The sequence below is a fragment of the Pan paniscus genome, chromosome 16 (assembly GCF_029289425.2).
Source record: "Pan paniscus chromosome 16, NHGRI_mPanPan1-v2.0_pri, whole genome shotgun sequence".
Lineage (NCBI taxonomy): Eukaryota > Metazoa > Chordata > Mammalia > Primates > Hominidae > Pan > Pan paniscus.
The window spans coordinates 4,334,715-4,406,803 of NC_073265.2; positions in this window are offsets into that span (position 1 = coordinate 4,334,715).

Genomic DNA, 72,089 nt, shown 5'->3' on the forward strand with positions numbered 1-72,089 from the left:
GTGAGCTCCCACAGCTGTGCATTTTCAGATGACTCAGCAGATTAGCGTGGAGTCTCTTAGCCTCTGCTTGGTCTGTTCCTTTCAGTGATCTCTCACATGGCCCAGTCCATTCGGTTTGAAAATCCTCATGAAATGAGCAGATTATGATCTGGCTTCAGTAGAGAGCCATGGGGTGGGCATGGAGGGGAGAGGGTTTGCTCTTAACACAGCCTGAGCCTCAGAAAGATTTCAGATGGAAAAGCATGGCACTGACTCAGCTCATGCTTAACAGGAAATAATGCACAGACCACACCAAAAAAGCACTTTATGTTGAGTGAAAGTCTATGCCGGAGCAGCTGCTGCCACCTCATGTGCTGTGATAGAGTGTGCATGTGTGTGTTTGTGTGTGCCTGTGTGTGAGTATGCACACAAATGTGTGCTGGGAGGGGGAGGAGATCACACCTTCCACAGTCGCCACCTCAGCCTTAGCTAGCAGCGTGGAGAATTGCCAAAAGTCAACAGGAAGCAGCACCAAAGCAACTGTGATCACCACATCAGCAGGCGCTTTCTGGTTAGTAAAGCTACTGGGACTGAAAAACACACACGATCTCGTCCTTCTTTTATTTTAATCAGAGCAAACTATTTTTATAATAATTGTGTTATATGAATAAATAATTCATAATGCTGTAACCCATTATCACATTCAATCCTCCCAACAACCCTAGAAGATATGTAGACAAGTATTATTACTTTCCCTATTTTTATAAATGAGGAAATAAACCCCAGGAGGCTAGGCAACTTCCCCACGGTCATAGAAGTTGCAAACAGTAGTATCATGATTCAAATCCAAAGCTTCTCCTTTTGTCTTTATCATTTTAATTTTGAAGGTAATGCATATGCATGTATGATCTTTTAAATCCAGAGATGTATATGGAATAGATAGGAAAAGGGACTCTCCTTCCCCATTATACACCCCCTCCACCCAAGCTATATACACTGTTGACTAGAGTATGTCCTTTCAATCCTATTTTCTATGCCTACATTATACACAGAAAAGCAGGATTACGTTACACACAATATTCCAGTCATTGCTGTTTTTCACCAACAAGCTATCATTCACATCTTTTTCATACTACATATAAATTTATATCCTTTATTTTAGTGGTGTATATTGTGCAGTTGTGTCATAAATTATGTACCCGTTCTCTGTTGAACATATAGATTTTTTCTGAGTTTTTCCTTAGCAAAATGCTGCAGTGAGTACCCTTGTACACAGATGTTTGTACATTTGTTCTAGAAAAATCTACAGTAAAGATTCTTAGATTAAGAGATTCCCAGGTTATTAGAAAACTACTCTATTAATTTAGATATATACTTCCAAATTGCCTGACCAAAAAGTTATGTCAATTTAACTTCTATGAACAGTATACAAACATGACAATTTTCCATCACCTACACCAACTCTGGGTAATTTCATCTTTTTTACAAGTTGATGGATTGTTTTAATTTATATTTCTCTGGTTATTAATAAGGTTGGCCACCTGTTCATGTGTTATTATTGATGATATTTGTATTGAAATGTTTGAATTTTCTTGATTTCAAAAAACGGTTTACATGTCATAGATATTAAATATTTGTTGTAAAACTCTCCTTCCAGTATTGTGTATGTGTTTGGTCAAGTAGAAAAAACTCTCGTCCTCTGATTTCAGATTCCTTTCTCTTTCCATTAGAAATCCCTAAATGTAAAACTACATATTGATAGCTAAAAACCAGGATGTTTACTAGAGAAAAAGAATACAAAGGCAATAATTAAATATTATATTTATACAAAATACCTACTAGTACAAACTTAAAAAGAGAAAGTAAAAGTCAAATGCTTCTACGACTTCAGACTAAGAAAAAGAACTTTTGAGGTTGAATGTTCCTGAAATTTTTCTTTTCATACAACTACGGACATGACTTCAAAAGTTGATGTGACTAAAAATGTAAGATATGAAAGACATTTGAAGACTCAGAGAAGGTGGATTTTCATTTTAACAAGTCACATATATATTCTAGATATCCTCTTATTCGTAACTAAGAGAGTCAAATCAGATGAAAGACTCTAAAAATTTCCCTTTGACTGTGTTAAGTAGAAGTAGTAGAGGCATATTGGCCAAATCTTGAGTGTTTGCAAATTGACTCTTAAGGCTATGGGCTGGCACAGGTCATTGAAGCCCTAGCTTTTTATCTTTAATTTTAAAATCCCCAAACAATCTATACTAATTTTTCTTGTCCATTATTTCCAAATAATCTTGTTTAAAGGTTATTACAGTGCTTGCTCATGTTACTGTTGTCTAACAGAAGGGTATCCGGGGCCTTAAAACTGAGAGGGTTAGGATTAATGATTCCAATACCTATGCTTGGACATCTCCAAAAGTGGGTTCCAACTTCTTGTCCTCAAGTCTGTATAGAAACTAGCAAACTTCCAGAGTTCACAAAAGGCTCAAAGAGAACAGATGTTTTATAGAAAATTCTTAGAGCAAGTTTCACACATAATGTTGCTGATGCGTGTCTGCCTTTTCAATAAACATCACTATGCTTTATCACAAGATTTAATAAATCAGCTTAGTTAAAAATGCCATCTGGGTCTCTGGACACATTAAACAAAGCTTAAAATAACCACCCCAGCAACTGGGAGGACCCAGCTGTTCTCATAACCTGTCCCACTCCTTTTACTTCCCCATAAAAAGAGTGAATGAAGAACACAGACTAAAAGCATCCAGAAGGAACTGACACAAACAGGGAGATAGATGGAGCCAAGGGCTCCTGTAAGTTTGCTATTGCTCACATAATAGATTTGCTAATTCCACAACCTGCGGATGGTGATTAAGAATGGGAAGCAGAAAGAGGGAAGAGAGAATCATAGAAGGGCTCATTCAAGTTTTCTAATGTATCACAAACCTGTCCTCCCTAATGTCTGGATCATAGCAGCCCATTCCATTCACCTATTCTGTAGTGGACTCCAATAGAAAATACAAAGCCATCACCACCCAGTTCTTTCTCCCTTCTAGAGATGAGCTATTAGCCACCCAATCCCAGATTCTCAGATCCATTCCAGGAAAGAAGCCCTAGGTATTGAAGCACAGCTTTCCCTCCCTCCCTTCTTTCTTCCACGCCAAGATTTTTTCCCCAGATAGTTCTAGTAAATGCAAAACCAAGTATATTCTCATTCTTTAGAGCAACCAGCTTTTCATGGCCAACTGGAATCAAATACAACCTGCACAAACATCTATCTGGAGGACACTCCCAAGGCTCCTACTGAGCCAGCCTTCTGCATACCACTGCATTTCAGCTTCCTAGTTCACAAGACACTGAGACATTCTTGAATTCTGCAAGGTGCACTGTGTGTTAATATCTTTGCTGCTCATCATGTGGCCAATAAAGGGCATGACTAGTCAACAAATAAATTTTCTCTTGGCTAAAACTTGCAACAAAACTGTAAGCTGTTAACCAAGGGGCCCACTACAGGTTATATTCAATATATACAGTCAAATCATAACTATCTGAGATATGTTCAGTTGACCATACACCTTTATATTTCAGTAAAAGGTCTTTACATTTCCCAGTGCTATCGATGTTACAAAGTGCTTCCATATGCAGTGCTTCATGTGATTTCCAGGATAATTAAATGATCCTGTCATACCTGATTTTTAGATGAGGAAACAAGTGGTTTCTGGGTATTTCAAGAGGCTAACGCATCTGCCCTCCAACTTGTATGTGAAAACCAAAAACAAAATTCCAAGACCCCTCAACCATCTGAATGGACTTTGACTCTTTTGGTCTATATATGGCAGAGCTAGGAAAAGAAGGTGAGTCTTCCAGCTGCTGATACAGGGTTTTTTCTGCCATACTCCATTACCTCCAAGGCTAAAGTCAAAAGAGGGTGTGGTTATCACATGAAAAAATCTGGTTTGGATTTCCCAAATGTGTATGTAGTATTTGGTGATTTACCTTAATTTAACCTACAGTTCTTTTGGGTTGTAACAGTCTGACTCCATTTTTGAAAACAAAACAAAATCGATTTTAAATGCTGAATTATAGATCTTTGCTGTCCAGTATGGTAGCTACTAACCACTTATGGTTATTTGCATTTCTATTTTAATTAATTAAAATTCAGTAAAATGCAAAATTCAGTTCTTCAGTTGCTCTAGCCACATTTCAAGTGTTACAGTAGTCACATATGGCTAGTGGCTGGGACAATGCAGATTATAGAACAGTTCCATCATCAAAGAAACTTCTATTGAACAGTGCTATTATATAATGTCATCTCCAGAGAAAGAAGACTTTAGAAAAAGTCAGAAACGGCCGGGCGCAGTGGCTCACACGTGTAATCCCAGCACTTTGGGAGGCCAAGGCAGGCAGATCCCTTGAGGTCAGGAGTTCAAGACCAGCCTGGCCGACATGGTGAAACCCCGTCTCTAGTAAAAATACAAAAAATTAGCTAGGCGTTGTGGTGCATGCCTGTAACCCCAGCTACTCAGGAGGCTGAGTTGGGAGAATCACTGGAACCCAGGAGGAAGAAGTTGTAGTGAGCCAAGATTGTGCCACTGCACTCTAGCCTGGGTGACAGAGCAAGACTCCATCTCAAAAAAAAAAAAAAGAAAAAGAAAAAGAGAAAGTCAGAAACATCTTGAGGTAGGCATAGTGCTGTCATCTGTCCAATATTGAAGATGATTTAAGAATAAGAAAGAAGAAGAGAACAAAGAAGAGAAAAAGAAGTTGCCTTAGGTGTACCTGCCCAGAAAAGTACAAAGGCATTCTTGTAGTCATTGTGTTGTATTTTAGCTCTTAAACTTTTTAAGAGATTAGAATAATTTGACACATAGAAGATCTAAACCACTGAAGAGGCTCTGAAGCAGATAAAAGTAGAAAGAAAATAAAAAACTAATGAGTTACAAACTAAGCTTAACCACTACTCGTTTAAACGATACTATTTACTCTTCACATGATTGGTTTTTCTTTTGCTTTATAGTATGACATAGTTTATATCTTTAAAGGGGAATTAAAATATTTCTGGGAATTTTTAAAAGTAAGTTCACACAGCCACATAAAAACTACAGAAACAGATAAAACCTATCTTCTCATTTATTCCCTAATCCATTCAAATTAAATATAAAAATCCAAGCAGCCACAGTGATATTCAAAAAAGCAAAAGTGAGACAAAACAAAATTCATTTGTCACCTGTGGAGGTAGTTAGCTCACATAATCTTCACTCCAAACACCAGTAATTTTTAAAAGACAGAAATAAACATATGTTCTGCCTTCCCAGAAGGAACTATGTTTCAGGGTAGCCAAATAACCCAGTTGTGAAGAAAATGGTCTGCTTATAGAAAAATGCCAGCTAAAACATGTAGATAGAATTAGAGAATTAGAAATTCACCATTTTGAAACCCCTAATGAAATAATCAACTCAAGCAAGGATCATTAATAAATGCTAAAACAATCAAGTAACTATTGATACAGAATATAACTGAATATACACATGGTACAAAGTTCACGTCACAGACTACTGGCTTGACCCAAGGGGGGATATAGCAGAGGAGATAGGCAGTGATCACCCTAATCTTGCGATCATCTCACCATCACTAATGATGGGATGTGAATACACATTATTGCCTATGAAATAGTCTTTAAAAAAAGAAGTTGAACCTGAATCTAACTAAAACTTGCAATGAGCTGAAAGTGTATGTCTTCCCAAAATTAATATGTTGACATCCTAACCCCAAAGGTGCTGGTATTAAAAGGTGGGGCCTTTAGGGCGTCATTAGATCATAAGGACAGAGGCTTCATGATTGGAATTAGTGCCCTTATAAAAGAGGCCCCAGAGAGCTAGCTAGTCTCTCCCACTAAGTGAGGGCCCAGCAAGAAGGCCAATCTATGAACCAGAAAGTTGGTCCTAACAAGATATCAAAACCACATGCTCCTTGATTTTAAACTTGCTAGCCTCTAGGACTGTGAGAAATAAATTTCTGTTCTTTATAAGTCATCCAGTTTTTGGTATTTTGTTATAGCAGGCCTAAAAGAAAATTGCTTTGTAAAATTAACTTTTTCAATCAAAACCAAGATTTTTCAGATATAGAGAATGCAGCCCACTGGTCAGATTTGTCAGTTCAAAGAGAATAAATTCTAGTTTCCTATTTTTCTAGCCTGCTTAGGATTATCCAATAGGATATCAAAAAAGACCAAAGCCTTTGGGATCCATGTTCAGTATTCCTGAGTCTAACTCAGGATGCCAAATCAGGAGACAAGCACATTCTCATCAATTTTCAATCATTCGAGACCAATTTTGCTTATAATTATCCAGTTCTTTTAGACCACCTTTCTCCTGAAGCCAGCCTTATGGCTATTCACTTCACTTTAGCATAAGCCCCCAAGAAGGTGAACAAAATGAGGAAACGATTGGTTAAAGTTGGCATTTGAAATTCTGAAACATGTCCACCATTCCCTTCACCCATGCCCGCCCCTCTTAGAAGTAGTACTTTCAGATTATTTAAGAGTCAATGCTTCTATGTGGATTTTGTCATCTGTCCTTTATAACAGCTAGTAGGTTTAATTTGACTCTATTTTCAGCATATATTGACCTATGCTAATTATCTGTTAAAATAAATTCCACTCTTAGAGTTAATAAAGTGTGTGTGTCATGGAAGACCCATTGAAGTAAGAAGCTGAGGAGCCCTTATGGTAAAGTGGGACAAGAAATAATCAGACATAATAATTTCCCCATGCAAATCAACAACCGTAGCTTCAAAAATATCCTGACCCACAACAAGTATTGGACAGGTCATGTTTCTCTCACTCCCTAAAAAATTGGCTCGGGAAGGAGTGTGAGAGCTCCCATAGCTCTCCCAAGGCTCATTATTCTCCATCACTCCACAGGAACAGCCTGTCAGAGAAGAGTGAAAGACCATTTGTCAACCTCTCTTCAACTCCCTGATTCTAGCCAAACTTCATCAATCTCAAGTGAGGAGCCAGAGAGAAATCAAACCCCATATATCCAGCATCATTGTCTACGGGAGTCAAAAATCACAATTCCACTACCCACCCCAACACCACTGGCCCTGTTTCTCCCAATTGCTTTTTATTGTGTTTTTTTAAAAAATCCTCTTTCCCCATCCCTGCAACACCGAGAAGGAGGAATTATAGTAGATAAATATGAAGCATGGAGATCCTTTAAAAATGTTTTTAATAATAAATGAGAAAATGAAAAGGAGAGGGTTGGGAAGGAAGGAGGGAATTCAAATGCCAGGGAATTGTTCAGTTTCGCCTTTAAAGATGTTAACACTCATTTATACATCTGCAAGACACTCCTCTTAAAGAAAAGTTCTATGAGTGTGGGTCTGGTTGCATGAATAAGGATAAAATTACCTTTTTAGACGATGTTTCCCGCATATCATTCAGATACCCCTGAAGTTAGGTATCCCTCTTGTAGATGTCCTTGAGATGCTGCTGGACCTGGGAAAGAGGAAACTGGGATACGGGTCTATGCCAAAAGGTGCTTTTAGTTATAGGACAGAGAGGAAAGGGGCAGAGGGAGAAAAACCCGAAGTCTGAGAATCTGGATTGCAGAAGACTACCGAGGTCATGGGAGAAGGGAGAGAAAACAAGGATGAAAAGCGAAAGGGGAAGAGGCATGAAATGTTGTCAAATGTCAAAAGGCATTTGGAGAGAAGTTGGGAATTGCATTAAGAAAACCACTGCAAACCTCGTTTCAGACCATTTAGAGATATGCCCCCTGGGAACTGCGAGCTCAGGCTGTTTAGCATCAAACAAATGGATCCACTCCATCCCTACCCTAATTAAATAAATCATTCAGTAATTCCACTGGGTTAAAGAACCAAAATATTAAAAACCTTCAGGGCCTACTCTTGCCAAATATGTCAGGGATCGTGTGTGTGTGTGTGTGTGTGTGTGTGTGTGTGTGTGTGTGTGTTCTGAGACACCACTACTGTTAAATAGGCAGAGCTAAGACTTAGGGGACTGGCAGATTATTGCAAAAAGGGCACAGGGCAGAGGGACTATGTTGTGAGCCTGGGAAAGAAGTTTGTGTGGGGACTGTGGGCAGTGAACGCGTTGGGAACAATATGGAAAACTGGGAGCTGTCTTGGAATCTACAGGGCCGGGTAAGAGAATGTCCGAAAGAAAAATGAGCAGGTGCGGGATGTGTGCAGAGTCGGAGAAGAGTCCAGGGCGCCCGGAGTGGCTCCAGGAACGACGGACACCCTCAAGACTTTTGGGGGTGGTGGGTACTAATAGAACCCAGTGTCCGGGGTGCGCCGGGGAGGCTGCGAGCACGGCGGGAGTGGGGCGCTGGAGGGTGAGGACGCGGGAGTGAGGAAGCAAAGCTGGGGCAGGGGCCTCCCAGCTGGGCCCGGAGGCAGCATGGGGACAAGGGCTAGGAGAGGGCATGGCGGTGGCATGGTGGGAAGCGAGGGGCATCCGGACACTCACCCCATTGGCCGCGGCCATCTGCACCACGATCCCGATGGCCGTCCTGCTAAAGTACCTGCCGTCACTGCCCATCACCGTGGTGCAGCACCGACGGTCGCGCAGGTCGATGGACGACAGCACGCTCTGGATGAAGTTGGGCAGGTAGTTGCGCTGGCCCTCGAAGAAGCCGGTAGGTCGCCACAGACCCCCGCCGCTGGCTGGCCGCCAGTCCTCGTAGGGCGCGGTGGGCACTGTCAGCACCGGGATGGGGCCCCCCTCCGAGGCGCCTCCTGGCCGGTCCTGCTGTGGCTCCCGGGGCCGGAGGGAATCTGCAGGCTGCCAGGGGCCTCCGCCAGCCTGGCCGCACGCCAGGACTCCGCCTCACGCCCGGGCCCCCTCTCCGGCAGGTCGCCGCCCTGCGCCCGCCCGCCTGGGGACCGCCCGCCCCTCCTCTCCGTGCGGCCGCTCGCTGACTCCCTCGGCGGAGATTGCTTCTGCCTTCCTGTAAAGTTTTCTCCCTCCCACCTTCTCTGCTGCCAGACCGCCCGAGGTGCCCTCAGTTTCTCCCCAAGTTGGACTCACTTTCGGGGTGTCCCAAAAGCCTGATTCCAGGGCCTGCTAGCCCGACCCCGGTGACGCCTGCACCCGCGCCTGGCCCCAGCCTTCACGCGCGATCGCCGCCCTCCGGGGCACACCCTCCGCCAGAAAACAGCCGGCGGGTGGCGAGACTTTGGGCAGAGTCCGGGTTCCTCTCCAGCGCCAGGCCCGTCTCCCTGTCTCCCTAGGAGTGTGCTGCCTACTCGCACCAGTTTCTCTTTAGAACAAGCACGGGGAGGGATTTGGGAGGGGGCTGAAACCTTTTGCCATCAGCGAACAGCCTCAGCCAAAAATAACCCTGGAAAGGCGAGCTAAGAATGGTTATCTCCTGCCAGCGCTGAAATCGGAGGCTGGGCGCTGCTTGTGGGGTGTGTGTGTGTGTGTGTGTGTGTGTGTGTACCCTCCCACCCCGACCATTTGTTGAAGGGAATCACCACTGTCAGACTTCAATCCAACAGGACCCACTCGAGCCATCCACACTTTCCCCAGCCTCCTCCAAAACAGCACACTTTCCGGTATGGACAATTCTTTTTTTTTTTTTTTTCACTTGTTTGTTTGTTGTGGTGGTTGCAACAGCAGCAACACAGACGACACATATTTCCCTATTCTTCTCACCGTTCTCACCCTCCCTACCCAGCTCCTGCCTTAGAAACAGGCTTGGCCTACACTTTATCTGTCCACACTGCCTGAACTCTTCCCTGAATTAATCGTTTTCAATAGGAGGGGGCTAAATCCCTTATTAATGCCCTACCAGGAGTGAATGAATAAAGCCAAGTTAAAGGGGAACTGGGTACCACATATTGTGCTAGGTTCCTTTGCATGTATCCTTTCATTCAGCTGGAGCTAAAGATGTTCTCCCTCCTCTCTATAAAACACACCCAAACTCCAAAACCAGGAAATTCTCCATAGAAAATAGGAGTGAAGAGAGAAAAGACTAACAGGATAAACCCCAAAGCAGGAAGAAAGTTTTGTCTCCCATTTCGCTCAAGGAATTTTTGGACCCACCAAGGCTACTGTCCTGAAAGATCCTGCTGCTTCTCCTTCCCCAAATATTGTCCACTTCCTGAGAGTAAGGCTGACTTGCCACAGGCTTATAAAGTGTTTGGTCACAGTAAGACAACTGTGAGTAATAACACACATTGTATACTGTTTTGCAATTGATAAAAGGCTTTGCATCTGTTTTTTCTTTGGAGGCTGAAGAAAAGAAGAATGGTATTCATGCAGTTCCCATTTTACAGATGAAAACAAGAGGACTTTTTCTGTGAAGTCAGGAAAGTGGTTACAATGGTACTTTCCGCCTGTCCGAATTATGTATTGCCCCTCTCCTTTCTATTAATAACATTGAAGTGTGATGGGACAACCACTGAAGCCGTCAGTTGAAACCTGCTGGGACTTTTTAGCCATTCTCTTCAACATAAAGAATGGGTGTTTTGGAGGGGGTGAGAGGAATGGGGAAATGTTGTCAAAGAGTACAATGTTTTAGTTGAGACAGGAAGAATACATTTTGTTGAGATCTACAGCACAGCATGGTGACTGTAGTTAACAATGAAGTATTGTGTATTTCAAAATTGCTAAGACAATAAATTTCAAATGTTCTCACCACAAAAAAGATATGTTTTGAGGTGATGAATCTATTAATTCTCTGGATTTAATTATTCCACAATGTATACATATATCATAACATCACATTATACCTCCGTAAATACATACAATTTTAATTTGTCAATTAACATTTTTTTAAAAGAATAGTGTGGCCAGTTGTGGAGGTAGTTTTTTCTTTTTTCCTCTAGTCTCTACTCAGTCTCCAAGATCCCATTCCCCATAAAGTTCCTGTCACCCAGGTGGAGTGCAGTGGCACAATCATGGCTCACTGCACCCTCTCCCTCTTGGGCTCAAGCGATCCTCCCGCCTACAGGTACATGCCACCACGCCCAGCTAATTTTTGTAGTTTTTGTAGACATGGGGTTTCACCATGTTGCCTAGGCTGGTCTCGAACTCCTCAGCTCAATCAATCTGCCCACTTTAGCCTCCCACAGTGCTGGGATTACAGGTGGGAGCCACCAAGCCCAACCCATAAAGTTCCTAACTTTTTATCTCCCTGGGAGTGCACAGCCTACACACACCAGTTTCTCTTTAGAACATACTTAAGAGTCTTGGCTTAGCATCCAACACACAGAACATTAACACTTCTACGGATCTGTGCACCTGTCTATGGTGTGGGGTTTTTAAGATCTCTTTCTAATGACACTTTATTTTGCAAAGCAGGACAGTTTCATTCCCAGAAGAGCAGGTATGGTAAATCCTTTGTTCCAGTAATGAAGACAATGATCTAAACCCAAAGCCTCAGAGAAGCCCAGAAACCCTCCAGGCCTCCATCTCTCTGCTCCTAGCACCTGCCTCTCTCTTGACATCAACATCATTCTCCCCTCTCACAGCCCAGCTCCTTCCACAGACCCAGGGATTAGGCACCAGCACCTCAGACTAGATTTTAGAGAATTACCATTCAAGAGGCAATCCTCTTCCCTTGGTTCCAATTTCAAGGTTCTCAAAGACTGGAACAGGGCTAGTTTGAGGCAATGTGCCCCATCGCATAGCCAGAAAGAACCTTACAGTGAAAAGGAGAACAATTCTTCCAAAGTAAGGGGGTGCTGATCCCCAGAGGGAGGACAGATGGGCAACCAAACAGTAACCGGGCCACCACATGCTTCACACTCACTGATCAAGGATTTCTAAAACCACTTTTCTTTTCTCTGAATTTATATAGGACTTTGTATCACTCATAAAGGAATGTCTTATAGGCTGATAACACCTTTCTATTCATGCTTATACTTAACATTTAGGCTAGGATAATTTCCTAACCTCAGTGTCCTCACTATAAAATGGGAATTATTATAATCCCTACCTCATAAATTGTTGGGAGGATTAAAATACTTAGTAAAGTGCCTGACTAATAGAAAGGCATTCAATAAATGTTAGCTATTCATGGTGTCATCATCATTATATTTACCATTATTACTAATCTCCTGTATTGCAAGAATTACAGTTTATATTTTTGTAGACCATCACTGTAGCTAAAGGGTCTTTGGGCCATAGGTGATATTCCATAAAGGTTGGTTAAATTGATCTGTGGTTTTTGACTCTGGAAACTCAGAACTCCCTCAAAATGTACAAAACAGATTTACCTGCTAAATAAATCTCTTCAAAGCTGACCCCAGGTTTAATTGAATTAATTCCAATGAATTTGTCACAATGATGGAGAAAGGAAACTTAGAGGGCCCCACAGTGGTTTGCTGGTAAAATGAGAAGTTTGGATTAGATCAATGTTTCCCAAAATATTTTCCTCAGAATGTTAGTGCCCCTCGAATCCTGCACAAAGCAAGAGTTTCATGACCAAGTAGCTTTTAAAACTCCTGTACGCTCTATTCCCATTCTTCACAATGCACACTTTTATATTAAAAGTTCTGAGAGGTCCTCAACAGAAGACATCACTTAACTTTTTTTTTTTTTTTTAAGACAGATTCTCACTCTGTCACCCAGGCTGGAGTACAGTGGCCACCACTCCTGGCCTAAAATTTTTTTAACCTGGTGCTTCCCAATCTAAACTCACAGGGACCAGTTTTCTTAATGAAAGAGAATCAGACTAGCTTGTAACCATAGCTGGTGACACTCTCCTGCCCCATTCCTTGTATGTCCTCAGTGGACTAGGTCAGGAATAAATAAATTTTCCTGATTCTCAAGGGCTGGTCACTCCTTTGCACTGAGCTCAAAGCTTCTCTGTAGCATGGGTCACAATGAATGGTAGCCCTGATAGCCTAGAGTAGCCTTTCAGCCTTCTCTGAGCCTCTAAAGACTGAGGATCCTTGGCATGAAATGGAGCAACTGATATACCCTTGTTTCCCCTGGGGACTCTCTTGCTCTCAAAAAGGCATCAGCCATCATCTCCATCTAGAGAATATACTAGCTGACTCAGCTTGACCAGCCTGTCCCAAAATGAGAATCTGGGTAAAATAAGCATTGAAACACTTCATTCCTTGTAGATTCACAAAACATAGTAGCATATTACAGACTATGAAGTTCTTCAGGAAAAAAGAAACCTATTTAACTTTAATCCAACATTGCCAAGTTTTATTTGACCATGGAAGATTTTTCCAAAACACTTACAAACAGATCAAGTACATTAATCTTTCATGAAATACTAGATCCCCAGGGTCCTCTCCAGCTACATCATTCTGTGATTTTCTTTTTTATTTATGATGCATTAAAAGATTAATCTCTATCAGACTTCCATTTAGAAATTCACCAGAATGTGCAAAGGCAGCAGGTAAAATTGCTGAAGGGTATTATAAAAATACCCTCCAGTGATTTTTGAAACTTAAACTGAAATATTTATATAACTATATATTTCAGTTTGTATATTATATATATATGTATATACACACATATATATGTGTGTATATATATTGGTGTATGTATATCTATATCTATGTATATATGGCATTATATCCATTTTACAGATGCAGAAACTGAGCTTTAGAGGGGGTGAGCAATTGGTCCAAAGCCACACAGCACACAGGTAGTCATTGATAAAGGTAAAAACAAGAGTTGAAGCCTGAGGTGTAAGGACACAGAGACAAGTACACAAATGTTTACAAGTTACACATATGACACGTGCCTTTAACATGAATTTCTTGAACATTCATTTAGAGGCCTTACAATGAAGACATCAGAGTGGCAGCAAGTTCTGTTGGAATCAGGGTAGCGTGTTCTTCTATAATCCCCTGGCTAACAGGAAAGCACACTGATTTGGCCCATGGTAGTTATACACTCCCATTGAGTCAGGGGCCACTTCTATGCACACAGGAGGTGCTAAAAATATGCTGTTGACTCATTGCCTCTAAGAGCAGAAGAAATGCCAAAAGTATAGGACAAGAGGCAGAAAAGCACACGGAAAAATGTCGTAGGGCAGTCCTCTAAGGAAGTGTTAGATCCCTTTGAAATCTGTCCAAACACTTTCTTGTGCTGGGGAAAGTCAATTACATATTTCAAGCAACCCCACATGTCATACGAGTATCTTGTACGTGTTTGTGTACTCGTGTCTGTGAACTTACATCTCAGACTTCAACTTCTCGCTCCCCACCCTTATAAGTGACTGCCTGCATGGCCTTGGGCAAGTTGCTTTCCCTCTTCAAAGCTCAGTTTCTGCATCTATAAAATGGACATAATGCTACCTACCTCATGGGGTTAGTGATCACATTTAAGGAGCTAATATGTGGAAATTGCTTACACAGTATCTATCACATAATAAGGGTTTAATAAGTGTTTGAAGTAATTGTTTTGATTATTACTACTATTACTAAAATAATAATTACTACAATAATAATGATTCTTATTCTCTATATTAGTATTATCTTTGAAAATGGGCATGGATTACGTCTATGTAACACTTTTGGTACAATATCTAGCATTATATCACACACAAATTAGACAATTCATATTATTAAGGATGAAAAAATATTTTTACTGACCCTTAAATTCTTCGTAAGTAACTGCAAAAGAAGCCATTATCCCAACACATGAAATAATAAAGAAAATTCAGTTCCTCTGGAGTTTGTTTTTGGAGGTAGCCACAGGATACCTAAATTTTTTTTTTCTTTTCAGAGAGACTGAGGGGCTCACTAGGTTGACCAGGCTGGTCTTGAACTCCTGGTTTCAAGCCATCCTCCCACCTCAGCCTCCCAAAGTGCTGGGATTACATGCATGAGCCACCACATCCAGCCTACCTAAAATACTGGATGCTGTTAATAAATCTCCTGAGGCCAGCATAAGAAGGTGGTGGGCAAAACTAATGCAGGTATGTTTTTCGGGCTTTTTCATGTATTGGGCCAAACTTTGAAAAGCACTTACTATTAATGGCTAACTTGCAAAATTTGTGATTTATTAAAAGCAGATTTTAATTGTTTTACCTAAAAATAATAGGCCTCTGATCTGCCAAAGATGAAGATTTAATTTCTAGGTGTTCCTCACAATACCTAGAAACATCAGTGTAATCGATTATTAAACACTTTAGAACTATTCTCTTCAAAGTTCTTTAATATATAATACAGCAAAAGAAAAGTTTCTTTTCTAAAGGCTTCTCTATACCATTTTTAATAGTTGAATTTCATTTCTGAAGGCTCCTAAAAAGAATAGAATTTAGATCTTTATTAAAGAGGAAATATATTTTCCATGTTTAATTTAAATTACATTCCATCAGTCATTTGCAATCTTAGCCTACACGGAATTTTTTTTTTGGTAGTTTTTATGTTTGGGCTTTAGGAGGGGATTCCCAATAACCTCTATATAAATATTTCTAATCTCTATAGAAATATTTTAACATTTCAATGTAAATTAGTTTTTTAAAGCTATTTTAATCTTAAAAATAATGAATTTGCATGGCTGAGGGTGAAATAATGTGTTACCAGGACCCCTCAGTTTTGGGGGTTGTGAGTAGATCCCATCTTCATGTTCCTCCAGCCCAGTCCAAGCCTGGCTCAGGTCCTCCTCCCCCATTTGTCAGGAACCACCATCCCCAGGGATTCTATGTGCCCTGCCTGACCAGTGTTCTCCATCAGAGTTTACCAATCTTTTGTTCATTCCCTCAGAGCACAGCTAAGCAAGAGTACACTAATTTGAAAATTAACTCAAGCAAATAGAGGAACAATATCCCCAACACATTGCATTTTAACATAGGGTTTCCTGGACACACTGTTTCAACCCAAGAGTTGGGCTAATAGTAGGAGTTCCATCTGCTAAAATACAGCTGTCAGCTTCAGAGGGAAATTCATGAACGTCTTCATAGTTTGTTTTTACTTTTCACTTGGCACTGTTTCTAAAATTTCCTCTGAAGCCAAAAAATAAGTTATTTCCCAGCACAATGGGCACTTTTCATTTATCATTGGATTGATTTTTGTAACTTGCAGTAGGAGCTGAAATCGACCAGGGGGTTCTTATCCAACAGACAGCAGCAAAACTCTTTGTGTATCTGCGTTCCTTTCAACAAGCGTGACTTCCTCAATGGCATCATTCATGAGCGTAACACAGAGCTCAGCAATAACGTTTCTTCACTAACCCTACCAGGTATCCAACATAGGATGTTACTTCCTTTCACTGGTTTCCGACTCCTGGCAGATATTAATCATTGGGATTTGGGAACAAGGAAATAGAATTTCTGAGAATGCTTGGGAATTCCCAAATTCATATGATTTTCATAACACTTCACTTACAAGTTTTTGAAAAATAATAAGTGACTATAATAACAAGCAAATAGTCGTTTTTTTCTGTAACAGGATTATATGAAAAGTTTTAGTAGTCTTCTGTCTCAAAAAGATATGATAACAAATGATGATTTCTTATTATTAGGAGCCAACATATTGTAACAAGATTATAAAATCCAATAGCATTAATAGAGAAAACACTAAAAAGAAATGAATACTATCACAAAATAAATGCTAAAGAAAAGTCCTTTGAAGATTGAAAGGTAACACCACAAATACTTAATGCTTTAATCGTTGTTTACATGACATTGTTAAACAAGGCATCAATCATCCCCTCCAATACCATTTAAATAACATAACATTCTGATCTCCTGGCAAGATGAATAGCACTAGAAAGAAGCAACTGTCAAAATGGCCGATTTAAGGGCATATTTTGTTTCTAAAACTTGGCATTGCTTAGAAAACCTCTCATAGGATTTGTAAAACATATACTATGCCTATGAACACATTAATATTTATTTGCAGAAATGGTTCACTGTTAGCAGTGGACAAGGCCATGAACACACACTTGTAACACAGCAACAGATACAAGAAAGTCTGACTGAGGCTCCTTTACTGCTCCTGTCCTGTTCACCTTAACTTTCATCTCCACATGTCAGTGCTTCCTCATCTTGCTTGACTTGAAGTCAGTGCATTTCTTCAAGCCAGTAAGTTCTCTATACTGACTATTAAGCTGTAATTTTCACAGGAAAATTAGAATGTTCCTTCCCATTTTCCTAATTTCTCAACTGATTTTTCTCAGAATTCAGAATCCATAAATATTGAAATGCCAGGAGAGAATTTCCAAATGGAAATGCTGTTCCCTTCGTCCATTTTCAGAAGAAACCGTAGGATAGTGTTATCCTTCTCTTCTCCGTTTTTTTTTCCTGCAAACTTATGGTTATCACCTCTTTAAGTGAGTAGCTCACAATTTTGCCTCCCCTGCAAATGGTCCCAAAACGGTGAAGTGGGTCCTCTTTAGCTGTGTCTTTAGTACATAATCCTGCATTTCTGACCATATGCAGGGAGTGTGACCCAGGGAAGGATCCCTGACTCAATGGGATTTCTCTTGCTGTCTCTAGAATTTGAACACCGGAACCCAGACGTACAGAGGCTGGGAGCCATCGTGGTGTGCTATATTGATGACGGCAGCAGTGGGTGGTGTGGGGGCAGTTAATTGACAGCTACCTGTTGCTGACATCCCAGGAACTGCCTGAACCTCCTCTTTCCCAGTCATAAGATATCTAAGATTGTGCAGTATTCTTCATTAAATCCTAGCATGGTTTAAGCTAGCCAGAATTAGGTTCTGTTGCTTTCAATCAACAGAACCTTAGCTAATACGTTGTTATTTCCTGGTCTTTGTTCCTTTAATTTTCCAGGAAAAGAAGGGAAAATGGCTTACTGGTTTTAAAAAGAGACAAGGGACAACATACCATTTATGCAAAATTTAGAAGCACTCAAAGGAAACTCTGGAAAGTTCCTGAGACATACCTAGGTAGGATCAGCATAAAACTTGAACAGTGTATCTAGATCATGGATGCCATGGTTGCCTTGACACAATGAACATCTGTATCAAGATCATATTTTCTTGGTGGGACAGAGAGAAGCACAAGGCGGGACTCACATTTACAGTAATCCTTGTTTTCCAGGGACCATACAACCCAGTTTGTCCAGAGCTGTTCATCTTAAGTTTGTTATCCCACCATAATTATAAATAGAACCTCCTTTTTCTCTCAAGAATATCCCACTTTGGATGATAATTTCTGTGACTACCCATTAACAATATTTAATAACTATAGAAAACTGCTTATCTATATTTTTTGTATGTTTGAAACATTTTATAACAGAAATATCTTTAAAGTTATCACCTACACAGAATATAGCTGCCAAATGCTCCTACTCTGCTATTCTAACCATGAATCCCTCTGGGGCCCCTTCCTCCTACGGCGCTTGTGAGGATGAAATGAAATAAGCTCTATGAAGTGCCCAACAGTGACCAACACTGAATAAAATACAGCCACCATAGGTGGCCTTCCCTTATGTTCACCAAACTCCTGATAAGTTATTCAGTGATATTTTAATCTTAATATTTTATGTAGATTATACATTCATCTGATTCAAAATGCAAAAGGTACAAAAGCGTATACAGTTAAAAGTTTCCCAACCCACTACCATTTATCTCCCTGGAGGCAACTGTTTCCAGATTTTTGAATATCCTTAAAGAATATCATATGTATGGAAAAGAAAGATTATATATTTATATGCATCTGTGTATGCATTTTCCTATGAGAGGCTCACAAAGTCTCCTTGAAGAGATATCATTATTACAAATACCCCTCAATTTACAATGGGGTTATATTCCAATAAACTTATGAAAATATTGTAAGCTGAAAATGCATTTAATACACTTAACCTACTAAACATCATAGCTTAGCTCGGCCTACCTTAAACACTCACATTAACCTACAGTTAGGCAAAATCATCTAACAGAAAGCCCATTTTATAATAAAGTGGGCTTTGAATATCTCATGTAATATAATGAATACTGTACTGAAAGTGGAAAACAGAATGGTTGTATGAGTACTCAAAGTACAGCTTCTGCTGAATGTGTATTGCTTTCAAACTATCTTAAAGTTGAAAAATCGTAAGTCAAAATATTCTAAGTCAGGGATTGTTTGTACTTCTACTTTACATGATGAAATTGAGCCTTGAAAAGATTAAGTGACTCGCCCAAAGTCACACTGGCAGTTAAATAGTGAAACTTGGATCCAAATTGTTCAGTCACTACATGTATTGTCTTGAAATTTGAAAAAGAGGAAGAGGAATTAAACTACTAAATTGAAGGACTATTTTAGGCATAGAAGAAGCAGATGCCTTCATGTCCAAGTGATTGTGAAAAGCCCACTTGCCCCAAAATATGTCTCCTGGTCATATGAAATTCCACCATTTCAGATTTTTACCTGGGGATTTAGAGTAATCTGCTGTTTTCCTAGAGCTCCCCTAAAATAGAAATAGAAAATTTTGGAAGGCTAAATATATGCTAACATTGGAAAACCCATTTTCTCCCCTTCATAAGGCAAGGTACTGAAGGAGGGGGCCCTACGGGCTGTGCAGGGACATCCTGGAGGCATGGGGAGAAGAAACTGAAAGGCAAGTTTGTATGGAACAAAGAATACCGATCTCAGGTTTCTCCCTTGAACCTGCCCTAACTTTGTTCAAATAGACTTAGCCACTGACCTGCTGTCAAAAGACCACAGCCAATCTGACTTGTTTTCAATATAATGATGAATATTGATTTGGTCCCTTCATCCAACATTCTCAGCTGGATCTTTTTTGACCAAGGATATACATTACTAGGTGAGTACAGGCAGTTAATTCTTCCACACGGGACTTCGGAGTTTCTGAGTTAACCAGAATCACCCACCTTAACATCTGCCAGTTTATACCCCAAGTCCTGACCAGTGCCCCCTACCTGCTATGCCTCATGTTTTCAATAGAGCATAAAATCAGAAATGAAAGATGAAACATCATAGCCAATATCACAGAAATACAAAGGATCCTAAGAAACTGCTAGGTATAATTACACACTAACTAATTGGATCATCTAGAAGAAATGGATAAATTCCCAGACACATAAAACCTACCAAGATTGACTCATGAAGAAATTTAAAAATCTGAACAGACTAATAGCAAGCAAGGAGGTTGAATCCGTAAGAAAATGTCTCCTATCAATGAAAAACCCAAAACCAGATGGCTTCCCAGATTAATTCTACCAAATATTTTAAGAAGAACGAATACCAGTCCTTCTCAAACTCTTCCAAAAAGCTGAAGTGGAGGGAATACTTCCAAACTCATCTTACAGGGCCAGCATTACCCTGATTCCAAAGCCAGACAAGAACACTACAAGAAAGGAAAATGACAGGCCAATATCCTTGATCTACATAGATGCAAAAATCCTCAACAAAATCCTAGCAAACCAAATTCAATAGCACATTGAAAGAATCATTCACCATGATCATGTCATGGTTCAACATAAGCAAATCAATACATATAATATACCATATTAGAAAAATAAAGGATAGAAACTATATGGCCATCACAATAGATATAGAAAAAGCTTTTGACAAAATTCGAAACCCTTTCATGCTGAAAAAAAAAAAAACACCCAACAGATCACGTATTGAGGGACTGTATCCCAACAAAATAAAGGCCATATATGACAAACCCATAGCTAACACCATAATCAATGGTGAAAAGTTGAAACTTTTCCTCTACCATCAGGAACAAGACAAGGATGCCCACAGACACCACTTCTCAGGGTAATTAGGCAAAAGAAAGAAATAAAAGGCATCCTAATAGGAAAGGAAGAAGTGAAACTGTCTCTACTGACGGCATGATCTTGTTATATATAGAAAACCCTACAAACTTCACTAAAAAAAGGTTAGAACTCCACACAAAGAAGGGAACAATAGACACTGGGGGACTCCAAAGGTGGGAGGGAAGGATGGTGGGAGCAAGGGTTGAAAAACTACCTATCGATTACTATGCTCACTGCTTGGGTGGTGGGATCATTAGAAGCCCAAACCTCAGCACCATGCAATATACCTGTTTAAGAAACCTGTACATCTACCCTCCTGACTCTAAAATGAAACATACAATATTTAAAAACCAAAAACAAATAAATAAAATTTGAAAACTGTTAGAACTGAACTGATAGGTGAAATCAGTAAAGTTGTAGGATACAAAATCAACATATAGAGCCTTGAACACAGCAACATCCAGCTGTCTGACACGAAAGTCTCAGGGGCAAGAAAACCTCTATATGAACTCAGAAACAATGAGCTAAGTTGTGTTTATGTCTGAAAGGATGTTAAGAACTTCATTCATGTTACATCAGAGCCAACAGAAAGAACCAACAGGAAACCTGTACCCAACAAACAGAAATGACAAGATGAAGGGAAAGCAGAGGTAAGGGCTTACCTTAGAAAGGGCAAGTGATTAGCTCAATATACAATACAATGTTTGCTCCTGAGCCAAAAATTTGTACAATAATTTGGATATTACTTGCACAACCAGAAAAATCAGCCACTCATTAGGAAAATGTGTTTCTGTATAAGTCTTAGGACTCAGCTATCTATAATAACATGAAAAGACAATATTTTCATCCAAAATGAGTATTTTTGTTTGTCTTGGCTTGTTATTCTAACGTCAACAGCCTCTAAATAAACTGTTGAAGTACATGATATAACCACCTCTTTCTCCATCTTTCCCATTGCTCCCATAAGGTTTCAGTTGTGCAATTTCACCATTAGCAAAGCTTTTTGCTGAAATCTGGCTTTTCAAAGGGAGAGTATCCAGAAACAGAAGATGCTGATCTGGGAGGCTCTTCCTAATAGAACTGCTGCTTCAGTTTAACTTGAAAAAGCCCACACCCAGTTCCTAATGACAAACATCTGAACACCGGGTCTTCCCCTGAGCAAGACCATGCTATGCCTCCTGCTCGCTCTGTTCTATAAGCAACCCACAGATTGCTCCCTGTGAAGAGGAGCCTGCAAGGGGAGCAGCATTCCACCAGACCCTGATTTAGCAAGATATTTCCGTATCATTCCCCCAACCAGCTGGAAGTCCTCCACTGCTCTTGTGTAAAAATCTAACTCATCTTGCTGAATTTCCTGATTTAAAGGTCTAATTCATTTCACCAAAAGTGTGACAGAAGGAAACCAAGTACACCATCTCTCTCTTACCAAACCAAAGCTATTGCATGTGCATTCTGGGGGAAAAACATGGTCCAAATATGTTATGGAGGGGGTGCCAGCCCAGTGTCATCCTCTTACTATTGCCATAGGATCTTGGCTGATGGCATCAGAGGAAAAACAAGTTTATCGATTACTTTCAACCATTAAGCTCACTCCTCCATGAAAAATAAGTCACAAGTCCAATGTCTCTTATTAAAATAAGCACTGCAAAATATAAAGGAGTCACAGTTTTAAAATGGGACACACGTTCTCTAAGCAGGGAACCATGTTAGAGGTGCACTGTTTACATTGTATAAAGTCCCCTGGAGCCAGGGTTAGGAAGCGCATCTGTTCTTTGGTGTTCTGGGATGAAGGAGAAAGGAAAATGTGCTGCCAGAAGTGAGTGGGAAGGAGCCCATGAGATAAAGGAAGTAAATCCATTTGCTGATTGCAATAATAATGGTAATACACGAAGCTATACATACATACATACATACATACATACATACATACATACATGCAAATTTTCAAATTTTTTTAAAAACAGAACTTAAGGCTTCCACTCATGTAATCAGCCCTTATGAACTCTCCTGATTAGCTGCAAGGAAAATCTTCGTTTCTCCTCTTTCTTGCACCATCCTGGTCTCCCTTTTGACTTTTTTTTTTTAACTTATAAACGATCAGCTCATATTCTGAAGTTTGTAGTCCCCTCCCGCCCCCTCTCTCTCTATACGGCTCATTTACATTGGCAGCTGTCGTGCTGCTGGGCATCCTCAAACCCACAAGTTTCCCTTTAATGTTTGAGCAGACAAACATGATCATGCACTAGGCATCACTGTGCCACTCAAAATGCTTTTTTGTTTTTTTTATTGCATCTGAGAGAAATCTCAAGGTTGCAAACCTGGAGTCAGAATTGTCTCCATGTGTCTCAGTGGGAAGAGTATCGTGTGAAGAAAGAAGTTGATTCTACTAATCAAAAAGAATTTTTTTTTTATATCAGGTCATCCTCCGAATGAATTTATATTACCGAGTGGAGGGTCACATGAAGAAATTGGTCAAACAGCACCACCTAGAGCAAGAGCTGAGAAGTGCAGTGGAGCCGGGCTGTTTCAGGGAATAAAAGCAAGCTGGGGCCTGGCTCAGCGCTCTCCCATCTGCTCCTGTCTGCACGGAAAGATTAGGATGACAGTGGCAGGAAGCCTGTGCACCTAGTATGCATCACTTGAAGGGAACACACAGATTCCAGTAAACAGTTGGAAGGAAATGTTAATACCAGGCTCTGCTAAACAATATGAAATGACTCCTAGATGAGACAAGCGACTTTCATCAAAGTTTCCTGATACCTGAAAAGACAGCCCAGGGGATCCTGCACTACATGTGGTGTATGTAAATTAAGCGGGTTTTTTTCCCCTTTGTAATCAAGGCTCATACACAAACAAAATCACACTTTAGAAACGGCCTATTTCAACTTGTAACTAGCTTGCTTTCAGGGGCTCCAGGTCAAAAAGAAATAGAGCACAAAGACGCTTTCTCCTTAGGGATCATACACAAATTCACTCTGTCCGTTTCTTTCCCACATGGAGCAACAAAGCCGTCAGACCTCTCCATCCACCCATCGGGTCCTTCCTGATTAAAGTAAGATAAATCACAGCCCTCTCTCTCCAGATGGCAGGCGACAAGAGGGGGATGCTTGCCTCAAGAAGTCCTCCCCATCCCTCTGCATTCATGCAAGCCCGAGCGGAGAGATGCAAGAAATTACGGATGCATTTTAATTCCCCAGACCCTGCAATTAAAAATGGAAATTTTTTGGCCACGCGTGTTGGCTCACGCCTGTAATCCCAGCACTTTCATAGGCCGAGGTCGGCGGATCACCTGGGGTCAGGAGTTCGAGACCAGCCTGGCCAACATGGTGAAACCCTGTCTCTACTAAAAATACAAAAATTAGCTAGGAATGGTGGTGGGCGCCTGTAGTCCCAGCTACTCGGGAGGATGAGGCAGGAGAATCACTTGAACTCGGGAGGAAAAGTTGCAGTGAGCCAAGATCGCACCACTGCACTCCACTCTGGGTGACAAAGGAAGACTTCATCTCAAAAAATGTTTTTAAAAAATGGAAGTGTTGTTCTTTCATTTGTAAATGTGTTTTGGTAAAAGAGGGGCAGTTTAAGCAACCCTTTCTATTGTCTACATTGTTAAAATTCATCCGACATGGACTCTTGACTCCGTTTTGCCTGGGCAGACCCAATTCAAGCATTTACAACAGCTATAACCTCCTCAAATCAAAAAGAGGAATCAGCATTATTGCTAAGTTCAAATAAGGTCTTGTTTTATTTCATTTTTAGTTTTGAATGCAGCCATTCCTCCATGTGCTGTCATCAGGTAAGATTGTCAGTCCTGATTAGGTAAAGGTATTATTACAAAATGCAATTCTTAAAAATTCAGTGTCTAACTACACTTTTAATAAGGCTTTCCCCCTCCCCTGTGTATTCTCCCTTAGACACCCCTTCTCAAATTTAAAATCACAGAAACTAAAATATGATGCCTAAAGAGAGCCTAGCGACTGCCCAGTCCTCTAATTTGATGAGTGGGAGTACTGAAGCCCAGAGGAGGTCAAGTAATTTGTTCCCAATGTCTTAGATAAGAAGAAAATGACCAGCTGGGAAATCCCACTCATGTCAAGGCAGAGGCACAGGGCCACAGACTGTGGTTGAATTGTGCCACACTCCTACATCCTTCTTTAGGAATCACAGAACATTCCTGTGTTGAGTCGGAGTCACTGACTTCCTTTTCAGGCTGATTGAGTTCTGTCCTTACGGGCTGCGACAAGAAGTTTTGGTATTATGCTACACCAAGAACATTTATCTAGTTCAAGAAATGAGCACAGTCCTTAGAGCCCAGCAACTTTCCCCATGTCCAGTAAATGTAGCTTCTCCATTAGAAGCTGTCAGAATGGAGCCTTCTGGCTCATCTTGATTTTGATTTGTGCAAGAATGAATGGTTGTGCTAAGACAGCTTTCCTAGCTGATAGAGAGCGAAACTTTTTTCTCATAATCTATAAAAAAATTAAATTAGAACTTTTTTCTCATAATCTGTGAAAAAATATTAAATTAAATCTGGCTCGTCTTGATTTTGATTTGTGCAAGAATGAATGGTTGTGCTAAGACAGCTTTCCTAGCTGATAGTGAGCAAAACTTTTTTCTCATAATCTATAAAAAATATTAAATTAGAAGCATAGAGTTTATTTCATGACTTTTATCTTCCTGCAATTTTCTTGTGGGCATAAATTATTTGTTTTTATCCTGCCTGCCCCCCAATCCCTTTTCCAAGAGACTAAAAGAGTATCTAGTGCAAAGTAGAGACTCAAATATTTTTTAATAAACAGTGATCCCAGCCACCCAGTGCATGTTGCCAAATGCCAACCCCATAAATGATCAAACACATCATCTCATTCAGCCAATCAAAATCAAGTGCTACCTATTTTTTTAAGTTTTCATAGCCCTTGGGCATCTGCTTTCTCAGCATTTCCCAAACTTGAGTCATTCTCATCCTGCCTTCCTAATTTTGCTCTGTCAATTACCTCTACTATTATTTATTTCATATATTTTTAAATAGCCCCACTTTTGAAACTTAAATACATGCCTTTTAAAAGGAAGCTTTCTTACTACTATACATCAAAAGCCATTATTATTTGTTCTAAGTACTCATAACCACATGGTCACAACTATTAAAATTTACTAATGTGCATCCACATACTCTCTAAATTCATGGAGCATCTGCACAGACTTTAAGAAACAATTCTGCATTACTCAATTTTCTTGACATCCTTCTGATGCAGGACAAACCTTGGGCCCAAAGAATTGAGGTAGGAGTCCAAGCAAGTTGCCAGCCACATAAAGGCAAACCTTGGCTCGGAAGTCAGGACTACCAGCCCCTAGGTTATGGTTCATGCTCTTTCCTCTGCTCTCCAGAACCTCCTATCTCCAAGTGTAGTTAGCAGCCCAGATGCAGCAGCATCCTCTAGAGACTTGTTAATAATGCAGAAGCTCAGGCTCCACCCCAGGCCTATGCAGACTGAATCTGCATTTTAACAAGGTCCAGGTAATTCACGTGCACATTAAGTTTGAAAAGGCCTGGTCTAGATCAGCGGTTCTCTAACTTAGTAGCACATTAGAACCATCTGTAGAGACTTTAAAAATACCAGTGCCTGGGCTTCACCTCCCAGAGAATCTGACTTAAGTGTCTGGGGTTTGCCCTGAGTCTAGGTATTTTTAAAAACTCCTCAGCTTATACAAAGCTGGCAGGGCCGGGCGCAGTGGCTCATGCCTATAATCCCAGCACTTTGTGAGGACAAAGTGGGCAGATTGCTTGAGTCCAGGAATTTGAGACTAGCCTGGGCTAAAACCCCATCCCTACAAAAAAAAAATACAAAAAGTAGTTGGGCATGGTGGTGGCACATACCTGTAGTCCCGGCTACTCAGGAGGCTGAGTCCTCGCTTGAACCCAGGAGGTCACGGTCTGGTCAACAGAGCAAGACCCTGTATCAAAACAAACAAACAAGCAAACAAAAAATGCTAGCAGATTACCAGGTAGGGAGCCCTGTAGAGCCAAGTTTTCCAAATGGGGCTACATGAGTTGTTCCAGAACTTTAGCTGCATCAAAACCACCTGGATGGCTTGTTCAGCTACAGAGGGTCTGGCCATGCCCCTAGAGTTTCCAGCTGAGGGTCTGGAATGAGGCCCGATGATTTGCATTTCTAACAATCTCCAGGTGACGCTGATGCTGTGGGTCCAGGGACCACATTTTGAGAATCTATGCTAAATGAATCGGAGAAGACCAAAGCTCAAACTTATTCCAAGAACTTTTCAAGGCCCACCTGCAAGTTGTAGTGGAAGTAAGCATCTAAGGGTGCAAAAAAGTTCCACTGTAGACTAAGGCCTTTTACTTGAGCTCTCAAATGTTCCCATTTCTTTTATCAACCTAAATAACAAACAGAGAGAGGCTCTCCACAAGAAAAAGATGTTCGTTTGGAAACAGAGCCTTGCAATAGAAACAGGCAAGCCAGAGTAAACTATACGCATATTCACGGAGGTAAAGGAAGACAAAAGAAAAAATGAGGAAGATTATATGATCATTTGGAAATGATTATCCTTGGCTACAAAGATCAATAACAAAGGTGATGCCAGGCCCAGGTTGGACAGGCAGTTGTTCAGCAAATATCCTTCAGAAGCATTGTTGTGTGCAAAGTTGCAATGGGCTTTGTGCAAGATTGTGTTTTTTGCAGTCTTCTGGGATAAGTTTTTGTTATCAGGCATACAAGCCCAAGAATCCTTTATTGCATGGCCTTTCCTGGCTCTATTTGTCAGGGTTTTGGTTAGGATAGGGGTATTTTTAACACTCTCAATGTAAAAAATGCAATAAGGTAGGTACCCCAATTGCTTGTTTCGTCTTCATAAAATAACGTTTCCACCCGAACAAAATCTACACATAAATTGTAAAAATACCCTGGCATGCAGTCCCTGGAAAAGTCTGGAGTCATTCTCGGGGTTCCCACCCAGGTGGGCAAGCGTAGCCACCACAGATAAACACAAAGTAGGGGTCCCCGCTGGGGTTCGGCGGCAGGCAGTGGCCCTGGTTCTGATATTTGGCTGAAAACAAAGCTCCTCTTTGTCACCCTCAGGACATTTCAGCTATTTCCTAGATAATAATCTCACTTCGCCCAGCACAAAACAGGCACATGATCATGTCACTCTGACCTGGTTTGAGTCCAAGGAGAATTTTGTTTTTAAAATAATTTAGGTTAGTAGTTAAAATATGAACTTTGGGCCAGGAGTGGTGGCCCAGGCCTTTAATCCCAGCACTTCGTGAGGCCAAAGTGGGCAGATTGCTTGAGTCCAGGAGTTTGAGACTAGCCTGGGCTAAAACCCCATCCCTACAAAAAAAAAAAATACAAAAAGTAGTTGGGCATGGTGGTGGCACATACCTGTAGTCCCGGCTACTCAGGAGGCTGAGTCCTCGCTTGAACCCAGGAGGTCACGGTCTGGTCAACAGAGCAAGACCCTGCATCAAAACAAACAAACAAACAAACAAAAAATGCTAGCAGCTTACCAGCTAGGGAGGCCTGTAGAGCCAAGTTTTCCAAATGGGGCTACATTAGTTGTTCCAAAACTTTAGCTGCATCAAAACCACCTGGATGGCTTGTTCAGCTACAGAGGGTCTGGCCATGCCCCTAGAGTTTCCAGCTGAGGGTCTGGAATGAGGCCCGATGATTTGCATTTCTAACAATCTCCAGGTGATGCTGATGCTGTGGGTCCAGGGACCACATTTTGAGAATCTATGCTAAATGAATCGGAGAAGACCAAAGCTCAAACTTATTCCAAGAACTTTTCAAGGCCCACCTGCAAGTTGTAGTGGAAGTAAGCATCTAAGGGTGCAAAAAAGTTTCACTGTAGACTAAGGCATTTTACCTGAGCTCTCAAATGTTCCCATTTCTCTTATCAACCTAAATAACAAACAGAGAGAGGCTCTCCACAAGAAAAAGATATTCGTTTGGAAACAGAGCCTTGCAATAGAAACAGGCAAGCCAGAGTAAACTATACGCATATTCACGGAGGTAAAGGAAGACAAAAGAAAAAATGAGGAAGACTTTATGATCATTTGGAAATGACTATCCTTGGCTACAAAGATTAATAACAAAGGTGATGCGAGGCCCAGGTTGGACAGGCAGTTGTTGGGCAAATAAACTTCAGAAGCATTGTTGTGTGCAAAGTTGCAATGGGCTTTGTGCAAGATTGTGTTTTTTGCAGTCTTCTGTGATAAGTTTTTGTTATTAGGCATACAAGCCCAAGAATCCTTTATTGCATGGCCTTTCCTGGCTCTATATGTCAGGGTTTTGGTTAGGGTAGGGGTATTTTTAACAATCTCAATGTAAAAAATGACATAAGGTAGGTACCTCAATGACTTGTTTGGTCTTCATAAAATAACTTTTAATAAAATCTCTGTAAACGTGGAAATATGTACACCGCTTTCTGTATAAACGTGGAAATATCTACACCGCTATCTCTGTAAATGTGTAAACATTTACAACGCTATCTGTATAAACATGGAACTATTTAAACCGCCATCTCTATAAACATGGAAATATCTACAGCGCTATCTCTATAAACATGGAAATGTCTCCACCGCTATCTTTATAAATATGGAATTATCTACACCGTTATCAGTATAAACATGGAAATATCTACACCGCCGTCTGTATAAACATGGAAATATCTTCACCGCCATCTGGATAAACATGGAAATATCTACACCGCTATCTGTATAAATATGGAAATATCTTCACCGCTATCTCTATAAACATGGAAATATCTACACCGCTATCTGTATAAACATGGAAATAACTGCACCGCTATCTGTATAAACATGGAAACATCTACACCGCTATGTGTATAAACATGGAAATATCTACACCGCTATCCATATAAGCATGGAAATATCTACAACGTTATCGGTGTAAACCTGGAAATATCTACACAGCTATCTGTGTAAACATGGAAATATCTACACAGCTATCTGTGTAAAAATGGAAATATCTACAACGCTGTCTGTGTAAAGATGGAAATATCTACACCGCAATCTGTGGAAAGATGGAAATATCTACACCGATATCTCTATAAACATGGAAATATCTGCACTGCTATCTGTATAAACATGGAAATATCTACACCGCTATCTCTATAAACATGGACATATCTACACCGCCATCTGTATAAACATGGAAATAACTATACTGCCATCTGTATACACATGGAAATATCTACACAGACATCAGTATAAACATGGAAACATCTGCACCACTATCTCTATACATATCGAAATACCTACACTGCTTTCTCTATAAACATGGAAATACTACAATGCTATGTGTATAAACATGGAAATATCTACACTGCGATCTGCATAAACATGGAAATACCTACAGTGCCACCTGTATAAAGATGCAAATATCTACATCGCGATCTGTATAAACATGGAAATACCAAAACCACTATCTCTATAAACATGGAAATATATACACCGCTATCTGTTATAAACATGGAAATATCTACACCACTATCTCTATAAACATGGAAATAACTACACCGCCATCTCTATAGACATGGAATTACCAACACCGCTATCTCTATAAACATGGAAATATTTACACCGCCATGTCTATAAACATGGAAATATGCACACCGCCATCGGCATAAACATGGAAATACCTTCACCACCATCTGTAAAAGCATGGAAATATCTACACCGCTATCTGTATAAACATGGAAATATCTAACCACGATCTGTATAAACATGGAAATATCTACACTACTCTCTGTAGAAACATAGAAATATCTACAACGCTATCTGTATAAATATGGAAATACCTACACCGCTATCTTTATAAAGATGGAAATATCTACAGTGGTATCTGTATAAACATGGAAATATATACCTGGCTATCTCTATAAACATGGAAATATCTACACTGCCATATGTATAAACATGGAAATACCTACACAGTCATCTGTATAAACCTGGAAATATCTACACTGCTATCTGTATAAATATGGAAATATTTACTCCACTATCTCTATAAACATAGAAATGTCTTCACCGCTATCTGTATAAACATGGAAATACCTACATGGCTATCTCTATAAACATGAAAATATATACACCGCCATCTGTGTAAACATGGGACTATCTCCAATGCGATCTGTATATACATGGAAATATATACACAGACATCTGTATAAACATGGAAATATCTACACCGCTATCTGTATAAACATGGAAATAGAAACCCCGCTATCTGTATAAACAAGGAAATATCTGTAACGCCATCTGAATAAACTTGGAAATATCTACACCGCTCTCTGTATTAATATGGAAATATATACACCGCTCTCTCTATAAACATGGAAATATCTACACTGCTATCTCTGTAAACATGGAAATATCTACACCGCTGTCTCTATAAACACGGAAATATCTACACCGCCAACTGTAAACATGGAAATATCTACACAGTCATCTGTATAAACATGGAAATTTCTGCATCACCATCTCTATAAACATGGAAATATCTACACTGTCATGTGTATAAACATGGAAATATTTACAGAGCCATCTATATAAACATGGAAATATCTACACCGCTACCTCTATAGACATGGAAATACTTACACAGCTATCTCTATTAACATGGAAATATCTACTCGGCCATCTCTGTAAAAATGGAAATATCTCCACCGCCATCTTTATAACCATGAAAATATCTACAATGCCATCTCCATAAACATGAAACTATCTACAACACCATCTGTGTGAAAATGGAAATATCTACACCTATATCTGTATAATCACGGAAATACCTACACTGCCATTTTTATTAAAATGGAAATATCTACACCGCGAGCTGTATAAACATGGAAATATCTTCACCAGTATCTGTATAAACATGGAAATACCAATACCGCTGTCTCTATAAACATGCAAATACCTACACCGCGATCTGTATAAATATGGAAATAACTACTCCGCTATCTGTATAAAAATGGAAACATCTACACCACGATCTGTATAAAAATGGAAATATCTATCTATATCAATCTATATCTCTATGAACATGGAAACATCTACACCACCATCTCTATAAACATGGAATTTTCTACACTGCTATCTCTCTAAACATAGAAATATCTACACAGCCATCTCTATAAACATGGAAATATCTACACCGCCATCTGCATAAACATGGAAATATCTACAACGCCATCTGTATAAACATGGAAATATCTACACCGCCATTTGTATAAACATAGAAATATCTACAATGCCATCTGTAGAAAGATGGAAATATCTACACCAATATCTCTATAAACACGGAAATATCTGCACTGCTATCTGTATAAACATGGAAATATCTACACCGCTATCTCTATAAACATGGACATATCTACACCGCCATCTGTATAAACATGGAAATAACTATACTGCCATCTGTATACACATGGAAATATCTACAGAGACATCAGTATAAACATGGAAACATCTGCACCACTATCTCTATACATATCGAAATACCTACACTGCTACCTCTATAAACATGGAAATACTACAATGCTATGTGTATAAAAATGGAAATATCTACACTGCAATCTGCACAAACATGGAAATACCTACAGTGCCACCTGTATAAAGATGCAAATATCTACATCGTGATCTGTATAAACATGGAAATACCAAAACCACTATCTCTATAAACATGGAAATATCTACACCGCTACCTGTTATAAACATGGAAATATCTACACCACTATCTCTATAAACATGGAAACTACACCGCCATCTCTATAGACATGGAATTACCTACACCGCTTTCTCTATAAACATGGAAATATTTACACCGCCATCTCTATAAACATGGAAATATGCACACCGCCATCGGCATAAACATGGAAATACCTTCACCGCCATCTGTAAAAGCATGGAAATATCTACACCGCTATCTGTATAAACATGGAAACAGAAACCCCGCTATCTGTATAAACAAGGAAATATCTATAACGCCATCTGAATAAACTTGGAAATATCTACACCGCTCTCTGTATTAATACGGAAATATATACACCGCTCTCTCTATAAACATGGAAATATCTACAATGCTATCTCTGTAAACATGGAAATATCTACACCGCTGTCTCTATAAACACGGAAATATCTACACCGCCAACTGTAAACATGGAAATATCTACACAGTCATCTGTATAAACATGGAAATTTCTGCACCACCATCTCTATAACATGGAAATATCTACACTGCCATGTGTATAAACATGGAAATATTTACAGAGCCATCTATATAAACATGGAAATATCTACTCCGCTATCTCTATAGACATGGAAATACTTACACAGCTATCTCTATTAACATGGAAATATCTACTCGGCCATCGTTATAAAAATGGAAATATCTCCACCGCCATCTTTATAACAATGAAAATATCTACAACGCCATCTCCATAAACATGAAACTATCTACAACACCATCTGTGTGAAAATGGAAATATCTACACCTATATCTGTATAAACACGGAAATACCTACACTGCCATTTTTATTAAAATGGAAATATCTACACCGCGAGCTGTATAAACATGGAAATATCTTCACCGCTATCTGTATAAACATGGAAATACCAATACCGCTGTCTCTATAAACATGCAAATATCTACACCGCGATCTGTATAAATATGGAAATAACTACACCGCTATCTGTATAAACATGGAAATATCTACACCGCTATCTGTATAAAAATGGAAAAATCTACACCACGATCTACATAAAAATGGAAATATCTACACTACTATCTGTATATACATGGAAATATCTACAACGTTATCTGTATAAACATGCAAATATCTACACCGTGATCAGTATAAATATGGAAATATCTACACTGCTATCTCTATAAACATGGAAATGTCTACACTGCTATCTGTATAAACATTGAAATATCTACACGGCTATCTCTATAAATATGGAAATATGTAAACCACACTCTGTATAAACATGGAAATAACTACACAGTCATCTGTATAAACATGGAAATATCTACACCACCATCTGTGAAAACATGGAAATATCTACACAGCCATCTGTATAAACATGAAAATATCTCCACCGCCATCTGTATAAACATGGAAATATCTCCACTGCTATCTCTATAAACCTGGAAATATCTCCACCGCTATCTGTAAAAACATGGAAATATCTACACCGCTATCTGTATAATCATGGAAATATCTCCACCGATTTCTGTATAAACATGGAAACATCAACACCGCAATCTGTATAAACATGGAAATGTCTACACCGCTATCTGTATAAATATGGAAATATCTACACCGCTATCTCTGTAAAGATGGAAATGTGTACACCACTATCTGTATAAACATGGAAATACCTTCATGGCTGTCTCTATAAACATGGAACTTCCTACACTGCCATCTGTATATACATGGAAATACCTACAAAGTCATCTGTATAAACATGGAAATATCTACACCACTATCTGTATAAACATGGAAATATCTACAATGCCATCTGCATAAACATGGAAATATCCTCACAGCCATCTCTATAAACATTGAAATATCTACATTGCTATCTCTATAAACATGAAATATCTCCACCACTATCTGTATAAACATGGAAATATCTACACACCTACCTGTATAAACATGGAAATATCTACACCGCCATGTGTATAAACATGGAAATAACTACACTGCTATCTGTATAAACATGCAAATATATACACCGATATCTGTATAAATATGGAAATACCTTCACCGCTATCTGCATAAACTTGAAAATATCTACACCGCCATCTCTATAAACATGGAAATATCTCCACCGCTACCTGTATAACCATGGAAATATCTACAACGCTATCTGTATAAACATGGAAATAGCTACACCGCGATCTCTATAAACATGTTTATGTCTACACCGCTATCTTTATAAACATGGAAATATCTACGCTGCCATCTGTATAAACATGAAAATACCTACACTGCCATCTGTATACACATGGAAATATCTACACAGCCATCTGTATACACATGGAATTATCTACACCGTTATCTCTATAAACATGGAAATTCCTGCACCACTATCTGTATAAACATGGAAATATCTACACTGACATTTTCATAAACATGGAAATATGTACACCGCCATCTGTATAAACATGGAAATATCTACAATGCCATCTCTATAAAGTTGTAAATATCTACACCGCGAGCTGTGTAAACGTGGAAATATCTACACCGTTATATGTATAAACATGGAAATACCAACACCGCTATCTGTATAATCTTGGAAATGTCTAAACCGCTATCTGTATAAACATGGAAATATCTACCCCGCTATCTCTATAAACATGGAAACACCTACACCGCTATCTCTGTAAAATAGGAAATATCTACACTGCTATCTCTATAAACATGGAAATGTATACACTGCCATCTGTATACACATGGAAATATCTACACAGCCATCTGTATACACATGGAAATATCTACACCGTTATCTCTATAAACATGGAAATTCCTGCACCACTATCTGTATAAACATGGAAATATCTACACTGACATTTTCATAAACATGGAAATATGTACACCGCCATCTGTATAAACATGGAAATATCTACAATGCCATCTCTATAAAGATGTAAATATCTACACCGCGAGCTGTGTAAACATGGAAATATCTACACCGTTATATGTATAAACATTGAAATACCAACACCGCTATCTGTATAATCTTGGAAATGTCTAAACCACTATCTGTATAAACATGGAAATATCTACTCCGCTATCTCTATAAACATGGAAACACCTACACCCCTATCTCTGTAAAATTAGAAATATCTACACTGCTATCTCTATAAACATGGAAATGTATACACTGCCATCTCTATAAACATGGAAAAATCTACACCGCCATCTACATAAAAAAGGAAGTATCTACATCGCCATCTCTATAAACGTGGAAATATCCTCACCGTTATCTCTATAAACATGGAAATACCTACAACACTATCTTTGCAAACATGGAAATATCTACTCAGCTGTCTGTGTAAACATGCAAATATGTTCACCGTTATCTGTGTGAAGATGGAAATATCTACACGGCAATCTGTGCAAATTTGGAAATATCTACAACTCTATCTCTGTAAACATGGAAGTAGCTACACTGCTATCTGTATAAACATGGAAATATCTACACTGCTGTCTGTATAAACATGGAAATATCTACACCACGATCTGTATAAACATGGATATATCTACACCGCTATCTGCATAAACATGGAAACATCCACACCGCTATCTGTATAAACATGGAAATATCTATACCGTCATCTATGTAAATATGGATATATCTTCACTGCTATCTCTATAAACATGGAAATGTCTACACCGCTATCTCTATAAACATGGAAATATCTACATGGCTATTTCTATCAATGTGGAAATATCTACACTGCCATCTATATAAACATGGAAATATCTACACAGCCATCTCTATAAACATGGAAATATCTACATCGCTATCTGTATAAACATGGAAATAGCTAAACCGCTATCTGTATAAACATGGAAATATCTACACCGCCATCTGTAAAAATATGGAAATATCTACACAGCCATCTGTATAAACATGGAAGTATCTACACCTCCATCTGCATAAACATGGAAATATCTACAAAGCCATCTGTATACACATGGAAATACCCCACAGCCATCTGTATATACATGGAAATATCTGCACCGCTATCTCTATAAACATGGAAATACCTACACAGCTATCTGTATAAACATGGAAATATCTACACCGCTATGTGTATGAACATGGAAATATCTACACTGCCATCTGTATATACTTGGAAATATCTACACCGCTACCTGTATAAACATGGAAATATCTACACTGCCATCTGTATAAACATGGAATTATCCACAGCGCTATCTGTATAAACATGGAAATATCTACACCACCATCTGAATAAACATGGAATTATCTACACGGCTATATGTATAAATATGGAAATACCTACACCGCTATCTGTATACACATGGAAATATCTACACCGCTATGTGTATGAACATGGAAATATCTACACTGCCATCTGTATATACTTGGAAATATCTACACCGCTACCTGTATAAACATGGAATCATCTACACCGCTATCTGAATTAACATCGAAATATCTACACTGCCATCTGTATACACATGGAAATATCTACACAGCCATCTGTATAAACATGGAAATATCTACACGGCTATCTCTATAAACATGGAAATACCTACACCGCAATCTGTGCCAAAATGGAAATATCTACACCGGTATCTCTACAAACATGGAAATATATACACTGCTATCTGTATAAACATGGACATATCTACAACACGATCTGTATAAACATGGAAATATCTACACCACTATCTGTTTACACATGGAAATATCCACACCACTATCTGTATAAAAATGAAAATATCTATACCGCCTTCTGAATAAACATGGAAATACCTACAGAGTCATCTGTATAAACATGGAATTACCTACAGCACTATCTGTATAAACATGGAAATATCTACACTGCCATCTGTATTTACATGAAAATATCTACACTGACATTTGTATAAACATGGAAATATCTACAAAGCTCTGTGTATAAACTTGGAAATAGGCACACCGCTATCTGTATAAAAATGAAAATATCTATACCGCCATCTGAATAAACCTGGAAATATCTACAGTGCTATCTGTATAAATTTGGAAATATATACACCGCTCTCTCTATAAACATGGAAATATCCACACCACTATCTGTGAAAACATGGAAATATCTACACCGCTATCTGTATAAACATGGAAATATCTAGACCGCTATCTGTATAAACATTCAAATATCTACATTGCTGTCTGTATAAACATGGAAATATCTCCACTGCTATCTCTATAAACATGGAAATATCTACACCGCTATCTGTATAAACATGGAAATATCTACAACGCTATCTGTATAAACATGCAAATATCAACAGCGCTATCTGTATAAACATGGAAATATCTCCACCGATATCTTTATAAACATGGAAATAACTACACTGAAATCTCTATAAACATGGAAATATCTACAACACTATCCGTGTAAACATGGAAATATCTACAAAGCTGTCTGTGTAAACGTGGAAATATGTACACCGCAATCTGTGTGAAGATAGAAATATCTACACCTGTCTCTCTGTAAACATGGAAATATCTACACCACTACCTGTATAAACATGGAAATATCTACACCGCTATCTGTATAAACATGGAAATATCTACATGGCTAGCTCTAAAAACATGGAAATATCTTCACCGCCTTCTGTATAAACATGGATATATCTACACTGCCATCTGTATAAACATGGAAATAACTAAACCGCTATCTCTATAAACATGGAAATATCTACACTGCCATCTGGATATACCTGGAAATACCTACACAGTCATCTGTGTAAAAATGGAAATAACTACACTGCCATCGGTAAAAACATGGAAATATCTACACTGCCATCTGTATACACATGGAAATATCTACACAGTCATCTGTATAAACATGGAAATATCTACACAGTCATCTTTGTAAACCTGGAAATATCTACAGGTCAACCTGTATAAACATGGAAATATCTACACTGCCATTTGTACACACATGGAAATATCTACACAGCCGTCTTTATAAACATGGAAATATCTACAACGCTATCTGTATAAACTTGTAAATATCTACACCACTATCTGTATAAACATGGAAATATCTACATCGTTATCAGTATAAACATGGAAATATGTCCACCGCTATCTGAATAAACATGGAAATATCTCCACTGCTATCTTTATAAACATGGAAATATCTCCACCGCTATCTGTATAAATATGGAAATATCTACACCGCTATGTCTATAAACATGAAAATAGCTACACCGCTCTCTGTGTAAACATGGAAATATCTCCACTGCTATCTCCATGAACATGGTAATATCTACGCCGCTATCTGAATAAACTTGGAAATATCTACAACGCCATCTATATAAACATGGAAATACCTACACAGTCGTCTCTATAAACATGGAAATATCTACACTACTATCTGTATCAACATGGAATTATATACATTGACATCTGTATAAACATGGAAATATCTACACAGCCATCTCTATAAACCTGGAAATATCTACATCGCTATCTGTATAAACATGGAAATAGCCAGCGCTCTATCTGTACAAACATGGAAATATCTACACCGCCATCTGTAAAAACATGGAAATATCTACGCAGTCATCTGTATAAACATGGAAGTATCTACACCTCCATCTGTATAAAGATGGAAATATCTACACTGCCATCAGTATACACATGGAAATATCTACACAGCCATCTGAATAAACCTGGAAATACCTACACCGCTATCTCTATAAACATGGAAATAACTACACCGCTATCCGTATAAACATGGAAATAGCTACATCGCTATCTGTATAAACATGGAAATATCTACACCGCCATCTGTATAAACTTGGAAATATCTACACCGCCATCTCTATAAACATAGAAATATATCCACCGCTATCTGTATAAATATGGAAATATCTCCACCGCTATCTGTATAAACATGGAAATATCTCCACCGCTATCTGTATAAACATCGAAATATCTACACCACTCTCTGTATAAACATTGAAATATCTACATCGCTATCTGCATAAACATGGAAATATGTACACTGCCATCTGTATAAACATTGAAATAGACACACCGCTGTCTCTATAAACATGGAAGAATCTACACTGCCATCTGAATAAACATGGAAATATCTACACGGCTATCTAGATAAACATGGAAATATCTGCACCTCCATCTGTATAAGCACGGAAATATCTACACCGCAATCTGTATAAACATGGAAATATATAGAACACCATCTGTATAATCATGGAAATAACTACACCACTATCTGTATAAACGTGGAAGTATCTACACCGCTATCAGTATAAACATGGAAATATCTACAGCGTTATCTGTATAAATATGGAAATATCTACACCGCTATCTCTATAAACATGGAAATGTCTACACCGTTATCTGTATAAGCATGGAAAATATTCATGGGTATCTCTATAAAGATGGAAATATATACACTGCCATCTGTATGCACATGGAAATATCTACACAGCCATCTGTATAAACCTGGAAATATCTACAACGCTGTCTCTATGTACATGGAAATACCTACACCGCTATCTGTATAAACATGGAAATATTTACACCGCTATCTGTATAAACATGGAAATATCTACACCGCTATATGTATAAACATGGAAATATCTACACCACCATCTCTATAAACATAGAAATATATGCACCACTATCTGTATAAACATGGTAATCTCTCCACCGCTACTGTGTAAACATGGAAATAATTGCACCGCTATCTGTATAAAAATGGAAATCTCTACACCGCTATCTGGATACATATGGAAATATCTACACCACCATCTCTGTAAACATGGAATTGTCTACAACGATATCTGTATAAACATGGAAATATCTCCATGGCAATCTCTATATACATGGAAATAACTACACTGACATCGGTTTAAGCATGGAAATACCTACACAGTCGTCCGTATAAACATGGAAATATCTACACTACTATCTGTATAAACATGGAAATATCTACACTGCCGTCTGTATAAACATGGAAATATCTACACAGCCATCTCTATAAACCTGGAAATAAATACATCGTTATCTGTATAAACATAGAAATAGCCACAACGCTATCTGTATAAACATGGAAATATCTAAACCGACATCTGTAAAAACATGGAAATATCTGCACAGTCATCTGTATAAACATGGAAATAACTACACCTCCATCCGTATAAACATGGAAATATCTACACTGCTATCTGTATACACATGGAAATATTTACACAGCCATCTGTGTAAACCTGAAAATATCTACATCGCTATCTCAATAAACATTTAAATAACGACACCGCTAACTGTATAAACATGGAAATATCTCCACCGCTTTCTTTATAAACATAGAAATAACTACACCGCTATCTTTATAAACATGGAAATATCTACATCGCTATCTGCATAAACATGGAAATACCTTCACTGCCATCTGTATAAACAAGGAAATAGCCACACTGCTATCTGTATAAACATGGAAATATCTACATCGCCATCTGAATAAACATGGAAATATCTACATGGCTATCTGTATAAATATGGAAATATCTACACCGCTATCTCCATAAACGTGGAAATATCTACACAGCTATCGCTATAAACATGGAAATGTCTACACCGCCATCTGTATAAACATGGAAATATCTACACCGCCATCTGTATAAACATGGAAATGTATACACCACCATCTGTATAAACATAGAAATAACTACAACGCTCTCTGTATAAACATGGGAATATTTACACTGCTATCTGAATTAACATGGAAATACCTACAACGCTATCTGTATAAATTTGGAAATATCTACACCGCTATCTCTATTAACATGGAAATGTCTACACTGCTATCTGTATAAACATGGAAATATCTACATGGGTATCTCTATAAACATGGAAATATCTACACCGCCATCTGTAAAAACATGGAAATATCTACGCAGACATCTCTATAAACATGGAAATATCTACATCGCTATCAGTATAAACATGGAAATAGCCACACCGCTATTGGTATAAACATGGAAATATCTACACCGCCATCTGTATAAACAAGGAAATGTATACACCACCATCTGTATAAACATAGAAATAACTACAACGCTCTCTGTATAAACATGGGAATATTTACACCGCTATCTGTATTAACATGGAAATATCTACAACGCTATCTGTATAAATTTGGAAATATCTACACCGCTATCTCTATTAACATGGAAATGTCTACACTGCTATCTGTATAAACCTGGAAATATCTACATGGGTATCTCTATAAACATGGAAATATCTACACCGCCATCTGTAAAAACATGGAAATATCTACGCAGCCATCTCTATAAACATGGAAATATCTACATCGCTATCAGTATAAACATGGAAATAGCCACACCGCTATTGGTATAAACATGGAAATATCTACACCGCCATCTGTAAAAACATGGAAATAACTACACCGTCATCTGTATAAACATGGAAGTATCTACACTTCCACCTGTATAAACATGGAAATATCTACAACGCTATCTCTATATACATGGAAATATCTACACCGCCGTCTGTATAAACATGGAAATAACCACACTGTCGTCTGTATAAGCATGGAAATAACTACAACACTATCCGTATAAACACGGAAATATCTACACTGCCATCTGTATAAACATGGAAATATCTACACAGCCATCTCTATAAAAATGTAAATATCTACACCGCTATCTGTATAAACATGGAAGTATCTACACCGCTATCTGTATAAACATGGAAACATCTACAACATTATCTGTATAAATATGGAAATATCTACACCGCTATCTCTATAAATATGAAAATGTCTACACAGCTATCTGTATAAACATTGAAATATCTACACCGCAGTCTGTAAAAACATGGAAATATCTACACAGCCATCTGTATAAACATGGAAGTATCTACACCTCCATCTGTATAAACATGGAAATATCTACACTGCCATCTGAATACACATGGAAATATCTACACAGCCATCTGTATAAACCTGGAAATATATACAACGCTATCTCTATGAACATGGAAATGCCTACACCGCTATCAGTATAAACATGGAAAAATCTACACCGCCATCTGTATAAACATGGAAATATCTACAACGCTATCTGTACAAACGTGGAAATATCTACTCCGCCATCTCCATAAACATGGAAATATATCCACCGCTATCTCTATAAACATGGAAGTATCTCCACCGCAATCTGTGTAAACATGGAATTATCTACTCCGCTATCTGTATAAACAAGGAGATATCTACATGGCTATCTCTATATACATGGAAATATCTACACCACCATCTGTATAAACTTGGAAATAACTACACACTCGTCTCTATAAACATGGAAATATCTACACCACTATCTGTATAAACATGGAAATATCTACATTGCCATTTGCATAAACATGGAAATATCTACACAGCCATCTCTATATACCTGGGAAAATCTACTTCGCTATCTGTATAAACATGGAAATAGCCACTCTGCTATCTGTATAAACATGGAAATATCTCCACAGCCATCTGTAAAAACAAGGAAATATCTACACAGTCATCTGAATAAACATGGAAGTATCTGCACCTCCATGTGTATAAACATGGAAATAATTACGCAGCCATCTGTATAGACCTGGAAATATACAGACAGCCATCTGTATAAACCTGGAAATATCTACACCGCCATCTCTATAAACATGGAAATAACTACACCGCTATCTATATAAACATGGAAATATCTCCACCACTTTCTGTATAAACATGGAAATAACTACACCGCTATCTGTATAAACATGGAAATATCTACACCACAATCTGTAAAAACCTGGAAATACCTACACAGTCATCTGTATAAACATGGAAGTATCTACACCTCCAATTGTATAAACGTGGAAATATCTCCACTGACATCTCTATACACATGGAAATATCTTCACAGACATCTGTACAAACCTGGAAATATCTACACCGCTATCTCTATGAACATGGAAATGCATTCACCGCTATCTGTATGTACATGGAAATATCTACACCGCTATCTGTATAAACATGGAAATATCTACACCGCCATCTGAATAAACATGGAAATATCTACACGGCTACATGTATAACTATGGAAATATCTACACCGCTATCTCTATAAACATGGAAATATCTACACAGCTATCTGTATAAACATGTTAATATCTACACCGCAATGTGTATAAACATGGAAACATCTACACTGCCATCTGTATAAACATGGAAATATCTACACAGCCATCTCTATAAACCTCGAAATATCTACATCGCTATCTGTATAAACATGTAAATATCCACACCGCTATGTGTATAAACATGGAAATATCTACAGTGCCATCTGTAAAAACATGGAAATACCTACACAGTCATCTGTATAAACATAGAAATATCTACACCTCCATCTGTATAAACAGGGAAATATCTACACCGCTATCTCTATATATTTGAAAATAGCTACACCGCTATCTGTATAAACACGGAAATATCTACACCTCTATCTGTATAAAAATGGAAATATCTACACCGCCATCAGTATGAAGTTTGAAATCTCTACACCGCCATCTGTATAAACATGGAAATATCTCCACCGCTATCTGTAAAAACATGGAAATATCTCCACCGCTGTCTGTAAACATGTAAATATCTACCCCACTATCTCTATAAACATGGAAATATCTACACCGCTATCTGTATAAACATAGAAATAACTACACAGCTATCTGTTTAAACATGCAAATATCTACATCGCTATCTGTATAAACATGGAAATATCTGCACTGCCATCTGTATAAACATGGAAATAGCCACCACGCTATCTGTATTAACATGGAAATATCTACACCGCCATCTGAATAAACATGGAAATATCAACACGGCTATATGTAAACATGGAAATTTCTACACCACTATCTGTATAAACATGGAAATATCTACACTGGCATCTTTATAAACATGGAAATACCTACACAGACAACTGTATAAACCTGGAAATATCTACACCGCTGTCTCTATAATCATGGAAATATCTGAACCTCCATCTGTATAAGCACGGAAATATCTACACCGCAATCTGTATAAACATGGAAATATATATAACACCATCTGTATAATCATGGAAATAACTACACCACTATCTGTATAAACATGGAAGCATCTACACCGCTATCAGTATAAACATGGAAATATCTACAGCGTTATCTGTATAAATATGGAAATATCTACACCGCTATCTCTATAAACATGGAAATTTCTACACCGCTATCTGTATAAGCATGGAAAATCTTCATGGGTATCTCTATAAAGATGGAAATATCTACACTGCCATCTGTATTCACATGGAAATATCAACACAGCCATCTGTATAATCCTGGAAATATCTACAACGCTATCTCTGAACATGGAAATACCTACACCGCTATTTGTATAAACATGGAAATATCTACACCGCTCTCTGTATAAACATGGAAATATCTACACCGCTATGAGTATAAACATGGAAATATCTACACCGCCATCTCTATAAACATAGAAATATATGCACCCCTATCTGTATAAACATGGAAATATCTCCACCGCTACTCTATAAACATGGAAATAACTACACCGCTATCTGTATAAGCATGGAAATCTCTACACCGCTATCTGTATAAACTTGAAAATATCTACACCGCTATCTGTATACATATGGAAATATCTACACCACCATCTCTATAAACATGGAAATGTCTACAACGCTATCTGTATAAACATGGAAATATCTCCATGGCAATCTCTATATACATGGAAATATCTACACTGACATCGGTTTAAACATGGAAATACCTACACAGTCGTCTGTATAAACATGGAAATAACTACACTACTAACTGTATAAACATGGAAATATCTATGCTGCCATCTGTATAAAGATGGAAATATCTACACAGCAATATCTATAAAACTGGAAATAACTACATCGCTCTCTGTATAAACATGGAAATAGCCACACCGCTATCTGTATAAACATGGAAATATCTACACCGACATCTGTAAATACATGGAAATATCTACACTGTCATCTGTATAAACATGGAAGTATCTACACCTCCATCCGTATAAACATGGAAATATCTACACTGCCATCTGTATACACATGGAAATATTTACACAGCCATCTGTGTAAACCTGAAAATATCTACATCGCTATCTCAATAAACATTTAAATAACGACACCGCTATCTGTATAAACATGGAAATATCTCCACCGCTTTCTTTATAAACATGGAAATAACTACACCGCTATCTTTAAACATGGAAATATCTACAACGCTATCTGCATAAACATGGAAATATCTTCACGGCCATCTGTATAAACAAGGAAATAGCCACACCGCTATCTGTATAAACATGGAAATATCTACACCGCCATCTGAATAAACATGGAAATATCTACACGGCTATATGTAAACATGCAAATATCTACACCACTATCTGTATGAACATGGAAATATCTACACTGGCATCTTTATAAACATGGAAATATCTACACAGACAACTGTATAAACCTGGAAATATTTACCACGCTGTCTCTATAATCATGGAAATAGCTACAACGCTATCTGTATAAACATGTAAATATCTACACCTCTATCTGTATAAATATGGAAACATCTACACCGCTATCTGTATAAACTTGGAAATATTTACAGCGCCATCTCTATAAACATGGAAATATATCCACCGCTATCTGTATACACATGGAAATATCTCCACTGCTATCTCTATAAACATGGAAGTATCTACACCGCTATCTGTATAAACATGGAAATGTCTACACCGCCATCTGTAAAAACATGCAAATATCTACACATTCATCTGTATAAACATGGAAGTATCTACACCTCCATCTGTATAAACATGGAAATATCTACACTGCCATCTGTATACACATTGAAATATCTACACAGCCAACTGTATAAACCTGGAAATACCTACAACGCTATCTCTATCAAAATGGAAATATCTACACTACTATCTGTATAAACATGGAAATATCTACACTGCCATCTGTATAAACATGGAAATATCTACACAACAATCTCTATAAATCTGGAAATAACTACATCGCTATCTGAATAAACATGGAAATAGCCACACTGCTATCTGTATAAACATGGAAAAATCTACACCGACATCTGTAAAAACATGGAAATATCTACACAGTCATCTGTATAAACATGGAAGTATCTACACCTCCATCCGTATAAACATGGAAATATCTACACTGCCATCTGTATACACATGGAAATATTTACACAGCCATCTGTGTAAACCAGAAAATATCTACATCGCTATCTCAATAAACATTTAAATAACGACACTGCTATCTGTATAAACATGGAAATATCTCCACCGCTTTCTTTATAAACATGGAAATAATTACACCGCTATCTTTATAAACATGGAAATATCTACATCGCTATCTGCATAAACATGGAAATATCTTCACGGCCATCTGTATAAACAAGGAAATAGCCACACCGCTATCTGTATAAACATGGAAATATCTACACCGCCGTCTGAATAAACATGGAAATATCTACACGGCTATATGTAAACATGCAAATATCTACCCCACTATCTGTATAAACATGGAAATATCTACACTGGCAACTTTATAAACATGGAAATATCTACACAGACAACTGTAAACCTGGAACTATCTACACCGCTGTCTCTATAATCATGGAAATAGCTACAACGCTATCTGTATAAACATGGAAATATCTACACCGTTATCTGTATAAATATGGAAATATCGACACCGCTATCTGTATAAACTTGGAAATATCTACACCGCCATCTCTATGAACATGGAAATATATCCACTGCTATCTGTATAAACATGGAAACATCTCCACCGCTATCTCTATAAACATGGAAATATCTACACCGCTATCTGAATAAACATGGAACTATCTACACCGCTATCTAAAACATATAAATATCTACACCGCTATCTGTATAAACTTAGAAATATCTACACCGCCGTCTCTATAAACATGGAAATATATCCACCGCTATATGTATAAACATGGAAATATCTCCACCGCTATCTGTATAAACATGGAAATATCTCCACCGCTATCTGTACAAATATGGAAATATCTATATCGTTATCTGCATAAACATGGAAATATCTACACTGCCATCTGTATAAACATGGAAATAGCCCCACCGCTATCTGTTCAAAGATGGAAATATCTACACAGCTATCTCTATAAACATGGAAATGTCTACAACGCTATCTGTATAAACATGGAAATATCTGCAGGTCTATCTCTATAAACATGGAAATATCTACACTGCCATCCGTATAAACATGGAAATACCTACAACACTATCTGTATAAACATGGAAATATTTACCCTGCCATCTGTATAAACATGGAAATACCTACACAGCCATCTCTATAAACATGGAAATATCTACAAAGCAATCTGTATAAACATAGAAATAGCCACACCGCTGTCTGTATAAACATGGAAATACCTACACCGCCATCTGTAAAAACATGGAAATATCTACACAGTCATCTGTATCCACATGGAATTATCTACACCTCCATCTGTATAAAGATGGAAATATCTACACTGCCATCAGTATACACATGCAAATATCTACACAGCCATCTGAATAAACCTGGAAATACCTACACCGCTATCTCTATAAACATGGAAATAACTACACCGCTATCCGTATAAACATGGAAATAGCTACATCGCTATCTGTATAAACATGGAAGTATCTACACCGCCATCTGTATAAACTTGGAAATATCTACAACGCCATCTCTATAAACATAGAAATATATCCACCGCTATCTGTATAAATATGGAAATATCTCCACCGCTATCTGTACAAATATGGAAATATCTATATCGTTATCTGCATAAACATGGAAATATCTACACTGCCATCTGTATAAACATGGAAATAGCCCCACCGCTATCTGTTCAAAGATGGAAATATCTACACAGCTATCTCTATAAACATGGAAATGTCTACAACGCTATCTGTATAAACATGGAAATATCTGCAGGTCTATCTCTATAAACATGGAAATATCTACACTGCCATCCGTATAAACATGGAAATACCTACAACACTATCTGTATAAACATGGAAATATTTACCCTGCCATCTGTATAAACATGGAAATACCTACACAGCCATCTCTATAAACATGGAAATATCTACAAAGCAATCTGTATAAACATAGAAATAGCCACACCGCTGTCTGTATAAACATGGAAATACCTACACCGCCATCTGTAAAAACATGGAAATATCTACACAGTCATCTGTATCCACATGGAATTATCTACACCTCCATCTGTATAAAGATGGAAATATCTACACTGCCATCAGTATACACATGCAAATATCTACACAGCCATCTGAATAAACCTGGAAATACCTACACCGCTATCTCTATAAACATGGAAATAACTACACCGCTATCCGTATAAACATGGAAATAGCTACATCGCTATCTGTATAAACATGGAAGTATCTACACCGCCATCTGTATAAACTTGGAAATATCTACACCGCCATCTCTATAAACATAGAAATATATCCACCGCTATCTGTATAAATATGGAAATATCTCCACCGCTATCTGTATAAACATGGAAATGTCTACACCGTTATCTGTATAAGCATGGAAAATATTCATGGGTATCTCTATAAAGATGGAAATATATACACTGCCATCTGTATGCACATGGAAATATCTACACAGCCATCTGTATAAACCTGGAAATATCTACAACGCTATCTCTATGTACATGGAAATACCTACACCGCTATCTGTATAAACATGGAAATATTTACACCGCTATCTGTATAAACATGGAAATATCTACACCGCTATATGTATAAACATGGAAATATCTACACCACCATCTCTATAAACATAGAAATATATGCACCACTATCTGTATAAACATGGTAATCTCTCCACCGCTACTGTGTAAACATGGAAATAATTGCACCGCTATCTGTATAAAAATGGAAATCTCTACACCGCTATCTGTATAAACTTGAAAATATCTACACCGCTATCTGGATACATATGGAAATATCTACACCACCATCTCTGTAAACATGGAATTGTCTACAACGCTATCTGTATAAACATGGAAATATCTCCATGGCAATCTCTATATACATGGAAATAACTACACTGACATCGGTTTAAGCATGGAAATACCTACACAGTCGTCCGTATAAACATGGAAATATCTACACTACTATCTGTATAAACATGGAAATATCTACACTGCCGTCTGTATAAACATGGAAATATCTACACAGCCATCTCTATAAACCTGGAAATAAATACATCGCTATCTGTATAAACATAGAAATAGCCACAACGCTATCTGTATAAACATGGAAATATCTAAACCGACATCTGTAAAAACATGGAAATATCTACACAGTCATCTGTATAAACATGGAAATAACTACACCTCCATCCGTATAAACATGGAAATATCTACACTGCTATCTGTATACACATGGAAATATTTACACAGCCATCTGTGTAAACCTGAAAATATCTACATCGCAATCTCAATAAACATTTAAATAACGACACCGCTATCTGTATAAACATGGAAATATCTCCACCGCTTTCTTTATAAACATAGAAATAACTACACTGCTATCTTTATAAACATGGAAATATCAACATCGCTATCTGCATAAACATGGAAATACCTTCACTGCCATCTGTATAAACAAGGAAATAGCCACACTGCTATCTGTATAAACATGGAAATATCTACATCGCCATCTGAATAAACACGGAAATATCTACATGGCTATCTGTATAAATATGGAAATATCTACACCGCTATCTCTATAAACGTGGAAATATCTACACAGCTATCGCTATAAACATGGAAATGTCTACACCGCCATCTGTATAAAAATGGAAATATCTACACCGCCATCTGTATAAACATGGAAATGTATACACCACCATCTGTATGAACATAGAAATAACTACAACGCTCTCTGTATAAACATGGGAATATTTACACCGCTATCTGAATTAACATGGAAATACCTACAACGCTATCTGTATAAATTTGGAAATATCTACACCGCTATCTCTATTAACATGGAAATGTCTACACTGCTATCTGTATAAACATGGAAATATCTACATGGGTATCTCTATAAACATGGAAATATCTACACCGCCATCTGTAAAAACATGGAAATATCTACGCAGCCATCTCTATAAACATGGAAATATCTACATCGCTATCAGTATAAACATGGAAATAGCCACACCGCTATTGGTATAAACATGGAAATATCTACACCGCCATCTGTATAAACAAGGAAATGTATACACCACCATCTGTATAAACATAGAAATAACTACAACGCTCTCTGTATAAACATGGGAATATTTACACCGCTATCTGTATTAACATGGAAATATCTACAACGCTATCTGTATAAATTTGGAAATATCTACACCGCTATCTCTATTAACATGGAAATGTCTACACTGCTATCTGTATAAACATGGAAATATCTACATGGGTATCTCTATAAACATGGAAATATCTACACCGCCATCTGTAAAAACATGGAAATATCTACGCAGCCATCTCTATAAACATGGAAATATCTACATCGCTATCAGTATAAACATGGAAATAGCCACACCGCTATTGGTATAAACATGGAAATATCTACACCGCCATCTGTAAAAACATGGAAATAACTACACCGTCATCTGTATAAACATGGAAGTATCTACACTTCCACCTGTATAAACATGGAAATATCTACAACGCTATCTCTATATACATGGAAATATCTACACCGCCGTCTGTATAAACATGGAAATAACCACACTGTCGTCTGTATAAGCATGGAAATAACTACAACACTATCCGTATAAACACGGAAATATCTACAGTGCCATCTGTATAAACATGGAAATATCTACACAGCAATCTCTATAAAAATGTAAATATCTACACCGCTATCTGTATAAACATGGAAGTATCTACACCGCTATCTGTATAAACATGGAAACATCTACAACATTATCTGTATAAATATGGAAATATCTACACCGCTATCTCTATAAATATGAAAATGTCTACACAGCTATCTGTATAAACATTGAAATATCTACACCGCAGTCTGTAAAAACATGGAAATATCTACACAGCCATCTGTATAAACATGGAAGTATCTACACCTCCATCTGTATAAACATGGAAATATCTACACTGCCATCTGAATACACATGGAAATATCTACACAGCCATCTGTATAAACCTGGAAATATATACAACGCTATCTCTATGAACATGGAAATGCCTACACCGCTATCAGTATAAACATGGAAAAATCTACACCGCCATCTGTATAAACATGGAAATATCTACAACGCTATCTGTACAAACGTGGAAATATCTACTCCGCCATCTCCATAAACATGGAAATATATCCACCGCTATCTCTATAAACATGGAAGTATCTCCACCGCAATCTGTGTAAACATGGAATTATCTACTCCGCTATCTGTATAAACAAGGAGATATCTACATGGCTATCTCTATATACATGGAAATATCTACACCACCATCTGTATAAACTTGGAAATAACTACACACTCGTCTCTATAAACATGGAAATATCTACACCACTATCTGTATAAACATGGAAATATCTACATTGCCATTTGCATAAACATGGAAATATCTACACAGCCATCTCTATAAACCTGGGAAAATCTATTTCGCTATCTGTATAAACATGGAAATAGCCACTCTGCTATCTGTATAAACATGGAAATATCTCCAAAGCCATCTGTAAAAACAAGGAAATATCTACACAGTCATCTGAATAAACATGGAAGTATCTGCACCTCCATGTGTATAAACATGGAAATAATTACGCAGCCATCTGTATAGACCTGGAAATATACAGACAGCCATCTGTATAAACCTGGAAATATCTACACCGCCATCTCTATAAACATGGAAATAACTACACCGCTATCTATATAAACATGGAAATATCTCTACCACTTTCTGTGTAAACATGGAAATAACTACACCGCTATCTGTATAAACATGGAAATATCTACACCGCAATCTGTAAAAACCTGGAAATACCTACGCAGTCATCTGTATAAACATGGAAGTATCTACACCTCCAATTGTATAAACGTGGAAATATCTCCACTGACATCTCTATACACATGGAAATATCTTCACAGACATCTGTACAAACCTGGAAATATCTACACCGCTATCTCTATGAACATGGAAATGCATTCACCGCTATCTGTATGTACATGGAAATATCTACACCGCTATCTGTATAAACATGGAAATAACTACACCGCCATCTGAATAAACATGGAAATATCTACACGGCTACATGTATAACTATGGAAATATCTACACCGCTATCTCTATAAACATGGAAATATCTACACAGCTATCTGTATAAACATGGAAATATCTACACCGCAATGTGTATAAACATGGAAATATCTACACTGCCATCTGTATAAACATGGAAATATCTACACAGCCATCTCTATAAACCTCGAAATATCTACATCGCTATCTGTATAAACATGTAAATATCCACACCGCTATCTGTATAAACATGGAAATATCTACACTGCCATCTGTAAAAACATGGGAATACCTACACAGTCATCTGTATAAACATAGAAATATCTACACCTCCATCTGTATAAACATGGAAATATCTACACCGCTATCTCTATATATTTGAAAATAGCTACACCGCTATCTGTATAAACACGGAAATATCTACACCTCTCTCTGTATAAAAATGGAAATATCTACACCGCCATCAGTATGAAGTTTGAAATCTCTACACCGCCATCTGTATAAACATGGAAATATCTCCACCGCTATCTGTAAAAACATGGAAATATCTCCACCGCTGTCTGTAAACATGTAAATATCTACCCCACTATCTCTATAAACATGGAAATATCTACACCGCTATCTGTATAAACATAGAAATACCTACACAGCTATCTGTTTAAACATGCAAATATCTACATCGCTATCTGTATAAACATGGAAATATCTGCACTGCCATCTGTATAAACATGGAAATAGCCACCACGCTATCTGTATAAACATGGAAATATCTACACCGCCATCTCAATAAACATGGAAATATCAACACGGCTATATGTAAACATGGAAATTTCTACACCACTATCTGTATAAACATGGAAATATCTACACTGGCATCTTTATAAACATGGAAATACCTACACAGACAACTGTATAAACCTGGAAATATCTACACCGCTGTCTCTATAATCATGGAAATATCTGAACCTCCATCTGTATAAGCACGGAAATATCTACACCGGAATCTGTATAAACATGGAAATATATATAACACCATCTCTATAATCATGGAAATAACTACACCACTATCTGTATAAACATGGAAGCATCTACACCGCTATCAGTATAAACATGGAAATATCTACAGCGTTATCTGTATAAATATGGAAATATCTATACCGCTATCTCTATAAACATGGAAATGTCTACACCGCTATCTGTATAAGCATGGAAAATCTTCATGGGTATCTCTATAAAGATGGAAATATCTACACTGCCATCTGTATTCACATGGAAATATCAACACAGCCATCTGTATAATCCTGGAAATATCTACAACGCTATCTCTATGAACATGGAAATACCTACACTGCTATTTGTATAAACATGGAAAATCTACACCGCTATCTGTATAAACATGGAAATATCTACACCGCTATGAGTATAAACATGGAAATATCTACACCGCCATCTCTATAAACATAGAAATATATGCACCGCTATCTGTATAAACATGGAAATATCTCCACCGCTACTCTATAAACATGGAAATAACTACACCGCTATCTGTATAAGCATGGAAATCTCTACACCGCTATCTGTATAAACTTGAAAATATCTACACCGCTATCTGTATACATATGGAAATATCTACACCACCATCTCTATAAACATGGAAATGTCTACAACGCTATCTGTATAAACATGGAAATATCTCCATGGCAATCTCTATATACATGGAAATATCTACACTGACATCGGTTTAAACATGGAAATACCTACACAGTCGTCCGTATAAACATGGAAATAACTACACTACTAACTGTATAAACATGGAAATATCTATGCTGCCATCTGTATAAAGATGGAAATATCTACACAGCAATCTCTATAAAACTGGAAATAACTACATCGCTCTCTGTATAAACATGGAAATAGCCACACCGCTATCTGTATAAACATGGAAATATCTACACCGACATCTGTAAATACATGGAAATATCTACACTGTCATCTGTATAAACATGGAAGTATCTACACCTCCATCCGTATAAACATGGAAATATCTACACTGCCATCTGTATACACATGGAAATATTTACACAGCCATCTGTGTAAACCTGAAAATATCTACATCGCTATCTCAATAAACATTTAAATAACGACACCGCTATCAGTATAAACATGGAAATATCTCCACCGCTTTCTTTATAAACATGGAAATAACTACACCGCTATCTTTAAACATGGAAATATCTACATCGCTATCTGCATAAACATGGAAATATCTTCACGGCCATCTGTATAAACAAGGAAATAGCCACACCGCTATCTGTATAAACATGGAAATATCTACACCGCCATCTGAATAAACATGGAAATATCTACACGGCTATATGTAAACATGCAAATATCTACACCACTATCTGTATAAACATGGAAATATCTACACTGGCATCTTTATAAACATGGAAATATCTACACAGACAACTGTATAAACCTGGAAATATTTACCACGCTGTCTCTATAATCATGGAAATAGCTACAACGCTATCTGTATAAACATGTAAATATCTACACCGCTATCTGTATAAATATGGAAACATCTACACCGCTATCTGTATAAACTTGGAAATATTTACACCGCCATCTTTATAAACATGGAAATATATCCACCGCTATCTGTATACACATGGAAATATCTCCACCGCTATCTCTATAAACATGGAAATATCTACACCGCTATCTGTATAAACATGGAAATATCTACACCGCCATCTGTAAAAACATGGAAATATCTACACATTCATCTGTATAAACATGGAAGTGTCTACACCTCCATCTGTATAAACATGGAAATATCTACGCTGCCATCTGTATACACATTGAAATATCTACACAGCCAACTGTATACACCTGGAAATACCTACAACGCTATCTCTATCAAAATGGAAATATCTACACTACTATCTGTATAAACATGGAAATATCTACACTGCCATCTGTATAAACATGGAAATATCTACACAGCAATCTCTATAAACCTGGAAATAACTACATCGCTATCTGTATAAACATGGAAATAGCCACACTGCTATCTGTATAAACATGGAAAAATCTACACCGACATCTGTAAAAACATGGAAATATCTACACAGTCATCTGTATAAACATGGAAGTATCTACACCTCCATCCGTATAAACATGGAAATATCTACACTGCCATCTGTATACACATGGAAATATTTACACAGCCATCTGTGTAAACCAGAAAATATCTACATCGCTATCTCAATAAACATTTAAATAACGACACTGCTATCTGTTCAAACATGGAAATATCTCCACCGCTTTCTTTATAAACATGGAAATAATTACACCGCTATCTTTATAAACATGGAAATATCTACATCGCTATCTGCATAAACATGGAAATATCTTCACGGCCATCTGTATAAACAAGGAAATAGCCACACCGCTATCTGTATAAACATGGAAATATCTACACCGCCGTCTGAATAAACATGGAAATATCTACACGGCTATATGTAAACATGCAAATATCTACCCCACTATCTGTATAAACATGGAAATATCTACACTGGCAACTTTATAAACATGGAAATATCTACACAGACAACTGTAAACCTGGAACTATCTACACCGCTGTCTCTATAATCATGGAAATAGCTACAACGCTATCTGTATAAACATGGAAATATCTACACCGTTATCTGTATAAATATGGAAATATCGACACCGCTATCTGTATAAACTTGGAAATATCTACACCGCCATCTCTATGAACATGGAAATATATCCACTGCTATCTGTATAAACATGGAAACATCTCCACCGCTAACTCTATAAACATGGAAATATCTACACCGCTATCTGTATAAACATGGAAATATCTACACCGCCATCTGTAAAAACATGGAAATATCTCCACATTCATCTGTATAAACATGGAAGTATCTACACCTCCATCTGTATAAACATGGAAATACCTACGCTGCCATCTGTATACACATTGAAATATCTACAAAGCCAACTGTATAAACCTGGAAATACCTACACCGCTATCTCTATAAACATGGAAATATCTACACCGCTATCTGAATAAACATGGAACTATCTACACTGCTATCTAAAACATATAAATATCTACACCGCTATCTGTATAAACTTAGAAATATCTACACCGCCATCTCTATAAACATGGAAATATATCCACCGCTATCTGTACAAATATGGAAATATCTATATCGTTATCTGCATAAACATGGAAATACCTACACTGCCATCTGTATAAACATGGAAATAGCCCCACCGCTATCTGTTCAAAGATGGAAATATCTACACAGCTATCTCTATAAACATGGAAATGTCTACAACGCTATCTGTATAAACATGGAAATATCTGCAGGGCTATCTCTATAAACATGGAAATATCTACACTGCCATCCGTATAAACATGGAAATACCTACAACACTATCTGTATAAACATGGAAATATTTACCCTGCCATCTGTATAAACCTGGAAATACCTACACAGCCATCTCTATAAACATGGAAATATCTACATAGCAATCTGTATAAACATAGAAATAGCCACACCGCTGTCTGTATAAACATGGAAATACCTACACCGCCATCTGTAAAAACATGGAAATATCTACACAGTCATCTGTATCCACATGGAATTATCTACACCTCCATCTGTATAAAGATGGAAATATCTACACTGCCATCAGTATACACATGCAAATATCTACACAGCCATCTGTATAAACCTGGAAATATCTACACAGCAATCTCAATAATCATGGAAATAACTACACCACTATCCGTATAAACTTGGAAATATCTACATCGCTGTCTGTATAAACATGGAAATATCTACACCGCCATCTGTATAAACTTGGAAATATCTACACCGCCATCTCTATAAACATTGAAATATATGCACCGCTATCTGTATAAACATGGAAATATCTCCACCGCTACTGTATAAACATGGAAATAACTACACCGCTATCTGTATAAACATGGAAATCTCTACACCGCTATCTGTATAAACTTGAAAATATCTACACCGCTATCTGTATACATATGGAAATATCTACAACACCATCTCTATAAACATGGAAATGTCTACAACGCTATCAGTATAAACATGGAAATATCTCCATGGCAATCTCTATATACATGGAAATATCTACACTGACATCGGTTTAAACATGGAAATACCTACACAGTCGTCCGTATAAACATGGAAATATCTACACTACTATCTGTATAAACATGGAAATATCTACACTGCCATCTGTATAAACATGGAAATATCTACACAGCAATCTCTATAAACCTGGGAATAACTACATCGCTATCTGTATAAACATGGAAATAGCCACACCGCTATCTGTAAAAATATGGTAATATCTACACCGACATCTGCAAAAACATGGAAACATATACACAGTCATCTGTATAAACATGGAAGTATCTACACCTCCATCTGTATAAACATGGAAATAACACTGCCATCTGTATACACTTTGAAATATCTACACAGCCAACTGTATAAACCTGGAAATACCTACACTGCTATCTCTATAAACATGGAAATATCTACACCGCTATCTGTATAAACATGGAACTATCTACACCGCTATCTAAAACATGTAAATATCTACACCGCTATCTGTATAAACTTAGAAATATCTACAACGCCATCTCTATAAACATGGAAATATATGCACCGCTATCTGTATAAACATGGAAATATCTCCACCGCTATCTGTATAAACATGGAAATATCCACACCGCTATCTGTACAAATATGGAAATATCTACAGAGCTATCTCTATAAAAATGCAAATGTCTACACCGCTATCTGTATAAACATGGAAATATCTACAGGGCTATCTTTATAAACATGGAAATATCTACACTGCCATCCGTATAAACAGGAAAATACCTACAACACTATCTGTATAAACATGGAAATATCTACACTGCCATCTGTATAAACATGGAAATAACTACACAGCCATCTCTATAAACATGGAAATATCTACATAGCAATCTGTATAAACATAGAAATAGCCACACCGCTGTCTGTATAAACATGGAAATACCTACAACGCCATCTGTAAAAACATGGAAATATCTACACAGTCATCTGTATGCACATGGAAGTATCTACACCTCCATCTGTATAAAGATGGAAATATCTACACTGCCATCAGTATACACATAGAAATATCTACACAGCCATCTGTATAAACCTGGAAATATCTACACCGCTATCTCTATGAACATGGAGATAACTACACCGCTATCCGTATAAACATGGAAATATCTAAATCGCTATCTGTATAAACATGGAAATATCTACAACGCCATCTGTATAAACTTGGAAATATCTACACCGCCATCTCTATAAACATAGAAATATATCCACCGCTATCTGTATAAACATGGAAATATCTCCACCGCTATCAGTATAAACATGAAAATATCTCCACCGCTATCAGTATAAACATGGAAATATCTACACCACTATCTGTATAAACATTGAAATATCTACATCTCTATCTGCATAAACATGGAAATATGTACACTGCCATCTGTATAAACATTGAAATAGCCACACCGCTGTCTCTATAAACATGGAAAAATCTACACCGCCATCTGAATAAACATGGAAATATCTACACGGCTGTCTAGATAAACATGGAAATATCTGCACCTCCATCTGTATAAGCACGGAAATATCTACACCGCAATCTGTGTAAACATGGAAATATATAGAACACCATCTGTATAATCATGGAAATAACTACACCACTATCTGTATAAACATGGAAGTATCTACAACGCTATCAGTATAAACATGGAAAAATCTACAGCGTTATCTGTATAAATATGGAAATATCTACACCGCTGTCTCTACAAACATGGAAATGTCTACACCGCTATCTGTATAAGCATGGAAAATCTTCATGGGTATCTCTATAAAGATGGAAATATCTACACTGCCATCTGTATGCACATGGAAATATCTACACAGCCATCTGTGTAACCCTGGAAATATCTACACCGCTATCTCTATGAACATGGAAACACCTACACCGCTATCTGTATAAACATGGAAATATCTACACCGCTATCTGTATAAACATGGAAATATCTACACCGCTATATGTATAAACATGGAAATATCTACACCGCTATCTCTATAAACATAGAAATATATGCACCGCTATCTGTATAAACATGGAAATATCTCCACCGCTACTGTATAAACATGGAAATAAATGCACCGCTATCTGTATAAAAATGGAAATCTCTACACCGCTATCTGTATAAACTTGAAAATATCTACACCGCTATCTGTATACCTATGAAAATATCTACACCACCATCTCTATAAACATGGAAATGTCTACTACGCTATCTGTATAAACATGGAAATACCTCCATGGCAATCTCTACATACATGGAAATATCTACACTGACATCGGTCTAAACATGGAAATACCTACACAGTCGTCCGTATAAACATGGACATATGTACACCGCTATCTGTATAAACATGGAAATATCTACACCGCTATCTGTATAAACATGGAAATATCTCCACCGCTATCTGTATAAACATGGAAATATCTACACCGCTATCTCTATAAACATGGAAATATCTACACCGCTATCTGTATAAACCTGGAAGTACCTACACCGCTATCTGTATAAACATGGAAATATCTACACCGCTATCTCTATAAACATGGAAATATCTACACCGCTATCTGTATAAACCTGGAAATACCTACACCGCTATCTGTATAAACATGGAAATATCTACATCGCTATCTGTGTAAACTTGGAAATATCTACACTGCCATCTGTATAAACATGGAAATAGCCACAACGCTATCTGTATAAACATGAAAATATGTACACTGCCATCTGAATGAACATGGAAATATCTACACGGCTATCGGAATAAATATGGAAATATCTACACCACTTTCTCTATAAACATGAAAATATCTACACAGCCATCTCTATAAACCTGGAAATATCTACATCGCTATCTGTATAAACATGGAAATAGCCCCACCGCTATCTGTATAAACATGGAAATATCTACACCGCCATCTGTAAAAACATGGAAATATCTACACAGTCACTGTATAAACATGGAAGAATCCACACCTCCAACAGTATAAACATGGGAATACATGCACTACCATCTGTATACACATGGAAATATCTACACAGAGAACTGTATAAACCTGGAAATACCTACACCGCTGTCTCTATAATCATGGAAATACCTACAACGCTATCTGTATAAACATGGAAATATCTAAACCGCTATCTGTATAAACATGGAAATATCTACACCGTTATATGTATGAACATGGAAATATCTACATCGCCATCTCTATAAACATAGAAATAAATGCACCGTTATCTGTATAAACATGGAAATATCTCCACCGCTACTGTATAAACATGGAAATAACTACACCGCTATCTGTATAAACATGGAAATCTCTACACCGCTATCTGTATAAACTTGAAAATATCTACACCGCTATCTGTATACATATGAAAATATCTACACCACCATCTCTATAAACATGGAAATGTCTACAACGCTATCTGTATAAACATGGAAATATCTCCATGGCAATCTCTACATACATGGAAATATCTACAGTGACATCGGTTTAAACATGGAAATTCCTACACAGTCGTCCATATAAACACGGACATATGTACACCGCTATCAGTATAAACATGGAAATATCTACACCGCTATCTGTATAAACATGGAACTATCTACACCGCTATCTAAAACATGTAAATATCTGCACCGCTATCTGTATAAACTTAGAAATATCTACACCGCCATCTCTATAAACATGGAAATATATGCACCGCTATCTGTATAAACATGGAAATATCTCCACCGCTATCTGTATAAACATGGAAATATCTCCACCGCTATCTGTACAAAAATGGAAATATCCACATCGCTATCTGCATAAACTTGGAAATATCTACACTGCCATCTGTATAAACATGGAAATATCCACACCGCTATCAGTATAAACATGGAAATATCTACACCACTATCTGTATAAACATTGAAATATCTACATCTCTATCTGCATAAACATGGAAATATGTACACTGCCATCTGTATAAACATTGAAATAGCCACACCGCTGTCTCTATAAACATGGAAAAATCTACACCGCCATCTGAATAAACATGGAAATATCTACACGGCTATCTAGATAAACATGGAAATATCTGCACCTCCATCTGTATAAGCACGGAAATATCTACACCGCAATCTGTGTAAACATGGAAATATATAGAACACCATCTGTATAATCATGGAAATAACTACACCACTATCTGTATAAACATGGAAGTATCTGCACCGCTATCAGTATAAACATGGAAATATCTACAGCATTATCTGTATAAATATGGAAATATCTACACCGCTATCTCTACAAACATGGAAATGTCTACACCGCTATCTGTATAAGCATGGAAAATCTTCATGGGTAACTCTATCAAGATGGAAATATCTACACTGCCATCTGTATGCACATGGAAATATCTACACAGCCATCTATGTAAACCTGGAAATATCTACACCGCTATCTCTATGAACATGGAAATACCTACACTGCTATCTGTATAAACATGGAAATATCTACAACGCTATCTGTATAAACATGGAAATATATACACCGCTATATGTATAAACATGGAAATATCTACACCGCCATCTCTATAAACATAGAAATATATGCACCGATATCTGTATAAACATGGAAATATCTCCACCGCTACTGTGTAAACATGGAAATAACTACACCGCTATCTGTATAAACATGGAAATCTCTACACCGCTATCTGTATAAACTTGAAAATACCTACACCGCTATCTGTATACATATGAAAAAATCTACACCACCATCTCTATAAACATGGAAATGTCTACAACGCTATCTGTATAAACATGAAAATATCTCCATGGCAATCTCTATATACATGGAAATATCTACACTGACATCGGTTTAAACATGGAAATACCTACACAGTCGTCCGTATAAACATGGACATATGTACACCGCTATCTGTATAAACATGGAAATATCTACACCGCTATCTGTATAAACATGGAAATATATCCACCGCTATCTGTATATACATGGAAATATCTACACCGCTATCTCTATAAACATGGAAATATCTACACCGCTATCTGTATAAACCTGGAAGTACCCACAACGCTATCTGTATAAACATGGAAATATCTACACCGCTATCTCTATAAACATGGAAATATCTACACCGCTATCTGTATAAACCTGGAAATACCTACACCGCTATCTGTATAAACATGGAAATATCTACATCGCTATCTGTGTAAACATGGAAATATCTACACTGCCATCTGTATAAACATGGAAATAGCCACAACGCTATCTGTATAAACATGAAAATATGTACACTGCCATCTGAATGAACATGGAAATATCTACACGGCTATCGGTATAAATATGGAAATATCTACACCGCTTTCTCTATAAACATGAAATTATCTACACAGCCATCTCTATAAACCTGGAAACATCTACATCGCTATCTGTATAAACATGGAAATAGCCCCACCGCTATCTGTATAAACATGGAAATATCTACACCGCCATCTGTAAAAACATGGAAATATCTACATAGTCACTGTATAAACATGGAAGAATCTGCACCTCCAACAGTGTAAACATGGGAATACCTGCACTACCATCTGTATACACATGGAAATATCTACACAGAGAACTGTATAAACCTGGAAATACCTACACCGCTGTCTCTATAATCATGGAAATACCTACAACGCTATCTGTATAAACATGGAAATATCTAAACCGCTATCTGTATAAACATGGAAATATCTACACCGCTATCTGTATAAACTTGGAAATATCTACACCGCCATCTCTATAAACATGGAAATATATCCACAGCTATCTGTATAAACATGGAAATATCTCCACCGCTATCTCTATAAACATGGAAATATCTACACCGCTATCTGTATAAACATGGAAATACCTTCACAGCCATCTGTAAAAACATGGAAATATCTACACAGTCATCTGCATAAACATGGAAGTATCTACACTTCCATCTGTATAAACATGGAAATATCTACACTGCCATCTGTATACACATGGAAATATCTACACAGCCAACTGTATAAGCCTGGAAATACCTACACCGCTATCTCTATAAACATGCAAATATCTAGTCCGCTATCTGTACAAATATGGAACTATCTACACCGCTATCTATAAACATGTAAATATCTACACCACTATCTGTATAAACTTAGAAATATCTACACCGCCATCTCTATAAACATGGAAATATATGCACCGCTATCTGTATAAACATGGAAATATCTCCACCGCTACCTGTATAAACATGGAAATATCTCCACCGCTATCTGTATAAACATGGAAATATCTACATCGCGATATGCATAAACATGGATATATCTACACTGCAATCTGTATAAACATGGAAGTAGCCGCACCGCTATCTGTATAAATATGGAAATATCTACACAGCTATCTATAAACATGGAAATGTCTACACCGCTATCTGTATAAACATGGAAATATCTACAGGGCTATCTCTATAAACATGGAAATACCTTCACTGCCATCCATTTAAATAAGGAAATACCTACACCACTATCTGTATAAACATGGAAATATCTACACTGCCATCTGTATAAACATGGAAATAACTACACAGCCATCTCTATAAACATGGAAATAACTACATACCCATCTGTATAAAGATGGATATAGCCACACCGCTATGTGTATAAACATGGAAATATCCACAACGCTATCTGTACAAATATGGAAATATCTACAGAGCTATCTCTATAAACATGGAAATGTCTACACCGCTATCTGTATAAACATGGAAATATCTACAGGGCTATCTCTATAAACATGGAAATATCTACACCGACATCTGCATAAATATGGAAATATCTACACTGCTATCTCTGTCAACATGGAAATATCTCCACCACCAATTGCATAAACATGGAAATATCTACCCTGTTATCTGTGCAAACATGGAAATATCTATTCTGCTATCTGTGTAAACATGGAAATATCTACACTGCTATGTCTATAAACATGGAAGTACCTACAAAGATATCCCTATAAACATGGAAATATCTACACCTCTATCTCTATAAACATGGAAATATCTACACCGCCATCTTTATAAACATGGAAATATCTACACCGCTATCTGTATAAACATGGAAATATCTCCACTGCTATCTGTATAAACATGGAAATATCTACACCGCTATCTGTATAAAGATGGAAATATCTACACCGCTATCTGTATAAACATGGAAATATCTACAACGCTATCTGTGTAAACATGGAAATATCTACACCGACATCTGTATAAATATGGAAATATCTAAAACGCTATCTCTGTCAACATGGAAATATCTACACCACCAATTGCATAAACATGGAAATATCTGCACTGTTATCTGTGTAAACATGGAAATATCTACTCTGCTATCTGTGTAAAAATGGAAATATCTACACCGCTATCATTGTAAAGATGGAAATATCTACACCGCTATCTGTATAAACATGGAAACAACTACACCGCTATCTTTATAAACATGGAAATATCTACACCGCTATCTGTATAACCATGATATTATCTACACCGCTATCTGTGCAAACATGGAAATATCTAAACCGCCATCTGTATACACATGGAAATAACTACACCACCATGTGTATTAACATGGAAATATCTACACCGCCATCTATGTAAACATGGAAATGTCTACCCAGCCATCTCTTTAAATATGAAAATAACTACACTGCCATCTTCATAAACAAGGAACTATCTACTCCGCCATCATTATAAACATGGAAATATCTACATCGCCATCTGCATAAACATGGAAATATCTACACTGCTGTCTCTATACACATGGAAATATCTCCACCGCCATCAGTAAAAAAATGGAAATATTTACACAGTCATCTGTATAAACATGGAAATATCTACACTACCATCTGTGTGAACATGGAAATATTTACAATGCCATCTGTATACACATAGAAATATCTACATAGCCGTGTGCATAAACATGGAAATACCTACACTGCTATGTCTATAAACATGGAAATACCTACAACGCTATCTCTAAAACATGGAAATATCTACACCGCTATCTCTATAAACATGGAAATATCTCCACTGCTATCTGTATAAACATGGAAATATCTACACCGCTATCTGTACAAAGATGGAAATATCTACACCGCTATATGAATAAACATGGAAATATCTACAACGCTATCTGTATAAACATGGAAATATCTACACCGCTATCAGTGTAAAGATGGAAATATGTACACAGATATCTTTGTTAACATGGAAATACCTACAATGCTATCTGTGCAAACATGGAAATATCTACAACGCCATCTGTATAAACATGGAAATACCTACACCACCATCTGTATAAACATGGAAATATCTGCACTGCCATCTGTATAAACATGGAAATATCAACACCGCTATCAGTATAAACATGGAACTATCAACACGGCCATCTGTATAAACATGGAAATATCTACACCGCCATCTGTAAAAACATGGAAATATCTACACCATTATCTGTATAAACTTCGAAATATCTACACCACGATCTGTATAAACTTGGAAAGATCTACACCGCTATCTGTATAAACATGGAAATATCTACCCCGCTATCTGTATAAATATGGAAATATCTATACTGCTATCTGTATAAACATGGAAATAACTACACTGCTATCTGTATAAATATGGAAATATCTACACAACGATCTATATAAACATGGAAAGATCTACACGGCTATCTGTATAAACATGGAAATACCTACACCGCTATCTACATAAACCTGGAAATATCTACACCCCCATCTCTATAACTATGGAAATATTTACACCGCTATCTCTATAAACATGGAAATATCTACACCACCATTTGCATAAACATGGAATTATTTACACCGCTATCTCTGTAAACATAGAAATATCTAAACTGCCATCTGCATCAACATGGAAATATCTACACCGCCATCTGTAAAAACATGAAAATATACACACCGCCATCTGTAAAAACATGGAAATATGTACAGAGTCATCTGTATACACATGGAAATATCTACACCGCCCTCTTTATAAACATGGGAATATCTACACAGCCATCTGTATAAACACGGAAATATCTACACCACCATCTGTATAAACATGGAAATAACTACACCGCTATCTGTTTAAACATGGAAATATCTACACAACGATCTGTATAAACATGGAAAATTTACACCGCTCTCTGTATAAATATGGAAATATCTATACTGCTCTCTTTATAATCATGGAAATACCTACACCTCTATCTTTATAAACATGGAGATACCCACAAAGCTATCTGTGTAAACCTGGAAATATCTCCACTGCTACCTGTATAAACATGGAAATATCTACACCGCGATCTGTATAAACTTGGAAATATTTACACCGCTATCTGTATAAACATGGAAATATCTGCATCGCTATCTCTATAAACATCGAAATATATACACCGCCATCTCTATAAACATGGAAATATCTACACCGCCATCTACTTAAACAAGGAAATATCTTCACCGACATCTGTTTAAACATGGAAATATCTACACCGCCATCTGTATAAACATAGAAATATCTACACTGCCATCTGTAGAATGATGGAAATATCTACACCGCCATCTGTATAAACATAGAAATATCTACACCGCTATCATTGTAAAGATGGAAATATCTACACCGCTATCTGTATAAACATGGAAACATCTACTCCGCTATCTATATAAACATGGAAATATCTACACCGCTATCTCTGTAAACATGGAAAATCTACACCGCTATCTGTGCAAACATGGAAATATCTACACCGCCATCTCTATAACATGGAAATATCTACAACGCCATCTGTATAAACATGGAAATGGCAACACCGCTATCTGTATACACTTGGAAGTATCAACACCGCCCTCTGTATAAACATGGAAATATCTACACCGCCATCTGTATAAACATGGCAATATCTAACCGCTATCTGTTTAAACATGGAAATATCTACACCACCATCTGTATAAACATGGAAATAACTACACCGCTATCTGTTTAAACATGGAAATATCTACACAACGATCTGTATAAACATGGAAAATTTACACCGCTCTCTGTATAAATATGGAAATATCTATAATGCTCTCTGTATAAACATGGAACTACCTACACCGCTATCTTTATAAACATGGAAATACCCACAACGCTATCTGTGTAAACATAGAAATATCTACACCGCTATCTGAGTAAACATGGAAATATCTACACCACTATGTGTTTAAAGATGGAAATATCTACACCGCTATCTCTATAAACATGCAAATATCTACACCACTATCTCTATAAACATGGAAATATCTACTCCGCTGACACCATAATCATAGAAATATCTACACCGCCATCAGTAAAAACATGAAAATATCTACAATGCCATCTGTATACACATGAAAATATCTACACAGTCCTCTGAATAAACATGGAAATATCTACACCGCTATCTATATAAACATGGAAATACCTACACCACTATCTCTATAAACATGGAAATATCTACACCAATATCTCTATAAATATTGAAATATCTACACCGCCATCTCTTTAAACATGAAAATATCTACACTGCCATCCCCATAAACATTGAACTTTCTACACCGCCATCTGTATAAACATGGAAATATCTACACTGCCATATGTATAAACATGGAAATATCTATGCGGCCATCTGTATGAAAATGGAAATAACAACACGGCAATCTGTATAAAGATAGAAATATCTACATCGCTATCTGTATAAACATGGAAATACCATCACTGCTATCTGTATATACATGGAAATATCCACACCACGATCTGTAAACATGGAAATATCCACACTGCTATATGTAGAAACATGGAAATATCTACAAGGCTATCTGTATAAACATGGAAATATCTACACCGCTATCTGTATAAATATGGAAATATCTACACCACTATCTCTATAAACATGGAAATAACTACACCGCTATGCGTATAAAAATGGAAATATCTACACTGCTGTCAGTATTAACATGGAAATATCTACACTGCCATCTGTATAAACATGTAAATATATACACAGCCCTCCGTATTAACATGGAAATATCTGTACAGCCATCTGTATAAACATGGAAAAATCCACACCGCTCTCTCCATAAACATGGAAATGTCTTCACCGCTATCTGTATAAACATGGAAATATCTATACTGCCATCTGAATAAACATGGAAATATCTACACCGCTATGTGTAAATATGGAAATATATACACCTCTCTCTCTAAAAACAAGGAAATATGTCCACCGCTATCTGTGTAAACATGGAATTATCTACACCGCTATCTCAATAAACATAGAAATATCTACTCCACAATCTCTATAAACATGGAAATATCTACACCGCCATCTGTATAAACATGGAAATATATACACAGTCATCTGTATAAACATGGAAGTATCTACACCGCTATATGTATAAACATGGAAAAACCTACATGGCTATCTCTATAAACATGGAAATATCTACAGAGCTATCTGTATAAACATGGAAATATCTACACCTGTATCTGTATAAACATGCAAATATCTACAGTGCGATCTGTATAAATATGCAAATATCTACTCTGCTATCTCTATAAACATGGAAATGACTACAACGCTATGTGTATAAACATGGAAATATCTACAGGGCTATCTCTAAAATATGGAAATATCTAAACCGCCCTCTGTATTAACATGGAAATATCTCCAATGCCATCTGAATAAACATGGAAATATCTACACGGCTATCTGAATAAATATGGAAATATCTACACCGCTATCTATATAAACATGGAAATATCTACACCGCTATCTCTATAAATATAGGAATATCTACAATGCTATCTCTATAAACATGGAAATGTCTACAACGCTATCTGTATTAACACGGAAATATCTACATGGCTATCTGTATGAACATGGAAATATCCACACCGCCATCTGTATAAACATGGAAATACCAACACAGTCATCTGTATGAACATGGAAATATCTACACCGCCATCTGTATAAACATGGAAATACCTACACAGTCATCTGTATAAATATGGAAATATCTACACCACTATCTCTATAAGCATGAAAATATCTACACTGCCATCTGTATAAACATGGAAATATCTACATAGACATCTCTATAAACATGGAAATATCTACATTGCTATCTGTATAAACATGGAAATATCCATACCGCTATTGGTGTAAACATGGAAATACCTACACCGCCACCTGTAAAAACATGTAAATATCTACACAGTCATCTGTATAAACATGGAAGTATCTACAACTCCATCTCTATAAACATGGAAATCTCTACACCGCCATCTGTATAAACATGGAAATATCTACATGCTTATCTGTATAAACATGGAAATATCTACACTGCTATATGTATAAACATGGAAATACCTACATGGCTATCTCTATAAACACGGAAATATCTACAGAGCTATCTGTATAAACATGGAAATATCTACATCTGTATCTGTATAAACATGCAAATATCTACAGTGCGATCTGTATAAATATGCAAATATCTACTCTGCTATCTCTATAAACATGGAAATGACTACACCGCTATGTGTATAAACATGGAAATATCTACAGGGCTATCTCTATAAATATGGAAATATCTAAACCTCCCTCTGTATAAACATGGAAATATCTCCAACGCCACGTGAATAAACATGGAAATATCTACACGGCTATCTGTATACATATGGAAATATCTACACCGCTATCTCTATAAACATGGAAATATCTACACAGCTATCTGTATAAACATGGAAATATCTACACCGCTATCTCTATAAAGATGGAAATGTCTACACCGCCATCTGTATAAACCTGGAAATATATACACAGTCATCTGTATAAACACGGAAATAACTACACGGCTATCTGTATAAACATGGAAATATCTACACCGCTATCTGTATTGACACGGAAATATCTACACTGCTATCTGTATAAACATGGAAATATCTACACCGCTATCTGTATAAACATGGAAACATCTACACGGTTATCTCTATAAAGATTTAAATAACTACACCGCTATCGGTATAAATATGGAAATAACTCCAACGCCATCTGTATAAACATGGAAACATCTCCACCGCTATCTGTATTAACATGGAAATATCTACGCCGTTATCTGTATAAACATGGAAATATCTACACCGCTATCTGTATAAACATGGAAATAACTACACCGCCATCTGCATAAACATGGAAATATCTACACCGCCACCTGTGTAAACATGGAAAAATCTGCACCTCCATCTGTATAAACATAGAAATATCTACACCGCTATCTGTATAAATATCGAAATATCTACTCCGCTATCTCTATAAACATGGAAATGTCTACAACGCTATCTGTATTAACACGGATATATCTACATGGCTATCCGTATGAACATGGAAATATCTACACCGCCATCTGTATAAACATGGAAATACCAACACAGTCATCTGTATGAACATGGAAATATCTACACTGCCATCTGTATAAACATGGAAATAACTACACAGTCATCTGTATAAACATGGAAATATCTACACCACTATCTCTATAAGCATGGAAATATCTACACTGCCATCTGTATACACATGTAAATATCTACATAGACATCTCTATAAACATGGAAATATCTACATTGCTATCTGTATAAACATGGAAATAGCCACACCGCTATTGGTGTAAACATGGAAATACCTACACCGCCACCTGTAAAAACATGTAAAAATCTACACAGTCATCTGTATAACCATGGAAGTGTCTACAACTCCATCTCTATAAACATGGAAATCTCTACACCGCCATCTGTATAAACATGGAAATATCTACATGGTT